At 42.1% G+C, this 72,089-nt stretch overlaps 1 protein-coding gene across 4 annotated transcripts; it reads left to right on the forward strand.

The window, feature by feature from the left end:
* The first annotated feature begins 17,349 nt into the window (after positions 1–17,349).
* On the forward strand, positions 17,350–51,500 carry Cav1 (caveolin 1). Of its 4 annotated transcripts, none has more exons than XM_021644094.2 (3): positions 17,350–17,507; positions 18,956–19,120; positions 49,306–51,500. In XM_021644094.2, exons 1-3 carry the CDS (start codon positions 17,478–17,480, stop codon positions 49,645–49,647), a joined length of 537 nt encoding a protein of 178 aa, XP_021499769.1. In that variant the 5' UTR covers positions 17,350–17,477; the 3' UTR covers positions 49,648–51,500. The 4 variants fall into 4 exon arrangements, with proteins under 4 accessions (XP_021499769.1, XP_060229720.1, XP_060229719.1 ...); XM_060373737.1 differs by lacking the exon at positions 17,350–17,507 and adding an exon at positions 18,080–18,226; XM_060373736.1 differs by lacking the exon at positions 17,350–17,507 and adding an exon at positions 18,382–18,400.
* Positions 51,501–72,089: the final 20,589 nt, after the last annotated feature.

Below are 72,089 nucleotides of genomic sequence, written 5' to 3' on the forward strand. Positions count from 1 at the left end.
AATACACATAAGGACAAAGCATTTTTCTTAAAAAAAAAAAGACTTTTTAACTTCTTGAGTTCTTTTTATATTCTGATATTAGCCCTCTGTCAGGTATAGGGCTAGTGAAGATCCTTTCCCAGTCTGTAGGCTGGCATTTTGTTCTGATGACAGTGTTCTTTGCTGTACAGAAGCTTTTCAGTTTCATGAGGTCCTATTTATTGATTGTTGATCTTAGACCCTGTACTGTAGGTGTTCTGTTCAGGAAATTGTCTCCTGCAACAAATCAAGTAATCCAATTTAAAAATGGGGTACAGAGCTAAACAGAGAATTCTCTGTAGAGGAATATAGAATGGCAGAGAAACACTTAGCGAAATGCTCAGTGTCCTTAGTCAATAGGGAAATGGAAATCAAAACGACCCTGAGATTTCACCTTACACCCACCAAAATAGCTAAGATCAAAAACTCAAGTGAAAACACATGCTGGAGAGGATGTGAAGAAAGGGGAACCCTCCTCCACTGCTGGTGGGAATGTAAACTTGTACAACCACTTTGGAAATCAGCCTGGTACTTTCTCAGTTGGGAATAGTGCTTCCTCAAGATCCAGCTATACCACTCCTAGGCATATACCAAAAGAGGCTCAAGTATACAACAAGGACATTTGCTCAACCATGTTTGTAGCAGCTTTATTTGTAATAGCCAGAAGCTGGAAACAACCCAGATGTTCCTCTACTGAGGAATAGATACAGAAATTGTGGTACATCTACACAATGGAATATTACTCAGGAATAAAAAAAAAAAAAAAAAAAAAAACAAGGAAATCATGAAATTTGCAGGTAAATGGTGGGAACTGGAAACGATCATCCTGAGTGAAGTATCCCAAAAGCAGAAAGACACACAATATATACTCACTTATAAGTGGATATTAGACATATAATATAGGATAAACATACTAAAATCTGTACACTTAAAGAAGCTAAGCAAGAAGGAGGACCCTGGATAAGATGATCCATCCTCACTCTGAAAGGCAGATGGAACAGACATTAGAAGAGGGAGAAAACAGGGTACAGGACAGGAGCCTATCACAGAGGGCCTCTGAAAGACTCTACCCAGCGGTGTATCAAAGCAGATGCTGAGGCTCATAGCCAAACTTTGTGCAGAGTGCAGGGAATCTTATGAAAGAAGGGGCGATAGAAAGACGTGGAGGGGACAGGAGCTCCACAAGGAGAGCAACAGAACAAAAAAATCTGGATGCAGGGGTCTTTTCTGAGACTGATTTTCCAACCAAGGATCATGCATGGAGATAACCTAGAACCCCTGCTCAGATGTAGCCCATGGCAGCTCAGTATCCAAGTGGGTACCCTAGCAAGGGGAACAGGGACTGTCTCTGACATGAACTCAGTGGCTGGCTCTTTGATCACCTCCCCTTGAGGGGGGAACAGCCTTACCAGACCACAGAGGAAGACAATGCAGCCAGCCTTATGAGACCTGATAGGCTAGGATCAGATGGAATGTGATGAGGACCTCTCCTATCAGTGGACTTAAAGTAGGGCATGGGAGTAGATGAGGGAGAGAGGGTAGGATTCAGAGGGATGGAGGGAGGGGCCTACAGCTGGGATACAAAGTGAATAAACTGTAATTAATATAAAAAATTATAAAATTAAAAGAATTATGAGACTGATCTTTTAGGTCTCTGTTTTTCTAACACTTAAAGAGATTCCATGTAAACATTTCTGTCACTTGGTGAGTACTATGCAGTGGCTTGATCACAAACCTACTGCCCCCAATCTTTGTAACATCTCCTTTTGCTAATTCTAAATAAACTCACGTCCCTAGCTCTCAAATACAGAAGCAATAACAATATAAATCACATACTAAAATACCTTGTATCCCAAAGCCAGATTTATCCAAAATTATTTTTGGAAAGTAAGTATGTGAAGACCAACTGCTGATATTGGCACAGACTTTCTTGTGGTCAATTAATCTGATAATAAATCAGACATTTGGCTTTTTAAACCTGTTCTTTATAGATTGAAAGAACTTTAAAAGTCCCTCTTTTTTATTAGTAGTCTAAATCCCATTAACTTATTTCCAAGTCTTTCCTGAGAAGCTGTTGCCTGTAGGAAACAGACCCCTGTCCTGGAAGTCAGCCATCTCCCTCGGCACTGCCAGGACTCCTTTTGTGCACCTCACTCAAAGGGCTCAGCCTCAGATTCTTGGATTTCTTCTCTGTATGGAGAAGAGAGAATCAAATGTTCTACCAGGAGCTCCACATGCCACTGTTTTCTTTTTCTAGTCTTTGCTTGTTTGTTTGTTTTCGAGACAAGGTTTCTCTGCTTTAGCCTTGGCAGGCTTGGGACTCACTCTGCAGACATGGCTGGCCTCAAACTCACAGAGATTTGACTGCCTCTGGCTCCCAAGTGCTGATATTAAAGGTGTGCACAAACACTGCCCAGCTGTCCCTGTCTTCTACACCAGCAAGATTTGGGTATGTCTCCTTTTAAAATCTAGCTATTTAGTCCAAGACTTTTAATAAAATAATTTAAAAAGCAGCATAGTTGCTGTATAATCAGTTGAGAGACTGAATACTCATTCACACATCTACTCTTCACTCTTCCATCGATTATAGGACTTTTTTTTTGTAACTTTGATTCTTTATTTAATAAATTCCTAGATTTTTATGGACTTTAATATTATTATTCTATTCCCTAAAGTAACATGTTATGGTACATTTTCATTTGGATTAAGTTTGAAAATTGACTAACAAAATCAATGCTTTATCAGTGTTATGGTTTGGATTTTAAATGGTCCCCAAAAGGCTCACATTCTAAGGGATTGGTCACCTGTCTGTGGTGACACTGGGAGCTCACAGAACCTTAAGGAGTCAGGATCCAGACGTATCAAACCATGTCTTTAGAGGTGTAGTATGGAAGAAGATAGTGGGATCTCAGCCCCTTCCTGCCTTTCCCCTCTCAGTTCTCGGTTACCATGAAGTAAGCAGTTTACTCTACCACACGTATTTTCCCTCAGTATATACAGCCCAAAGGCAACATGGCCAAGAAATTGAAACATTTAAAAGAAAAGATGAACCCCAAATAACCCTAAGTTCTCTCAGGTGTTTATGCTAGCAATGAGAAGCAGATTGAGAACCATTACTGCCATTGTCTTCCTCACCTTCAGCCTGGTTGTCAGCCAGAGCTTCCCAGCTGCCCTCTTCCTCAGCCTTCACAGTTCTCCAGACTGTCTTTCTCTTTAAAATGTTGCCCTATCAAGGCTACGTCATGTCGTTGATGTAGAGCATTGGCTCTAAGTGATCACTCTTACAATGATCATTCCAAGTCTTGAGCGACTCTCACAAGGCTCATCATGCTGTCACCTTCAAAGAGTCTCTGTGGGCCTCTTGCTAACACTTACAATGTTAACTAACCTCATTATACAGCTGCTTAAGTCTCCGAAACATGACTGGACACTTGGCTCCTAGAATCCTGGAATGGTGGCAGCCAAATGAACTGAGGAAATGTTTTCTGACTGAATAACGACATGAGCAAATAACTAAGGAAAATCTGGGGTAACATTTCACCCTCGTATTTTATTTACAAAGGGAGAGTGAAACAGACTGGTTTTGGTAAAAGTTTCCTGTTTGTGATTTTTCACACTCATAAATCACTAATGGGAAAACTAAACCTTACGTAAGGCATAGGAGGTGCATTCCGTTCTTTGGGGCCATGACAGCTGCACCGGTCACACGCATCATCGTTGTGACAGAAAGAAAAACTAAAAATAAAAAAAAAGCTGACATATGCAACTTCAAACATTTGTTTTGACTTGTGCTTTAGCAAGAGAAATACTTGGTCATGGTGGGAAAGGTGTGGGACAGGAGTGGGAAGTACGTGAACTTACTGCAGCCAGGAAGCAGAGAGCAACCAGAAAGGCTCAGCTAGAACTCTCAGAGCAGCAGCATACACCAGCCAGGCCCCACCCACCTCCTAAAGGACTGTAGCTACTGGCAGCTCCGGCAGCTGAGGACCAAACGCTCAAACACATGGCATTTCTCACTCACGCCAGGCCTGTCTTAGTCTGCATGGCCTTGCTTGAAACCCACCTTCAAATCTTCAAGAGCAGGAATCTCTGCAACTTGGAAACTTGCTTGAGGACGTGCTCACGTGGTTCTCAGGATGGTAGTTTCCTTTGCGAGCCCACTGCCCACTGAAGTAAACTGAAGCGCGGCGTCTGTAGAATTTTGCAAGTAAGGAAACTCACCTTATACATGGTTTCGTTTGAATGGTAAATTAAAAGGCTCCGTTGCTGTGGCTGCAGCTTTATCACTGTGGAGTGTTTGCATGCGATAACAAGAATTTACAGAAGTTTTGTGGGGTTACACGAAACAGCCAAGGGAAGAAGCTAGGTAGAGCATGTACCACAGCCGATGCGGCTCATCACAAGTCAGGACATAGGCTATTTCCTCTGGAAAGCAGGCCGAGGAGGAGGCAAAGGATGTCAGTGGAAGAGATATGCAGGCTACAGGCTCAAGGAATAAGAATAATTTGGGGTCGACTCACTCAGCCTCTTCTCTCTTCACTTCTAAGAAGGAAAATGAGCAAAAGAAGGCTCCCCTCGCCATAGTTTCACATCATTTCCGTACCCTCTAGCCTTTCTCTGGGTAACAACTGCATGTTACCACGGTGATCTTACACCTCTGATGCTTTTCAAGTGGAAAAATAGCCTTGAGTGGGGTCACATTTCAATTGATTAGTTTAAACTTCAGCATGAATGGGTGGTCGAAAGGGGCTACTGAACACTGCAGAAGGCGTCTGCCCAGGAAGAGCCCCGAGGACCATATGGAGCACATACACAGACCAAGAAGAAAGCCAGGTCAGAGACGCAAAGAGAGGCGGATGCAACGGCCCTGACCTTAACCCTTCCCAGCTCTGTTTTGGAGAACTCTGCTTCATATTCCTGAGCAGGGCTCAGTGGAAACTGAATAGGAGTGGAGAGAGCCCAGTCCACAAAAAAGACTCCTTTTTCTCCACAAAGAAGAATTGCTTTTGTCTTATTGAATGAAAAGAGGCCTGGGAGGGAGCCCGGGGGCTCCGCAGGAACCACGTACCCTAAAGACCGTCCAGTGAGCAAAACTGAAGATGAAAATCGAAGTGTAGCTGTGACCACTTGTGTCTCTTTCACCTCGCCCTGCTCCGCTGCTGACCCCAGCGACGGTGTCTGTGACAGAGAAAGGACACCACAGAGCAGTCAGAGAAATCAGAGGACACCACTGCAACAATTACCCCGAAATAGGACAGGGACACCTATCTGCCTGCACTCGCACGCGTTATGTCACTCTGCGTGGCCGCACGGCTGGAGAAGTCATTTTGCCATTATGGGAAAAGGTAGAGGTGGGGAAGGATGAGAGAAAGGAAGAGATAGGAGTCAGTGGGAAACAGCACGTCGCCAAGGGCAAATATTTCCCTCCGATATAAATGGGTCAGGAAGAGATGAGAGCAACAGGTCATCTCTGGAGCATTCTTTTCTTTCCCGCCGCCCCAACCACCTGTCACTGAGCACCACCCAGTCACAAAAGGGAGAGAAGGGCAGTAATCAGGCCCCGCTACAGCTGAATGGTAGATCAGTTCTCGGCAACTGCTGTCTCGGCTAACTGGGGCAGTGAAACAAGGAGGTGTTTGGGAAATTGCAGGGCAGAACCAGGTTATTTTTCAGGGAGGCAAGTGGCAAAGGCTAGCATGCTTATTGTAATCCTTCGCGCTTACATAGCTGAGAGTTGTCCTCCAGGTACAATCAGCGCGTGCACACTGTTTAAGCCCTTAGGAGCTGGGAACTTCATCTGCACCTCAGGACATGGATTCTATTATTCCCGTTTTTTTTAGATGATGAAAATGATGCCCTCAGGTTGAAGAATTTGCTCAAGACCACACGTGAAATTATTACTTGAAGCCCAGAAAACCTGACACCAAAGCTTGTACTTGGTCTCCGAGGAGATGTCTTTCCTTGGGATTGTGTGCGCGACTTCTCCTGCCCTTTCTAGTATCCAGTGGATTCAATCTTCCATAGTCACGTTTTTGTTCTTCCACCCGTGAAGTCGGTCCCATGACTTCAGAGACAGGTACTCTCCTGATTTGAAAACGTTCCCCCAGACCCGTCTCCTTCTAAAACAGTTCAATACCTACTTCTCCGGGCACAGCCTTTCTTTCCTTTTACAATCTAAATTCCAGCTCTTATATTCTGTCTAATGTTAGAAAATTATTTTTCAAGTGCCATTATTCACTGACACAAGTCTATGATGAGCCTCCAGCACAGAGATTTCTCTAAACGCTAGACACATTGACACATATTAACAATGACATCAGTTTCTGTTGAGGCTAAACAGTTCTCTAAGCAGAACATATTTGGTGCCTTTCTTTATTTGTTTAAAAATTCCTTTTCAGTGTGTCCAGACTTTGATTGTCACTGAGTTTTGTTTGTCCTTCTATTTTTGAAATCCCAAGGAAAACCACACTTGTTTGTTTGTTTTCCGGGTCATCGAAGATTTTATAATAATTGTTCAAAAGTGGGACTTCATTGAAGTATATGATTGTATTAACTTTATACTGTATTAGCTTTATATTGTTCTACAGATCTTCAATCAATGTATACAAGGTGTAATTACAAGTCATGTGTTTATTCTTTTTGAGACTGAGTCTGAATATGTAACCCTGGCTGTCCTGGAACTCACTATAGAGGCCAGGATGGCTTTGAACTCACAGACATATGCCTACCTCTCTCTGCATTCCAAGTGCTGGGATTAAAAGTATGCGCCACCCTGCTAGGCTGTGTATTATGATCTTGCTATCAGTACTGGTATTGTGAGAAGTTGTTTTTCTATTAATAGTGGCTAGCCCTTTAAAGATTACTATCCCATAAATCTTGTAACAACTACTCAAAAATCTTAATCTCCCTACCTTATACAATATTTATTTTAAATCATATTTTAATATTTTAATCATATTTTATATTTACTTACTTTTACTTTTATGTGCACGAGTTTTTTGTCTACCTATATGTATGTACACTGCATGCACATGTGGTAAAAAAAAAAAGCGTGCTTCTGGAGTTATGGAGAGCTGTCAGCCGCTGTGTGGGTGCTGGGAACCAAACCCATTAAGCCATCTCCTCCGAGGCCCTGCTGCATTGCAAGAACTTAATGACCCTTAGCACCCGACCCCTTCCTTCTTTCCTTCAGGCCACTTTCCAAATTAGCCAATCAGGAATCAACTGTGAGACTGAACTTCAGCCAACAAGGAGAAACAGCCAAGATCCTCCTGGAATTCAAGATAAAAGACAGAGGCCATCTTGGCCATGAGTGCTGCTTGCTAGCTGGCTTTTGGTTGGGGTGCTTTTTTTTTCTTTTTTTCTTTTTTCTTTTTTTTTTTTTTTTGCCAAAGACATGGTCTTCTCAGACCACATTAGTTGTTTCTTTGTGCAACATTGAGAGAGTTCTTTTGCAATAGTATGTATATATGAAGCTCGGTATGATTTCTAACATTTTCTTTTTATGTGTGTGTGCAATATATATGTATATATATATGTTTGCATATATATATATATATATATATATGTTTGCATGAGTGTGAATGCATGATGTGTGGAGTAGACATGACATGATGAGTACCTATCATGTGTGGTGGCTTAAGGTTGATCTTGGGAATCTTCCTGTGCAAACTTCTACCTTAATCCTTTAAGTATGTCTTTGGAACGTGCCAGAGCCCACCAGCATCTTGCTAAAGAGAGGTCACATCTCTACCTCCTGAAGCTAGCTGGAATTAAGTCTCCACACCCAGCATTTATGTTGGGTCTGGAGATATGGATTCTAGTCCTCTTGCTTGTGTGACCCTATGGAGGACACAGGTTAACTGAAATTAGGACTCCATGACACAGTTTCCATGAGGTCACCATTCATGGTGGAATGATGAGGTAAGGGCCCTCCTGGACCAAAGGGAAACAACATGGTATGCATGACTGCAATACAGAGCACACAATAAGAACATACATTGCCATATGGAGGAGTCAGAGGGACTGAAATGTAAAGGGAACTAGGAGATGGGAAGGCAACATTACAGCTTGGGGCTCAGCCTATAGATCTGAATCCATTTAGCCAGTGGCACCACAAATAAATTTTTCTTCTTCACATAAAGCTTGGAGTCCTGTCACTGTGTTTGTGCACATACCAACGGTGGGACATTGCGGTGATGCAACTGTTTTGGAGTCACCCGTGACCATGAGCATTGTGGCCATGAGCATTGTGATTCCTGCACCCATCTTTTGCCCTAAGTTTTCAACTGGCATAATAAGTCAGTGCAGTGCTTTGCAGTAAAATTACACCATGGGCTGGAAAAGGTCGTTCAGTGGTTAAAAGTCCCCATTGCTCTTACAGAAGACTCTACTGGCAAGACACATGAAAATGCATAATTAAAACTAAGAAATGTGAATATTTTAAGATATATCAGACTCCTGTCTTGAGGCAAGGAGACTATATTTCATAACTGTAATTTTGCTTCTGTTATGAGTCACAATGTGAATATCTGTGTTTCCCAATGGTCGTAGGTAACACCTGAGAAAGGATCCTTTGACCCACAGAGGGGTCGTGACACCTGGGTGGAGAACTACTGGTGTGAGGGATGGTCCAGCAAGATCAGGAAGCAACCAAATGAATGTGTTTAAAATAGCCAGCAGTTCTTACAAAGCCATAGCTGTAGACCCATCAGTGTCAAAGATGGTAGAGACGGTGAACATAGGAAACCTTGATGCTGTGATACATGGAGAGAAGTCTAAAACACAACCACACTGTCTTCTTCAACTCAGATGCAGGTTGGCAGTCACAAAAATAGCACACATTTAGAATTAGATGACAGAAATAAGACGGAGGCTCTCCAGAGATCAAGAGCAAATTTGATCAGTATCAGCTCATCATGCACCAGAACCGGACCATGCAGAGGCGCATAGGACTGAGGAGCTAGGGGCATGGTCAAGGGATTAAAATAATAACAATAATCAGAAAATTATTTGTATCATCTGGAAAATACAAGTGAGGAATCAATTGGATCATCTATGTACATTCCGTTTAGTCGAGGGGAAGATCCTGTGGTGATCAGAAATTTTTAAAATGGGTCCTTTAGAAAGCAGAGCAGTCTTTTTAGTATGATTTGTCCTCGAGGCTACCACAGCATAACAAGTGTTTTAGAAAGTGTGATCCTTATTAAAACTTTTTTTCTGAAAGTCTAACCAAGGTTATCTTTATTAGAAAGGATGTGAAATCCATACATGTACATACTTGCACACATAAACAGCCCAGTACGACAGCCATAGAGATAACCAAATAAGAACAAACATGGAAAGAAGACTATGAAACAATTTGTCTGGAAGAACTTTTGGTAATGATCAAGGCTTCTACCAGGGGCAGGCATGAAGGAGAAAATGATTTCTGCTTCATGGTGAACCAGGGCTTTATTCAAAAACGTGCACAAAGGAACATTCACCATCAGAAAAGAAAGTCCCTCAGCCAAAAGTCTACAAATAAAGTCTGCTAAACAGGTGTCCCCTGGAAAAGTCACAGGCTGGGGTTGGTGCCACGTTCATTGGTATAGATAATAGGTGTACTTAATGCAATTCAGTCCTTTCCTTAAAAAAAAAGTTATGCTGGTCCCTTCATAGTGCATGATTTCTATTTGCACATTCCAAGGAGACTTCAGTTTCTAGAAGAAACTAAATAATAAAAAGAAATAAAATAAAATAAAAATAAGTCACTTCCCTGCAAGCAACTTTGCCAACTTAACCTGTGGGGTTCCCCTTAGACAATGCTTCCTGCCACTTGCTTACAAACATTCCTTTAACAGTGCTTTACTTCCTCTTGTTAAACTGAGATTCCCTCTCAGTCACTCAGCCTGCAGTTCCACAGCTCTTCCTTTATTGTACTGGTTGTATGTGTGTGTGTGTGTGTGTGTGTGTGTGTGTGTGTTTTCCGTTGCTTGTTTGTTTTATCCATCCTTTTTGTACAGGTGAGTAGTATTTACTGGCATGGCTTCTGCTTTTTACAATGTCTCATAATTTAAATTTTTGAGTTTTTCTAAATTGGTACTTCTTAGAGACACTAAGACAATGCCTTGCCTGGGGATTTTGGGAAAATGCAATTCTGATTCAGTGTGTCTTGAGACGGGACCTGAGACTGCATTGCTAGTGCTCACTCACCCAGTGACACTGAATCTCTAGACCACCCTCTAAGGGGCACAGCTCTAAAAACACTTTTAATGAGATGAGGGCCAACAAAAGAGCTGCAGACAGGGCGATAAGAAAGACGTCCATGTGTTTGTCCCTCTGAAAACATACAACATATAATTTAATATCCAAGTGGGTTCCAGAGTAATGGGAACAGGGGCTGTCTCTGACATGAACTCAGTGGCTGGCTCTTTGATCATCTCTCCCTGAAGGGGGAACAGCCTTGCCAGGCCACAGAGGAGGACAATGCAGCCAGTCCTGATGAGACCTGATAGGCTAGGGTCAGAGGGAAAGGAAGGAGGACTTCCCCTATCAGTGGACTTGGGGAGGAGCATGGGATGAGAAGAGGGAGGGAAGGTAGGAATGGGAGCAGAGGAGGGAGGGTGCTATAGCTTAGCTACAAAGTGAATAAATTGTAATTAATAAAAATAAAAATTTTTTAAAAAATGAAAAAAAAAGAAACCTCTCTACCATTGACTTAAAGCCTTGTATCTGTAAACAAAGTGCTTTTGTGAAAGACTCTTCCCACATACTTAAAATTTGCTCAATAAAAATGTAAGTTTCATATCTCCACTTTATAATTTTGTGGCATCAAAACTAAAATTTATTAATCTTTATCATTTCATCATGATCAAAATATATGTTTTGGACTCAATATTATTAAAAATAAAATACAATGCATAGTTTTGCAATATAATACAAAAATTTCTTCTGACATTCTTCAAAACAGTGTACCTTAGTTTTGCTTTATTATATTGAAGTACACTAGGCAATCACATATCACAGGATGATTTGCAGTCAGTTTCAGATAGCATTGATGAGACATTCACATGTCCAAAGAGAAAACATAGTCATTATTGCATTACTCAGAATCTCTCAACTAAATATAATGGAGTAATTTGCTTCAAAACTTAACTTCATATTTTTATATTTTTCTGAAAACTTCTACATCTGAAACTTATAATACTTTCCAAGTATCTATTAAATAGAATTGCCTTTGTATTTTCATTATTAATATGTATCTGCTCAGATGAAAGAATGAAACAAATATTTATTCATTTTCAACTTCATGCCTTCAGAATATACAATCCTTAAATTATGTTAGTGCCGGCTGTAAGTTTGGAGTAAGATTTGTCTTAAAGAATGGAAGGACAGTTATTCTTCTTATTACATGAGCTCCAAGCACATCTCCCTACCCTGGAGTATTATTAACACCTGCTTTATAAAATAAGACAAAGGAGGGCAATAGAATGTATGTCAAAACTTAGATGAAAATTTAGGAAATCAGTAAAAGGCCAAACTCTAACGTTCCACTGGCTTCCCTTTATTCACTTGCATACTATGGCTTTCTCATTGGTGATGGTTAGTTTTTCGTCCCTTGTTCTGAGGTCAAGACAAGTCCCTTTTTTCTTAGCTAAGGAGACAAAGCAAAATCATAATTTGCCATTCCAGTTCTAGGCTTTGGAAGTGCTGAATATTTTTCCTTACTCTTGGACCTCAGCTGCTTCTTGCATCATGAGAGGAACATAACACACGAGGCTAGCTGGTACAAGGAGGATTAGAAACAGAGGTTCTCAGCCTCCCCAGACCAAATCATCCAGGCTGCAGCAAAACTAGCCAGTGGAGAAATGATGGCTGTCCAAAAGCACTGGATTTTACTTACTATTTACATGTATTTATTTACTTTTGGATCACTAAGGCCTTAAATTATTTAATTTTACACTGTCCACTAAAGTCTGAAAGTGTATTATATTGTCTTCAATTTTTTATTTAAATTTATTTGTTTTTAATTTATTCACTTTACAGTCCAATTGTAGCCTCATGCTTCGTCTCCTACCGGCCTATTTATACAAATGTAGTAATAATTGATAGCCACATTCTAGAGTTTAGCTTTTAAATATGTATCAAATGTATGGCAATAAAATCATATTGGTTCCCCTCAACTTTCACTTTCAGTTTGCTATTGTGGTACCATTTAGACAGAGACATAAAGCTACTACTGCCTGCCAATCTAACAATCACAAAATGACCATGATTTCAGCCATTTTTGACAGAACACAAAAATGAATTCAAATTTTGTTTGTTTGGTTGGTTGGTTTGATTTCGTTTCATTTCATTTGGTTTGGTTTGGTTTTAGGTTTTTAAGACAGAGGTTCTCTGTGTAGCCCTGATTGTCTTGAAACTCTCTCTGTAGACCCGGCTGGCCTCAAACACAGAGACCCATCTGCCTCTTCTTCCTGAGTGCTGGGATTAAAGGTGCCCATCATCATGCCTACCTAAAAATAAATTCACTTTCAACACAGCATTTGATGGTCACATGTTTTCTAGAGCTTTCCCTCACAGTAAATAACTGTCAGATTGACTTAGAATTCAGTAGTGAAAGGTTTACAGACGGAAGTGTGAACGGACATAGTGAAAGCTAAATGGAGATCATATTGTCCCACCATAACTATTTTAAGTTAGAGGGACAAAAGCTTCAGTGTGAATCTATCCATGAAATGGAAGTGTTTAAAGAAATTTTAAGACTTTTTTTTTTTTTTTTTTTGCAGTTTGAAAGTGCTGGTTTGTTATAATTCAGACATACTAGATAGAGCTCAGGGATGTTGATGAGAATGATGATGCTTTACAAAGTTTACTGATGCCATTTCCTGTTGCCCCTGGAGCTTACCTCCCCTTCCCAAAGAAAGACTATGATATAAAAAAATAAAATTAAAACACAAAAACAAACAAACAAAAAACAGTAGAAGCCCTTCATCCCCCAAACCTCATTGCTGAGGGATTCAGAGTGTAAACATATTACTGGTGACACAGGGCTAGGCTGCCTGCTAAGGAGAAAGAAGTTAGGGAAAGAAATGTTCATAAGCAGATAATGTAAGAGGTTCAAAGAGCAAAGATACTACTTCTTGTTCCTGGGAAGAACCCGTGCTGATAGCAACATTGGCTGCTTTTCTGAGTCATGGCAAGGCTAGCAAGTGACTTACGTAGCTTGGGATGGATCCTCCTGTATCACACCTGTCCGTCCAGTTCATTTTACTCCCACAGGGCCCTCAGGGCAAGATAGAAATAATTAAAAAGCATTGCTGCTCCTATACTAGCCAGCTTCCCTCCACTGAAACAAATACCGAAACCAGTCAACTTGCAAGAAAGAAAAAATTGTTCTGAGTCACAGTTTGACTGTAATTCGTGGTCAGTTGTTCCTATGGCTTTGGGGTCAGTTGTAATGAAACATATGGTAGGAGCATTGAGCAGAGCAAAACTGTCTGCTTTACAGTAGGGACATATAAGAGAGGAAGAGGAAGGAGCTGGAGCCTGACAGTACTCGCTGTGAGTTTGCCTACAGTGACCTAATGATCTCACCTCATAATGTTGCCACTACCTGTCCATAGCACCGCCCTGGGGACTTTGGTGGACAAGTCATGATGCAAATCATAATATCTCCTAATTGGTGCATGGAAGGAACATGAGGAATGGTGTAATGGCATTCATGTCCTGAGGACAAGACAGGTGATGAACTTTTCCAACAGTCATCAAGCTGCAAAACAAATGAAGAGATTCCTCCATACACATGCCTCGAAATTCCTCAGCAATCCGTGAGCTCACTTTTAGATACACAACTGAGAAAATGGAGGGGAGTGTGAATTGCCCTCAGCAAAGTTTCTGCCACCTAAAGGAACAGGAGTTTGTTAGAGAGAGTAAGCTCAACTAGAGGAAAGGGTTGTTCTGATCCACGAGGGACTTTAACCGCATCTATAATGTTTTCCACTTAAATTCTAAAGCAAATAAGCAAGACAAAATAATTATACCCTCAAGCTTGATGGGGCCTATTCATCTTATTTGCTCATTTTGGACGGTTGGATTATTTTACAGTCAAAATTATTGTATGGTGGAGTACATAAGAATGGTCCCATAGGTTCATAGATTTGAATGCTGGGTCATTAGGGAGTGCCACTACTTGACAGAAATTAGGAGGTGTGGCCTTTTTGGCAGAAGTGTGTCACTGGGGGGTGGACTTTGGGATTTCAAATGCTCCATCCAGGTCCAGTGTCCCTCTCTTCCTGCTGCCTGCAGAGCCAGAGGCAGAACTCTCAGCTACTTCTCCAGCACCACGTCAGCCTACATGCCGCCATGCTTCCCACAATGACTGTGAGTAAGCACCAATTAAGTGTGTTCTTTTAGAAGAGTTTCCCTCCTCACGGTGTCTCATCACAGCAATAGAACACTGACTAAGATACATTGTGAAATAAAACGTGTCTGCTCCATTATTGAATTTGTGGGCTGGACCCCCAAGGGTAAGTAGCCATCCATCATGATTTAGTAGCTACACCAATAACTCGAACTGTGTCACCTTATGGAATGTTCACAGCACTCCTAATGGATAAGCATCAACTTGTTGTCATTTTTTAAAAAATAAGCTAATTAGAAAACAAGATTAGAATAACACTCTACACATCTTGATCAGAAAAGCAGAGAAATGGTTTGCTTGGGTTTTTAAAAATGAAATAAAAAAACCTTTAACATACTGAAAGAAAAACTGGACATGACATGTATATAAGTTTCAGTATTTGATAGATAAAGGCAGGAAGATCAGAAGGTCAAGGCCAGCCTTCTCTAATTTATGAAGTGTTGGACATTGGAGGATGATGATGATGATGATGATGATGATGATGATGATGATGATGATGATTTAATGGTTAAACCAAAGAAAGTCCAGGTAGGTTTCAATTCTGGTTTATTATAGTTCAAGGATACTAGATAAAGATAGGAAAGGAATTAGCAATGTGATATTCATTCAGAATATTACTTTCCTAGTGAAAACCATAAAATACAGGAAGAAGGCCTCCATGGATCTGGTAGATATGGTCAGTAGAAGAAAGTGTATGAGGTGGTAACGATGATAAACTAGTGATTACCCAGGCACACAGAGCAATTGCTAAAATGTTGGCATGTTTATATACCTACATGTATTAGTAAATCCCCTGACATGTACCCTTTTTCCTGAGGGCCACCTGCTAATTGCCAGCACCAGATTTTGCTTCTTAACATACAGATGTTACTGTATATGGTGAAACCTTAGGCTTCTAATCACAGGATAGAAATAAAATAAAACTAGATGAGATGAGGAAAAAGAGTCAGGGTCATGAGAATGGGAAAGGGAAAGCATGGTAGGAAAATGGGACTGAAAGAAGGGAGGAAAGAACACGAAAAGCATCTAATTTATTAGCTGTGATTTAGATCCTGTGCCCTGGAATTTAACAGCTACGGTTATTTGTCAAGTTAGAAATGGTTAATTACCCAACAAAATTTCCTCAGAAGGAGTTTTGCTGTGTGTGAATTTCAGCTTCTGTGTCTCTAAGGTAGTGGGATTAGATTATCAATATCGTGCTTAGTTCAGGATCTCTACAAGCACAATCCTCTAGCTGCCCTTTCATGTTTCATCTGACGCGGAAATGAAGCAAATAAATAAACTGAAGTGATTTAGAGAAAGCTCATTTCCCTCCAAGCCTACAGAAATCTGCGTGACTATCAAAGGAAAGAATGGCTTACATCACCTAAGTGGCAGCTTCCTGCATCTTCTCATGGGCTTGTTCATCTGCACATCAGCTAGAACAACAGCTTAAGAGCTGCTTGTCTGTGGTGCCCGATTCTTGTTGGGGCACGTTACTTAAACAGGTTGCTGTGGGTTTTCCATTCATTAGGAATTCATCTTGGCATTGAGAAGGCTTCGCTGATCATTATGATTCCAAGCGCCACCATTGTTTATTTGACTTGGAAATATGGGATCCCCCACACCAGCACCTCCATCCCCCAGCAGGTGGCTTTCCCCCTGCTGAGGAATGGGTAGGCACTCCTGGAAGGACCTTTCTGGCTCTCCTCCCGGCCTGGAATGCAAGACCAGCTCTCCCCATCCCCGGTGACTTCTTCAGTCAGAATTAGTCATGGCCACCCGAAAAATACGTGACTGTAGGTAAGAAGGAGTTTCTGCATTTCCCCTGGAACTGAAGCCTAATTGCCTTGCAGCACGCGTCTATGAAAGAAAATGTGTACAGAGACAAATGGTACCCTAAGAGATCCTCAGGGGCAGCTGAGGCAGGATGTGTGGAACCGGAAGGCATCCTTTTCTGGCGTTTGTTGGCACGCAAGTTATTTGCCAGTAATGAAACTGTCACTGGTCTCTTCTTGTCTTCTTTCCAGCGAGTTGATCAGTTCTTCCAGTGTTCCACTCTCTATCTTCAGGGAGGATGAGAGTAAATTTCTTAGCTGCTGCCTCTAGTTCACTACTCCATTCTTTAGTAAAAAGCAACTATGGTTAATCTTACTTTTCTTTACAATAAAATAAAAGGAGGTTGGCACTTTGATTTTGAAACTGACATTTTAGTTGTTAACCTAAAAGTCTAACTTAAAAAAAAAAGTCTAAGCCAGCTCATCTTTCTGGCTTTCTTCTAGGGCTGAGGACAATGACATAGTTCAGTGGTAGAGTTGTTTAATATTTTTTTTTTCCTCCAGGTAGAATGCACAAAGCCCTGAGTTTGATCTCAAGCCAGGAAGAAACTCTTCTCTGGTAACAAACTTGCACCTCTAAGTAAAATTTTCTACAGTTGAAAATATGCTTATGGCATAACCTGTTGGTAGGAATTTCGTTTTCTTTTTTGCAGAGGCGCCCACACAGATTCCTTCCTTGTGTTTACATGTAAAGCGCTCCTTCAGGTTCCCAGCCATCTTGCACGTCCCTCTGTGAAACAGGGGGACAGATCAGTCCTTGGAGGTATAATGGAACGTGGGCGAAGCAGGAAGAGGCTTAGGACAGGGCAGAGCTTTACCCACACTGGGCAAGGATACCCCTCTCCCCGCGCTGAGATGATGCACCTGGAAAACAGGCGCTTTCCCCTGGATGCCTCTCTGTTGGTTTATAGCTGGGAAAACGTTGCCCCGAGTCTAAAATATCTGCTCTAACAGCCTAGCTCTGATGAAGGCTTTCTCACGGGCTCTCAGCTCCCCTCGGGCGCTCCCCGCCCTCTGCTGCCAGAACCTTGGGGATGTGCCTAGACCCAGCGCAGAGCACGTCCCAGCCAACTGAGAGCAGAACAAACCACTGGCCGGCCGCCAACAGGCTCCCTCCCAGCCACCGCCCCCCGGCAGCGTCTTTCCCCCCTATACAATACAAGATCTTCCTTCCTCAGTTCTCTTAAATCACAGCCCAGGGAAACCTCCTCAGAGCCGGCAGCCAGCCACGCGCCAGCATGTCTGGGGGCAAATACGTAGACTCCGAGGTAGGCTTGGGTGAGGGCGCGCCTCCGGCTCCAAAGTGCCTGCTTTTGCTATCTCCCACTCCAAATGCTCGGGCTGCTTTCCTAGCCCCAGCCCTCTCTCCACCTTCTCAGCACTCCCCTCGAGCTGGCACCGCTGCGGAAGAATGGGCTGGGTGGGGGAGCCGAAAAGCCAGGAATGTCTTAGTGCTTATTTTCGGAGAGGGGACCAAAGGAGCCCACGGGGGGATGGGGAGGGGGTAGGGAGGACCCCGGTCCTGCGTTGCGAGTCTGCGGGACTTAGAAAAGTTTTCCAGATGGCACTGTTGGCAAGACCCCCCCCCCCGTGCGGTCCAGCCCCTACCTACTGGGAGACTGAGAGCTGGCACGCGTGTGTGTGTGTGTGTGTGTGTGTGTGTGTGTGTGTGTGTGTTTCGGAGAGGGAGAGAGGGTTTTATTTGCTCGCAGTCTTGAGAACAGTCCCCACCAGGAGCCTAAAGTGGCTGGCTTGGGCAGTGGAGCGCGCGTGTGTATTACACTTAGCGAAGTTCTCAAAAACTTCAACAACTCTTGCTGTGCCCTGGACGTCCCCAGAGGAGTTCCGAGGATGGGGAGCCTCCCTCCTCACAGTACCACCGCCATTGTCAGCTACTTCTTGGCACTTAGGTGTCCTAACCTTGGAGACCTTGGCTCCCAAACGTGACTGCATTCAGCCTCAGGCAGACAGCCTGGGCGTGATCTCAGTAAGGGTGGGTTAGGGAGTCCTTCAGATGAGATGTCCTTCTAGGGCATTTTTTTTGGGGGGGGGAGGGAGGGGGGTTCTTGGCACGTGCCTCTGCTCAGAGATGGAAGCGTGTTAGATTGTGACCTACCTAATTCGCGCCCGTGGCCTCAGAAAAACCGTGGAGCAAAGTGGGGTAAAAGAAGGAGAGGGGATGCAGCAGGTGCGAGGGACACACGATGCGACCACTAAGTCTGTCTGCATGGTCCAGCCGGATCTTGCTAGTCATGCTGGAAGGGACCGTGGGGCAGGGTTAACGGGTCGCGGAGGGACAGCGGAGGGAGCAGGTGAGGTTGTGGCGACAGCTCCGGTGGCGTGGAGGAGAGTGGGTGTACAGAGCCGGCAGAAAGCGAGCCCGCGGGCTGGGGAACCGTGGCCGGGAGCGGCGGGGAGCGGGAGGGCGAGCGTGGGGCTTCGCCCTGACCCCTGGCGGCGGGCGCGAGAGGCAGGCGCTCCCAGCCTGGTACCGAGGGGTGTGGTGTCCTCCCCTCCGTCCTCTTAAAAAGCTTGCAGCGCTGGAGTTTTCTGTGCGTAAAGCCTTCCCTTCGAGGTGGAAGCTAGCAAGACTTGGAGCTCCAGGATCTCCCCTCTCCCCCCGGCCAGGCTGACTCCTGACGCTTGTTTTTCTTTCTGAACTTTTCTTCCCATCGCCGTCGCTGCCCTCCCCTGGCTTGGCCGGTTGCCCTCGCAGGGACATCTCTATACGGTTCCCATCCGGGAACAGGGCAACATCTACAAGCCCAACAACAAGGCCATGGCAGACGAGGTAAATGAGAAGCAAGTGTACGACGCGCACACCAAGGAGATTGACCTGGTCAACAGGGACCCCAAGCATCTCAACGACGACGTGGTCAAGGTAAGCGTTGGTGGCTGTCTGGGTACTACAACCCACTCTCCCGAGAAAAAAAAAATTGTGCAGTTTTGAATAGTTTTGACAGACAGGCACTGTTTCCTGGGCTTGGCTGTGAATGAGCTCCTGCTTTTTCAGAAATGTCGCATCTGCCTTCCCCCTCCGGCTGGCTGGTTCAGCAGGAATTGTGGGAGTTCACAGAACCTCAGCCACAGGTGCCCCCTCCCCCTGCCACACACACATACATGGGAAGGAAGATAATTCTGGTCCATTGCCAGGTTAAAAGTCCAGTTGAGGTCCTTTACATGTTGGTAAAATAATTGTGTGAGACTTTGTGCCATTGGTGACAGAATGAGCATATTCCTTCAGCTAAATAATCTACAAATAATTAGCTTAAATATATTAAATTCGAGGAAATGTTTAAGCCCGATAACATATGCAGATATATGTACATATTTTATGTGTATGTTACATATACACGAATAGTGTTTTAACTATAAAAACATAACACGTGTGCGTGCGTAAGCCAATTTACCAAACGGATAATAATTTCCGCCTCCTGACTTCTGGATCGCTCTAATCACATGTGGACAGATGCATCTGTGCTGACAGCCAAGGTCAGCCTGCCCTGGGCTAACAGAACTTTCAGGCTGGGGCTTCATTTTACACCTTCAGGATGTACTTGCTGGGATTTCAAATACATTACTTTCCTGGCTTGTTAGCCAACTGTGGACTTGACACAGTGGTCTGACTTTCATTATCATTTTGTTATTCAACTTTGACCTTTTCAACAATTTTAGCTCAAGGAATTTATTGTCTGAATCCCTGTGGGTTGAGAAATCCTGGACCTGAGCTGTCCTTGGCAGACAGTTTCCTCAGAGTGGCCTTGAGGGCCAAGGAAAATCCTGGCTTCTGGGGTTCCAGTGAGAAGATGCTGGCCTGCCCACTCCATGACGCAGTTTCCGCCCACAGCCTCCTATCTACGGATGGGAGGGACCCAGGGCAGTTTCACCTTTATGAATAATGTATCTCAGAAAGAGAAATGGTTTAATCTACAACCGGAGGAAGGGGGTACCTGTCAAAAGTGACTCTCTTGGTTTGCTGGTAGAGGGAAAAGGAAAATTGGACCATTTTCTCCTGGCCAGATTGTGGAATATTTAAAACCAGCAATGAAGGCACTTCATAAATTGGAAGTTATGATTGCTAAAATCTGTTTATTAGCCACAGTTCCTTAGAGGGGAAAAAGGCATTTTGCTTTTCTCCTTCTTGTGCAGCTACGGTCAAGGATAGAAGCAGATTTCAGGATTTCAGATTGGCTCTTTTCACTGGACCCTCCCAGTTGTTGCAATGTGCTAGGACAGGGATTCCCTGGAGCCAACTAGCCTCCTGGGATGAGTCAGAGAGGCCAGCCGTGTGGATGTGGGTCTAACACACAGCATGACTAAGTGGAGAAAGAAGGCCACACTGGGAAAAGAGACTTCAACACAGATGGAAAAAAGGCATAACAGCCTTGGAGGAAACAGCAGTTTACAAAATACCATTTCAAGAGCGAACGTGGGGATCCCCAAACTGGAGAAATGAAAGAGCTACAGCATTGCCTGCCTACCATTCACTAGGAACAAATCCAGAAAGTCAGGCAGACGAGAAAAACTCACCTTGAGAAAAGAATTAGGCAGGAGTTAGGCAGATGCCCTGCTGAAGAAGATGTCTTCGGAGACACTTGTTCCGCCAAGAGAGACCCAGGCTACCCTTGAACATTTGGCTCCTCCCCTTCCTCACAGTATTAGCTAGAAAAGTCCCATCATCATAAAAATGTCTGCTAGAAACGTCTAGCTAGAGTGTCCCCTGCTCTTAACGAATACCTTCACATCAAGCTGAAAACCACAACTTAACAGACTCTGTATGCTGAGAAGAAATGAGGCCCAAATTTAAAGTATAGAGAACAGCAGAGTTCATTGTTCAAGGCCTTACAGTGCTATATATCAAGTATGGAGGCGTGGGAAGGCTCCAGAGCCTTGTGTGCGCTATATTAGCATTTCAATAACATAGAGCATGATCACCTGCCCCACTGGCAACAAGGGTATAGATTTAAATATAGAACTGATCACCAATGAAATTGTTCCCTTATAGATTTCTGCCATTCCACATAATGATTTATCAGCATATACACATTTACCTAAAATTATTATGATTTGAATGTCTTCTTAAATTTCTTTTTACTGAAGTAATTAAAACTTGGCTCCATCATTCTTCCTCTGACATTTCTACGTTTTCTTATTATGTTCATTCACATACTGATTACATGGGACTAGAACCTGAAAGTAAATGAAATGCTTTAAAATGTATGATTCTTTTACGAGTTACCAATCAACTTATTATATTGTTACAACGTGTTATGCTGGATTCTTGCTATTTAAGTCTTTAAATCCAGCAGATAGAAATATTACTGTTAATGAGACAAGATATACACATATTATTAAAATCTTAATCTTAAACACACACACATCCACCAATGGCTGCTTTAGTTTTGCCTTGACTGCCAGGACACGTGTAGCTAGATTTTTAAATTTTTGTTAGCGCATTTTACTTACTCTCTCCCACATGTGGCTTTGTGCTTTCACTTTATTTTTCACTGGCATGAGGTAATACGAGGTTCCACTGTAAATCCCGTTGTCGTTTTAGAAACAGAATGAATTAATGCTGTAATAAGTCGGCGTAGATGGTGTCACACAATAACAACTGTCCTTGATGTCAACTGTCAGGAAGATGCCGCTCTACTAAGAGAAACAGGGAGAGAAGAATATTCATTAAAAATACTTGAGAGGGTCATGCAGGGCATGTGCTGTCACTTGGGGTGGGGCAGGACAGTCTGCGTGGGGGCACAGGAGGGGGCACAGGAGGGGGCAAGAAAGGAGATAAGACTGTCTCTCTCACACACACCTTTTGAAAAACATTTTTACACAGATAGATTTACGTATTGTGTATTGAGCACACTCTCCTCCGAACCTCCCTACCCTCCATTTTCTCTCCCCTCCCCCCTTCTGTTGGTCTTCTTCGATTCCTTAGACACTTCCACGTTTTTATTTTAATTTTAAGTTTGGTTATAATGTTAGTTTAGGAGATTATAGTTACATGACTCCCACTCCTTCCCTTTCCTCCTTCCAGACCCCTCCCTTGTAACTCCTGGCTCTTTCTCAGATTCATAGCTGCTTTTTCTTTGAATATTGTTATATTGTATATATATATATATATATATATATATATATATATATATACACACACACATACATAATTATCTGAATATATAAACATTGCCTTTTCAGTGTATATAGTGTTACTGGTATGTACATGTTCTCAAGGATGACCGTTTGGTATTGGATGACTAATTGGTATGCTCTTCCCCGAGAAAAACTATTTCTCTCACTCTCAGCATTCCTTAGCTGCCTGTAGTTTTTTTTCTTGGGTTCAGGCCTCAGGAGCTTTCCTGTTCCTTAGTGTTATCTATTGATGTCATCCTTGTTCAGGTCTTATGTAGGCAGCCATGTTGGTGAGGCTTCATGGGTGTTGTGACCCTAACACTTCTATGAGACTCTGCGTTACAGTGTTATAGCAAATTTCCTGTTACTTTCTAAGCCCTCTCCCACAACAACCTCTGAGAATTAGGTGTGGTTGTACCATATAGAGTTTAACATCTCACTTTGATTAGAATCTCTGGATTCCAATCAAAGGACAATAAAAATGAAATAAGACATTATAACCAAACAGCAGCATCCTAAATCTCATGCTCATTTCAAAGTTAAAGTTTCCCAAGCCAGCAGTGGGAAGCTGTGGAAGAATTCAAGTGTGGAATTATTGATATGAGAAAGTAGACTTTTGGGAAAGGCTAAGGTAAAAGTACAGGTGTGGTGTAGCCATGCTGGGCAAGCAGGAGAGGGATGAAATAACAAGTGGCCCAAACTCACAGTGATTTAACCTGATCAGTTTTGCAAAGCTACAAAAACAAAACAAATTGAGGAGAAACTATGCTTCAAGAATTTGAATCTTGACCTTTCCCCAGCCTAGCTATATGTAGTACAATGGTTTCTTGTGATGCTGGGCAGTGGCAGTGAGCCATAGCTCCCAGCTGACCATACAACCACAAGAGAAACAACCACTGATACTACAGTGTGCCGTGTGGCTGAACCCCTGAGTTCGGTAGGTTAGGTCTGTTCAGTGAAATACGTCCAACTTATAACGGATGTAATCAAATGCATTCCCTTAGTGACTTGAGGAGCACCAGCAATTACTCTGTAGTCTAGATGGGAAATGGAAAAAAAAATGGTACATACATCGGGGATAGAATCATCTAAGCACAAAACAACATGATTTGTGGGAGCATAATGGTTACCAGCCTAGCTTCTAGTCCCCACTTTTTGACATTAATAAAAATTAAGCATTAATGAAGTTTAAAATAGTCTCAGAAAAACGTGATTCCATAGTTTCAAGGGTGCTCAAGACAGATGTGAAATGTGCCACTAAGAAAGAATAGACACAATCACTTGATTTGTCATGGATTATCGTCATGGGGAAGAAATGGGTTTAGTGATCCCGAGATTAGCGCTGAGACAAATCAGAACATCTGGGAAGAGGTCTTTGTTCAAAAGTAAAAATTTCTGTTTGTAACATTCCTAAAACAGGAACATAGTGATTCCTAAATACATACAAACACAATCTTCATAAATCATGGAGCAAAGACATGTATGCAATGAGCAGAACAGGATCAGTGGAATTTTCTGACATACCCATGAACCTTTTACATGAGAAAATAGCTTAGAAAAAAGTGATTGATGTCAGATAAGCATCACTTATAAAATTAAGCCATTGTAATATACATATAATCAAAGCACACTTCCAATACCATGGTGGCATCCTCTTCTGTTGGAATTGATAGCAGTTTTACTTGTCTGTTTAATGGGTTTAAGTTGCTTTGTAAGATGGTAATTAATATTTTGCAACATCTAAAATCATATTCAGAGTTCAAGATGTCCAGTTTATAAGACAACATAATAGTCATCTTGATTGCAAGTTTTTACACATTATTACGCGAAGGAAGATACTAAAATGGGGGACATTATTAATTCCTAAGCATATGAAGTGATTTTTAAGTTCAGTCAGTCATTATATGTATACATATATATTAAATACTTTGTAAAAGTATCTCCATCTCTTAACTAAGGTAAAAAACAGTGAGAAATTGTCTAGATGTTGACTTTAACTGAATAAATTTGTATATTTTTATTATGACAAAGTATACTATATATCCTTGAATTATAAAGCGTTCATGTTATGGGATATTTTTCCATTAATGGCAGTGCCGTCTAAACTTTTTAGAGGGTTATGAACAGCTGCAGTAGAGGATAGAATCTAAAAAGTCCAGAAATTTTAAGAGCCATCTGTTGATGCATCCTGTCCACTCACGTGTGCACAGTAGCAGGCACCTTCTAGTTCTTCCTGGTTTGCCCTGCTTTGAAATAGCAGTTCTCTATGATTAAATGCCCAGACAGGTCTGATTGCTAAAGAGAAGGGTCCAGATAAACTGACCTGTGGAGCTCTGGATCCTCCTATGGATCCAGGAAAGGGGGAGGATGAATTCCTATGAAGATGGTTTATGCTAGGATGCATACACCCTTTTTTTCTGCCCTGTAGAACATGTATGGATATGCATATACATATACATATGTATTCTCTGAAATTATTTATTATATGATATACATTGTACATAAGATGCTACATATAAAAATCTTCTATAATGTCATTGAAATATCTTTGCAAAGATTTTTGTCTTTGAAAGATGTATGTGTCTTTGAAAAGAATGTAGTAAATGCCCTTCTCTTACAAAACTTCCTGATATAGAGGAATTCAGAGACATTCTGGTGTAGTAGAATGACTACTGTGCTAAGAAAATACTTTTAATCAAAGTTCTTTCTGAGTTCTGTAATATTATGATTAAATTGCAGGAAATATTGCAGTTAATATTTAATATTCTCTCTGCCCATGTTGGCTTTCAATTTCTCCTATTGGAAATTTGAAATCTGAAGCCTTTAAAAATGCACAGTTTCTTAAAAATCCCAAGAGGTTTCATGAATTTAGCTAAGGCATCAGAGTCACTAGAGGAATTCTTAAAATCCATGTTTCTGCTCCTACCCAGACTTGTTAAATTTGAATATACAGAAGGCACAAGTATCTATATTTTCAGGGCTTCAAATAATGATTATTCAATCTGATTGATTCTAAACCTGAAGGCAGGTTAGAAGCAGCTGTGCCCACGTTGGCTCAATGGTATATCCTCTAATTTCTTCTACCCCAAGAGAACAGATGAGTCACGTGGGAGAGATTTTATATGTTGGTTGGCTGGTTTGGTTTTGATTTTTGAAATTTTCCCTCACAGAACACTATTTGAGGGTCTGGGCATTTTAAACCTTGCCAGAGAATTTTGAAACAACATGGAGTACTCCCAAGCCACCCTTGCTCCATGACTCTCCATCTCTTGGGGCCATTGGAGTTGAGAGCCAACTGGAATCCCAAGCCCTAGCGTAACCTGAATGGGGCAACCTATGTTCCATGTTGCCCCATCCCACACTGATCAGTCTTGAGCAACCAGTTTTTGTTTTTTTTGTAACCTTGGGCAACGATTAATGGTGCTCCCCATTTCAAACCAAAAGTACCTCAATTTGGAAGGAAAAAAAGCATTAAAATTCATTGGCAATTGCCTATCTCTGATTCTTATGCCTGGGGTACACTAGGAATCTCTCACTTGGATAGTAGATGGTTTCACATTCCAAGTATGCTCCCTCCACCCCATTCCCCACTGTCACACCTTCATCACAGCCAGCAAGCTCTCATGTGGGTGAGCACATTCTAAACTCAATCTACCCTGTGCTACACCGCTGGATTCTTTCCATCCATCACAGGGTTAAGAAAACTGACACTTCTCCATCACATATTTTGTCAGTGACTCAATCAAAAGATTATAATGTTTAAAACCACTTAACTATTTTTCAGTTAGTCCAGGAAACATAAAACAGCATGATTTTACATGGACCATTGTTTAGGGAGGGGGAAATGTTTCTGAATATTGTCTTAAAGGAAATCTGTGTGATCCATGGACTGGTTGACTTCCAAGACATTTAGTTGGTAGAACAGCGCTACACCTGCAGAGAATACAGATTTCCCAGCCTCTCACAGAAACTGTGCTGATGGCTCAAATACAAAACACATCTTGCTTTTTTGACATCTTACAAAGATGTCTCTTGTTGGTCATTACTTCATGGAAGGGGAAGTACAAGTTCCCTTAAAAAGATACAAGCGTGTTTCCCCCTCTCCATTGTTGCCTGCTCTGGTAATTAAAAACCAGACATTTTTTTTTAATTTTGAGGAGACTTAAATACATTTCAGTGGGGTATATCTCAAAGTAATTTAAAATTTCAAAGCTGCATTAAGTATTCTAATTTTTCCTGAGCTCATTCACATTACAATGTAGCTAGAACATTGACAGATTCAATGCTAGATATTTGTATCTACAGATTATATGGTGCAGATACCAAACACACAAGTACAAGTTCGCATTTTACAGTGAATAATGAGACCAAATAGTGAAAATCCAGCAGACCAAAAGCAAACAAACAAGATTTTAAAATGTCTTATACAAATGCTTGCCCCTGGCTTGTCACATGCTCCGTGTTAGGCTAGGCTGCACACACCTCAGCTCCAGCTTTCCCCACGTCCACTTCTACTCTCATCCCGCCATATTCAGCCAGGCTCAGGCATTACCTGAGTAGCTGAAGACAGCCCCCATCTCCAAGACCACAGGGCTTAGGGCAGGGATATGCACGCAGATAATTCTGATGAAGATCATAGAACTAAAGGGCAGACAACAATTAGACACAAAGCAGAGAATTCTTGGCAATCTCCGAAGTCAAGTGCATGTTTGCACAGAAAGGTTCCCTCCAAGAGCAGCCAGGGGCGGGGTGTGTGTGTGTGTGCCTGTTATCAGCAGCAGTTCAGTGTAGCCAGAGCCATGTGGAAAACCAGAAGCCAGTTCAGCATGGCCTTCTTCACTCAGTCACACAAAGGGGCTTTGGGGTCACAGAGTCACCTGATGGTTACAAGCACCCTACTGCTAAATGTGTGAGTAGGAGGGAGAGAGGAATGGAGGGTACTCCTTCCAGTATTTCCTACAGCCTGGCTCAATGGCACTCGATTCACCTACTCCTCCGGTGGTCCGGTGAGACGCTCACTGCTGTTATTATTACCTTCATGCTCATTTTACAAAAAGGAAATACAGGTTGTTCAGGATTGCACAAGCAGAAAGTAGGAGAGTCAGTCTTAGAACACAAACAGTAGAACTCAAAAGCCCATACCCATACCCCTCTGTAACAAGCTACACTCCAGGGAAACACTGGCGTTATGAAGGAGCTGAACTGTGTGACGGCAGCCACATACTTTAGCACACAGCAATTGTTGATGGGATCTGTTATGTTGGGAGTAACAGGCGTATCACTGTAGGGCCTGACTCCAGATCCTGGAGAGTTGGTAAGAAAGAAAATGGAGGTACAAACCGATGGAAATTCCCAGACATGCAAGCTCCCAAGGGGCCGAGGGCACTGAGCTGCGAAGAGCAGAGATGAGCACAGACCCTGGAGCATCTCAGTGAGTGGAAGCAGAAGCGAGGGCGTTGACTGAAGAATTGTTCAAGTTCTGGGATCACCCAGGCTGGTGAGAGCTCCTGGGCTGGGGCAACCGTGAGAGAGCAAGGAAGCAGGTTCCAGCAAGTACAGAGCAATTCTCCTGAAGGCTCTCGGTTTCCCTGCTCAGTCTGTGTAGACATACGTGCCAGGGAGCCATACATTGTGGAAACAGGAAGCTATTAGATGCTGGTGGGAGGAAGGTCTATTGAGTTCTTCAGGGAGTTTCTCTGAGATTTCCTCCCTAGGCATTCCATATTTGTTCTCAAAAACAAATGCCAGAAACAAAGACAGACTTAACTAGTACATTTTTACAAGGCAGCATTAATCCCCTAGAACAACTGAAATGTTCCCTCGGCCATGCCTCAGTCTTTGCCCTCCCTAGGTTGTTAGCAGGAGCACATGGCTGGAAGTGAGCACCAGGGAAAGGGAAAGCATCAAGGAAAGGGAGCTGCATTTGTCAGACTCATCACTGATTATTTTTGTTGTTTCAATGGATTCTTCTTGTTTGCGCCTCAAAAAGCCAGGGTGTTTGTTTGTTTGTTTGTTTGTTTTGTACTGTTTAAAGGGAGAAGGCATCACTGAAAAGGATTACAACCAATCCCCCAAATAATGCTTGGATAAACCCCTTCCATTTCTGTAGTGAAACAGATCTGCGAATGAGTTGTTCCCATAAAGCATGCTCAGGCGATGCTTAGGAAGACCAGCTTCCCCACAGGACCCAGAGAACATGGAGTCCCAGGACACGAGGGACCCCTCCCAGAGCTCCAAACATCCTCAGATGCCTGGGCCTCCTAAAGAACCAGCTGCATCTGTTCTTTATTCTTGCACCGATGGGCTCACTGCTGTAGCAAGTTACAGAGTTCTAGCCCCTGTTTTACTGCTCACGAAGAGGAAAATGGTCTTGTCTCCTTCTTTTGCAGAAGACTTTCTCTCCCTTTCTTACCTCATCTCACGCCAGAGTCTGTAGAACAAGGCAATGACCCTTGCTTCTCTAGCTTCCCCAGACCCAGAGCTCAGCACTGAGTCAACCACCAGAAAATAGAGGCTAAATTGAACTGACACTCAACTTCTTTAGCTTATATAGTCTTATTTTTTTTAATGAAAACACAGTTGGGTTATATTATCACCTGACTTTCTTTGTGCCTTTTGTCTACATTGACTACAATTTGAAACCTTGCAAGAAAACAAAAATCTCAAACAGTAATAAAAATGTCCAAAAAATCAGTCTATTAAGAGAAGAATGTATTTTATATGTATGTATGCTTATATACATACATATTTGCAAGTAATTGTAATATTTGTATGTATTTTTAATGTTATTTCCTATTTTTTAAATGCCAGTATGAGATGAACACAAATATAATACATCTTCCTTGGGCCTTCTAGTGTTGACCTCCTGGGGCTCCACAGATCAAGGATAAGCTCCAGCATATCCCAGGCACATTCCCAGGATGCCATTGACTGCTTGTGGCTTAGCCACTTCTTCCTTCGCTTTTGCTTTATCACTGGGAGAGGACAAGCATGCAGAACTTCTTGCTCGGAAGATTGGAACAGCCATCCACGAGGCCAATAGCAGAAAGGGTTCCTTTCACACCAGAGCTAGCCTCTTACAACTCACCGATCTCTTCTCAGAGAAAAGGGGTTTAAAAAATTATAATGGACAGGATGTAGAACTCAGGCGTGACTGCTTCATTACTGTCACAGGCAACAGAAGGTCAGCTTTTATCTCCGATGGTCGACCTGTTCTTGTCTGTAATAGCAGATAGATTACTACAACATGTCTAACAATCATCAGCAACAGGATGAGTGTAAAATATCTGTTGAGTTATGACTCAGTTAAAAATATATAGCAAGAAGAAGTGCCACCGAGGAAGAGTGTTGAAGTGTAAATAGCCAGTTAGAGTGTGACTTGGTATCAAACAGCAAGGCCAGGACCACAGTCTTAGCACATACAATGCTTTGTCAGAGACCGAAGTGGACAAAGTTAAAAGGACTTTCACCTCACAAATGACACCAGTTATGAGGACCTTATTAACATCTGTGATAAAAATAAAATCAAAGTGACTTTGACAAATTACAGATAGCTTATAAAAAGAGCAACCAGTGCAAAACACAAGCCTGTGGTATATATGCAAGATTAGAGTCTCACAACAGTGTGATGCAGCCATGATCATTCAGGCCTTTACAGCCATTGAAGCAGGACATTCTCCCCAAGCATGGTTGGATACCATAAAAAGCTAAAATGATACGCTCAGGATGCGAGGCTAAGCACTGCACTCAGGGTCAGCCGCTTTGGACCCAGAGAAGAGCATGTGTGATTGCATGCGGGTTGATGCCCCAGGTCCCGCCTCTGAGAAAAAGGTATCGGACGGTCTGATGCTCTTTGGGTGGATGACACCTAAATGAACATCGGTACAAAGTCCCAATTTATTTCTAATATCAGAGATCAGACCTCTACTCTTGCCTGATGCGTCTAAAACAAAAAGGGGGAACTGTAGAGAGCTGCAGAATGCTATGCCTTAAAGATGGAGCTGGTTTCCGCCTTCCACCTTCCAGATGATGAGTGCTCTCTGTCACAAACAACTCCACATTTGGCTAAGGCCGAGGATCTGGCTTGCTTCCATGTATGTGGACCTATCTGCATTGCCCCCGTGGCACGCCTAGGTTGGCTACCCAGAGGCTATTTAAGCTGTGGGCTGGCTTTCCCCGGGGTCCGAGGATTGTTCAATGTTCCTGAATAAACTGCATTGAAAAAAAAAAAAAAAAGAACTAGAAGTAAAAATACAAGAGAAGCAGATAATTAGACATAAAAGTAGGTAAATAACAGGGAAAGACTGTCATTTTCGAGGAAACTTGTGATGTGAAAAACCAATAAGCCTGTTGAGCACAGGGGAATAGAACTCTTTGCCATGAGGATTCCCCAGTCCTAGGCACCATGACTTTTTTTTTTTTCTGAGAATCACTAGTGTAAACACACCCTTACTGGGTCAACCCAAAATCCCTTAGGCAATGGGAGATGCAAACTAAGTTTGTCACTTGCTGCGAAGCATTAAACATCTCCACAACCAAATGATATTTTGAAGCAAGCATGATTTTATGCCTCAAAAGGAATGTCACCTCCTAGAGTCTTCAAGTTACTGTGCTATCGATTGCATGGACCTGGGCACCTAGTTTGGCCTTGAAAGGGTGTGGAGGTTCTGGAGAAACTCTAGAGAAGAGCAAAAGGTGGTTAGGAACAAAGAGATATCTCCAAGGCAGAGGGTGCTGCTTGGTCTGAATGATATTTTGGGAAGCACAGCCATCTTTGCTTATTGTCAGTTATTGGCAGATTTACGAGATTTATCCAGCAGAGTCACCACTCAAGAAAAGAGAAGGCTAGCGTGGGTCACTTAAAAAGAAAGCAGAAAATACTTCCAAGTCCTAAGAGTGTTCAGTCTCAGGAATGTGTCACACAAAGTGCCTTCCTTAGCGTTGTGTATGTATTTCATTACTTGTCCTTACAACTTCTTAAATCTTTCTCCCTCCCTCTCTATGACAGCACACACTCACACACAGCCTAACATGGACATGTGTAGACGCCTTTCTCTATTTCAGCAGAATGCCTGGTTTGCTTGGGTGAAGAACTGATGTAGCTTTGCCTTAATCAGTGATGGAGAATGAAAGTGGTAAACACCCAAAAGCAGAACCCCAGAAAATGCACACCCATTACAGCGACTAAAAGGTCAGCGTGAAGCATTATCTGTACGGCAAACCCGCCCTCCACTGCCTCCCACGGAGCACATATTCACAGAGCTTGCTGCTTGTATAAACCCCATTGTGATAGAACCTTGAGATACAAACTCACAAACTCACGGAAGGGTGTAGCTTGAGAGGCTCTTCAACAAGCCCCCAACCATCCGGAGAGTGTTTTAAAACAGTACACATTGAGATGTGGAAAATCTGATGAGATGATTTCATGAAAGGGCCCAGGCTCCATGGAGGCTTCCTTTCCAGCTTCTAGATGCAGCTAATATGCTGCAGGAATTAAGTTCAGGCTGGCTTAGACACTCAGAACTTATTAATAAAAAGCAATGCATCCCAGTAAGATTTTCATAACCTCAAGGGAAGTATTACTTCACTAGCTCCACACTGGTGGAGCACAGGGCGTCTTAGCCATTTTACCGGAATATGGTATTTTCTGCTGCAGCAGCCACATGAGATAAACTTTCCATGCAAAGTGAAGATCACTTCATTAATAAAATCCACCTATGGGCTGCCTTCCCTTCTTTTGTATTATTCTTGTCTATTCTCCCTCAAGAGGACAGCATGTTGTTCACAGCACCAAAATGACACGTCCAGCCCTCTTCCTTGCCTGCACTGGAGCTTACAATGCCCATTGGATTTTCTCCTAAAAGGGCTGTAAAATTCCTTGGGTACCAGGAATCATGGGGAGTTTCAGAGAATCCACAGCAGTTAGGTGCCATGAAGTTCTCCAGTACCTCAGAGGGAAGAAACTTAAGTCACTGACTGACATTTGCTAATGCCATTCATTCCTCAGAGCAAATGGGGAAACTGAGTCCCAGAGTAAATTTTAATTCTAGTCCTTTCTTGGACATGTATCTCCAATGTTGCTTTGGGACTTGGCCAAGTTCTATCTTCTTCCTCTGTCTACAAAAATCAAAATGTAAAACTAGACAATCCCTAACTCACTTTTATTTTTAATGATTTATAGTTCAAGTAGATTAACATTCATACAAAAGTAGAAGCACAGAAATGCACCTGACAAAGCAAGAAAGTTGGAAGTATTCTCATCAATAAGGTGTGTGTGTGTGTGTGTGTATGTGTTGTTTGTTGAGGGTCTTACTAGGTAACTAACTCTGGCTGTCAGGTGACCTTCTGTGTAGAAAAGGCTGGCCTTGAACTTACAGGCATTCACCTGCCTCATCCTCCCAAGTACTATTAAAAGCTTGTGCCACCCTGCCTAGCTAATCACCAACAGTATTTTTTTATATGCATTTAGCATATACATTTCTAAGTTTTTGCAGTTTACACATATGCTCTTTTTTATTTATTTTATTTTTTGCCTCTTTGCTCTTAAGAGTGCAACAGTGGCACTTAATTAAATCATCTTTGAAAGACTGAACTCACAGGTGGCCTGCTGAAGCCGCATGTGTATGGGTCGCAATACACATTTGGTTCTGAAAACAGTTTAGATCTGGAGTTCATTTCATCCTCTGATGGACTCTGTGCTTTGCACTCTTCTCTTTTATTGCACTTGCCTCCAAATTGGCTGCTTGTGTTCCAAGATGAACCAGGACTCAGTTCCAAAGTAGGCAACAAACCTTCAAGTTTTCTTTTTTCGTTTTTGTAGCTATCCAGTTCATCTAAGTTCATAAAGGGCATAATTGCAGCTTCAGTTAGAGCAATGGTCTCATAAAGACCTAGCTGAATAGAAAGTTCCCAGACTGTATGAAGCCAAGTTGTCAAACTCACCTAGTTCGCGTGGCCCATTTTTGGAGTTCTTTTAAGGCCCATCTGTGAGCAATAGGATCGGATGACTAACAGGCAAAGGGAAAGGCAGCCTTACTTTGAGTCACATTTTCCCGTCAGGGAGCTGTAAAGTTTGTTTCTCTCCAACTGACATAAAGTTTAGCATTTAAAGGCCCACATGATTTTAATCCTTTCACTTAGCACCCCAGCTGTGTGACTCCAAAACTAACCATGAAGCTGCTTGAGTTCTGTACCACCTGAGCACTTCTAGGGAACTCACAAGCAAAGCTACACCAAAACCTGTAGGTTTCAATCCAATTCTTCACAATACACAAAACTAAATTGAGCCATCTTCCTTGCCATTACTCAGCCTTTGTGCATGCTTTCACCAAAATTATAGCTGGACTGAAAAAAAAAAAAGGTCTATTACCAGGGAATTCAGTTTCTAATTCTTGAGTGACCTAATAACACACTCAGGACCATTCCTTTTTTTAAAAAAAATTCTTTATTAATTACACTTTATTCATTTGTGTCCCCCCTGTGGTTCCCTCCCTCCTCTCATCCCAATCCCTCCCTTCCTCCAAAGAGCATGTCACCAAGACAGTGATTGCTTTTGTAAGGCGGAGCTTAGACGTACCAGTGCCCTGGGTAGTAGCTTGAATGAGAGTGGTGCCAATAGGCTTATATATTTAAATGATTGTTCCCAAGTCGGGGAACTGTTCAGGAGGAATTAAGCAGTATCTCCTTGTTGAAGGAGGAAGCCACTGAGGGTGGGCTCTGAGGTTTCAAAAGCCTATGCTAGGCCCAGTTCTCTCTCTCTCTCTCTCTCTCTCTGCCTTCTGTTTTTGGGTGTAAGCTCAACTGATGCTCTTGTGCCATGCTCTCCCCATCCCCATGATGGTCACGGACTAATCCCTGAAGCCATAAGCAAGCCCCAATTAAATGCTTTCTTTCATAATCTCCCTTGGTCACGGTGTCTCTTCTCAGCAATAGAAGAATAACTAAGACAGCTGGTTTCACTAATTCATTCATATATTTGACAAATACTGATTTATGATCCACTACATTTCAGAAACTTAGAGTCTGCTAGCAGAAATGGAAACCACACAAACACACACACACACACACACACACGCATACTATTAAGTAAGAGTGATAACCTAGTTGGAAGGAAAGGTTCAAGTGAGAAATGTTCAAGGTCACAAAGAAGTGACCAGGTAGAGAGCAATGGGAGAAATGGGCTGTGCCCATTCCACAGCCAGTGAGAGACTCTGTAGCAGGAACAGACTTGGGCCTAGGAGACATCATCCTTGATTCCTTGACATTCTAGAAGCTACTCATCTGTAATCAGGAGGGGTGATGACTTCCTCTTTTACCGAAAAGTAAATGAGTGCGCCTCAGAAGGATGCCACTCCTCCCTTGCAGTGATTTCTAAATCTGAAAAGCCAAAGTTCCTGTCTATTTTATTTACACTGTCCCCTTTCAGTGACCTAGAGCCAGCCCCGTGACCTTGACCTGGTCCTGTTTCCCCATTTCATTTATTCCATCCTCAAATTGTAAATGCTTCCCAAATGTTAGATGAATAAATATATGGCTCTGTAAGGCCACGGCAGAGCAAAGCAAACATCTCTGCAATAAACAGACAGGCATTCCAGGCTATAGAGACTTCTAACAGCACATTATGGCTTTCTAGGGCAGGACTCTCAACCAGGTGCAATTTTGCCTCCCTGCCAAAAGGACATCTGGCAACATCTAGAGACAGTGTTACTCGTCACAATTTGGAGGATGTTACTGGCATCCAGTGATTAGACTTTAAGGACAGAGATCATCATTCTGCGGTGCACCACCCACTATAAGGGCTCCTCTAGACCCGAATACCAATCTGCCAATCATATGTGCGTTGAAAACCCCATAGTAAAAGTCAGGGGCCCTGTCTTGAGAGTCACTTTACATAAGGTGACAGTTCTGCACAATGGGCTGTGATTCTCCTTGCCAGAACACTAGCGTGTGTCCTTTCCTCTGTTTGCCAAGCAGTGTTCAGGCCTGCACAGATTTATTTCATTCGTTTTCTATTTGTTTAATAAACAGACTAAAAGCACTGGAGGGGAAATATTCCGGCAGTGAGGTAAAATTCGTGCTGTTTGTAATGCTCCTTTGACTGAGCCGCATGGTAGGAAGTAACATCTCCCACCAGGAAGGACCCTGTAGCAGCTGAAAAAGGAGCACCTAACTCCTTAAAAGGCTATAACTCAAGCAAACATGTTTAGGAACTAAGGGGTAGCCTGCCAGTGCCAAAGACATTTCTGCCTGCTATATCTTGAATAAAATATAAAGAGCCCTTTTTCTTAGTATGGTAATCATTCATATCTGTCCCATGACAAGCCCAGAAGCTTAAAGAATAACAAACACCAAAGCATAAACACAGAATTCAGTGAGCAAGCCAGACGCCCGGATGAGCCCTCTGATTGTGTGTTTGGACAAAATAAGATTGCCATGCATTTAATAACTGGGTCTTTTCTACTGGGGACAGCATTTGCCATTCTCTGAATGGCTACAGCCATTTCTTATCTTGCTTGGCAAACATAAGTGTGCCCAAACAACCATTCCTCTCTGCCAAAGTTCACTAACACACAGGCTCCAGCTTCCTATCTCCAGCCCCTTCTTCATCTATTTTTACACCATCGTTTGTTCTCTGTCGCCCATTTGATGACACTCGGCATCAACAAGTGGCACCAAATAGACACCAGAAGTCTGTGGAGAATAAAAAGAACCCCGAGGTGGTGCTCGGCCTGCTTTGCACAGCGGTATCTGCAACTAGACACTTTGTGATAAGGAACGTGTGAAATGTATGGGCCACCTACGGAAACTGGCCAACTGGCTCTAATTACAGTGTGGATTTAGGTTCCTACCGGGGGGTCACCTCAAGAAAGAGTGGACAAGCTCTTCTTCGAAGGGGTGCAGAAGCACTCAGAAATTCCCAAGCCTGACATTGAAAACAGGTTTTGACAGCTTCAAAGGAGAGCTGTCTGCATTTTCTAAGAGTCCCCCACCACAAGCTGGGTGACCTTAAAGTAACAGGTATCCACTGTCTCCTGGGCTGAAGGTGAGGAGTCCAAAATCAAGGTCAGAGCAAAGCCATGCTCTCTGTGAATCCTCTGGTAGATCTTTGTCTTGTTCTTGCTTCCTGTGGTTTGCTGAACATTTTTGTAAGTTTTAGAAGGCAGCTGCCTGACACCATTCCCTTCCTCCATCATCACTTGCTTTCTTCCTGTGTTTACTGGAAATTGGGGTTTTAACTTAGCTTATAGTGACTCAGTTCAATGCACCTGTGTCATCAGACCAGGGATATTTATTCCATAACAGTGAAATGTGATGTGAACCTCAGAACAATCTCACTACTTTCTGAACAAGACTTCTGGACCAGTGCTCCTGCTATGGCCAGCACTGTCCCAAACATTTGCCATAAGTTAACTATTAAATACTTTCACCATCCCTGTGGATCTGACAACATCACACCTCTTTGTTCTAAGTAAGAAACCAAGGCAGGAGCAGATTAGCAGTTTATGTGATGTGATGCTGCCAATAAAGAAAGTAAACCCAGCCCCCATGTTGTTGAGCTAGGCAACGTATTGCATTTCAAAAACAATGCACTCATATGCAACTCTTGCATTCATTCAGAGCTGCATCCTGAGGTTTTGAGATCCTTTCTACCAGCAGCTTTGCTTTTTTCTCCCCTAGAACTCCTGCATCAAATTCAGGAGGGAAAGATGCCTAGATAACCTCCACAGACTACTGATTCTAATTCAAGACCCAGAAATTTGTGTTTCACTAGCATCTCCAGAAAATTTTGAAGTATTTTTGTGTTTGAGAAATTGTCCCTCAGGAATAAGGAAGAAATAAAATGCTATGGAGGGAGGAGAGAGAGGCAGAGACACAGAGACAGAGAGACTGAGAGAGAGACAGACAGACAGAGAGGAATGACAATGACAGAATGACGAAGCAAGCCCCTGGGGACTGGACATGAGGGAGAGAGATGGAAGCCAAGCTAATGTTCAGGATTCTCACTGCAGACCTTTCCCTGCCATGTAACCTACACCCCAGAACTCTTCACTTGCTCACACTCCTCATCTTGCACTGAAGCCCTGGTTATGGATGCACCCTTCTCCTGTGCACCCCAAGAGACTGTGCTGGGAAGCTCTGAAAGATGAAGTTACTTCCCATCTTCCACTGCAAGGCAAGCAGGCCTCCGAGCCAAGGGCCTGCATCAGTGTTCCGACCCAGGGTTTACATTCCTCTGAAGTTACGGGTGGGTCACTGAGGAGTTTGTGATCACGGGCCTTTATAACACACTCCAGACCCTCTGCCGTCAGCCCTGGCTGCAAGAGCACTGCAGCCTCTTTCTTGTCCAGTGGTGCCAGTTTTGCCCAGTAAAATCTGCCTCTGAGAAAACACATGGCAATTAGGGCAAAGCTCCTGTGTTCTGGTAACATTTAATTGTGTTCTTTCTCATCCCCCTCCATACCCACATGCTCATACATAATATTATTCCATTGGCTTCAAAGGCCTCTTAGCATGTTGGAAATTTGTGTGGGAACCAAAGAGGGAGTTGGAAGTTGGAATACATTCTCTCTGGGTAGGACTTGTTTCAGTACACACATTAGAAGTTTTTAAATACGTATGCATTTTTTAAAAGCATACATTTGTTTCTACTGGATATAAAGAGGTGGAGATACACCACGATTTCTACTGAGTGGTTTTTCATAATGACCGCACGCATTTAGTTTCGACTAAACAATCCCTATTGTAGATTGAACTTAGGGAAGACTTTTCTGAGGGTGTGTCCGTTGGTTTATTCGTTAGCATCCAGATATCATCCAGCGTAAAAGAAACTCAGCAAAGGAAGAAGGAAGGGAGCCGGGGACACAGGCCCCAGAGAGTACAACGTAGACACCACAGGGCCGCCATCAGCTTCAAGGAGCCATGGCATGGTCCAGTGCAGTTATCACTGAAGAGAGAAAAGAAGCCTTATGTAAAGTAAAAGCCCTAAGAAACGGAGAAACGGCCCAGTAGTTAAAAGAGGGTAAAGCTCTTCCAAAGGGTACAAATTCAACTCCCAGCATCTTTGTAAGATGGCTCCCAACCACTTGTAACTCTAACTCCAGGGCATACTGCGACTTTTCTAGACTGTGCAAGTACTTGCACTCATATGTATATACTGACACACAAACGCACATATACACACACAATTTTTAGGTAAAAAATAAAATTGAAGGCCCAAACCAGGCTTGTAGTCTTAGCACCCAGAAGGTTGAGGCAGGAGGATTTTCAGGTCTAGACTTGTCTGAGCTACATACATAGATCCTGTGTGAAGAAAAAAAAAATGCAGACCCTGATAAGAGGGCCTGATAAGAGTGATAACTGAGAATATACATTTTAGCACTTTTTTCCTTAGAAGAAGAACCTCTTGCCATGCTGAGAACTTCTGGACATCAAGAAGCATTAAACTAGTGCATTTTGGAGTATTAGATTTTCAAGTCTAGATTTGATTGTCCAGGTATGTTTTCTAGATCAAAGTGGCTCTTAGTCTTTGGAGCATATCTGACATTTAGGCAGGTTCTCAAAATAAATAAATTAATAATAATAATAATAATAATAATAATAATAAAACAAAGCCAGCGGGATATATCTTATAAAAGAAGATTTATTAGACCAGCTTATAGCATGTGCACACTGGAAAGGCTGAGAATCCAGTAACTTCTCAAGCCAGAAAACTGGATGTCTCAGCAGTCCTAAATATGTTCCAGATAGCACCTTGAGTCAGTTAATCCTCTCTGCCCAGAGTGTGAGTTAGATTGTAACTCCTAGATTAATTGTAAATCCCATTAAGGTAACAAATAAAATCATCTATCACATTTGGCTCTAAGTCCAAATTTGTGGCATATGGGTAGACAGTGTTACACAAACACAGTCAATAGTCTGCTTCTTTCTCTAACATTGTGTGGATTATAGAAAGTTTAAGATGTTGTATTTCCCTCTCAGATACTTACAGATTTTAGCCTCAGCACCAAATACTAAGAGATTTCCACAGAAAACAGCCAAATTCTGCAAATGTTTACTTTATATTAATATCAGAATGATAAATTAAGTATGAATGAAACAGCTCAATGTGTTTTTCATCTATAGAAAAGAAATTAAAATATAATAGAATTAGTGTTTTATTGTACTAGACTAGAATAGATTAGAATTGGGTATATATCCACTGTACATGTTTTTATATAGGTATGAAAGTTGAATTGTCTAATATAAAAGATATAAAATAAAAATAACACACAAGAGATTTGTTTTAGAATTGGGTTCATTGCCTACAAGTTCATAGCCAACTATCTTCAAATTTTGTAGCTTAGAGCAGTGAATATCCATCACTTTGTACTTTTTGTTTGACGGGAATCAAAGTGTGACTTAGCTGAGGGGTTGTTCAGGCTCTGTCACAAGGTGCAACCCAGGTGTCACAACTAGATCCTCCCAAAGACAAGGTGGGGGAGATGCCCCGTCTGGTCTCACCCTCATGGTTGGTGACTAATTCTGTCCCCTCGAGCAGTTGGACTGAGGGTTACAGTGTCTCAATGGTTGGTAGGGAGAGGCCACCTTTAGTCCTGCCCACACCATCCTCTTCTAATTTACCCCTATGGTAGCTGACTTCCCACAGAGCAATTCAGAGAACAAGAAAGGCACACAAAGAGAGAGGCAAGGCGTTACAGTGTTGTGTAAACTCTTCAATGACATCCATCACTTTTTTTCAGTGTTTTCTTTATTTTTATTAATTACAATTTATTCACTTTGTATCCCCCTATAGCTGTAGTTTCCTTCCTCCTCCCCTCCCAATCCCACCCTCCTTACCCCTTCTCCACCCATGCCCCTCCCCTAGTCCACTGATAGGGGAGGTCTTTCTCTCCTTCTTTCTGATCCTAGTTATCAGGTCTCATCAGGACTGGCTGAATTGTCTTCCTCTATGGCCTGGTGAGGCTGCTCCCCGCCTCAGGGGGAGGTGATCAAAAAGCAGGCCAATCAGTTCATGTCAGAGACAGTCCCTCTTCCCATTACTATGGAACACTAAACTGGACACTAAACTGCCATGGACTACATTTATGCAGGGGTTCTAGATTATCTCCATGCATGATCCTTGGTTGGAGTATCAGTCTCAGAAAAGACCCTTATGCTCAGAATTTTTGGATCTGTTGCTCTCCTTGTGGAGCTCCTGTCCTCTCCAGGTCTTACTATTCCCACCTCTTTCATAAGATTCCCTGCACTCTGCCCAAAGGTTGGCCATAAGTCTCAGCATCTGCTATGATAGTCTGCAAGGCAGAGCCTTTCAGAGGCCCTCTGTGGCAGGCTCTTGTCCTGTTCCCTGTTTTCTCCTTCTTCTAATGTCCGTGTTCTTTGCCTTTCTGAATGGGGATTGACATCCATCACTTTTAAAAGACAATCACTAGTTCTGGCCACCAACTAGGGTAGACGGCATTGCAAGAACAAAGATATCTGGAACAGGATCCTTAAGACCCACGTTAGATGCTATTTATATTTTAATTCACTTCTATAGATGAAGAACACTTTGAGCTGTTTCATTCATACTTAATTTATCATTCTGATATTAAAGTAAAGTAAACATTTCCTGAATTGTTTGGCTGTATTGTGTGGAAATTTCTAGCAGTGTGGGAAGGAAACGTAGAGGCCAGACATGGAACATGTTTCTAAATGTGCACGCACTATGCCTCCTAACAGAGAAGCCTGTCCTGGGAATGAAACCCAGAGCTGTGGTTTAAAATAGCAGAATAGGAAAAGCTGAGTAGTCAATATTTCTGCCATTGTTTCCATAGTTGGTCAATGGCAAAAGGACCATTTTTCTCCCAACCCCTTGTTCTTTTATTCATTCATGTCACGTTATGGTCATGAGATGACATTATTTCATGTAATCAGCACATACGAGTCTAAGCAGGATGAAAGGGGCCTTCCCATAAGCCTCTGTCTCTTTTCTTAAGGAATATAAAGCTTCCCTGGTGGTTGGAATGCTGGCTCAGAAGTTAAGAGTGGTTAATGCTCTCACAGAGTTAGACTCCTGACGTCCACGTTTGGTGGCTTGAAACTGCCTGTAACTCCAGCTCCAGGGAATCTGATATCTAATCCTGGATTCTGCCAGCATCTGTACACATACTAACATGGGTACACACAGATAGATAGATAGACAGACAGACAGATAGATGATAGATAGATAGATAGATAGATAGATAGATAGATAGATAGATAGAGATATAGATAGATAAGTAGAGAGAGAGAGAGAGAGAGAGAGAATGAGAGAGATAGAGAGATAATCTTTAAAAGAAAGCTTTCTTGAAATGTCTGCCCAGACTTGGAAAGGGGCAGGGAGGAGATGAGGGAGGGAGCAAAAGTTTGGGTGGGAATAAGGGATTGGGATACAGAGTTAATAAAATGTAACTAATAATAAAAAAATTAAATTAAATTAAATTAAAAAACACACCTACAATTTAAAAAATGTATAAGAACATGAAAAGAAAGAAAGAAAGAAAGAAAGAAAGAAAGAAAGAAAGAAAGAAAGAAAGAAAGAAGTAATGAAAGAAATGTTTGCCCAGCAGACTACCTTAACTCTTAAATCTCATTGGTCAGAACTGAGCCACATAAATATTCTCAACAAACAACTTGCCAATAAGGCTAACATGATAATACCAGCTATAAACGAACCGTGAGATAACTCTGATCAGGAGACAGTTCCAAATACCTACATGGGTACAATTCTGTTAGGAAAGCAGTGTGACTGTGCTGGACAGACAACAGACGGCTCTTCAGTAAACATGTTGGCAGCTGCTTTGTGTTATGTTCTACATATACATTTGATTATGTTAATTATGTTCTGATGGTTATTTCATATGCTCTAATACAAAAATAATCAGTTTTCACTAAGAGTATAAGAATACGTTTTCTACTGAAACCAAGTGTGAAGACATTGTTAGGAATGAAACCACAAAGGTACTAAATTTTTCTTCACTGTCTTTTATTCAGAAAAAAAAAATGGCACACATTTGGAGAAAAAAAAATGTGTTTCTTTTATTCCTGTGTACATGAAAACTGCCTTTAAAATATTACCTTAAGGTACATTTAGCAGGATGGGATCTTCTGAGATTTATTGCATTAACCAAGCATTATCAAAACATAACAGGACTGCTTTTCCTGACATCTGTTGCTAGAATTTGTTATGCTTCAGAAACAGCCAATGCTGTGCAAAGGTGTTCTAGCATCATTTATAAAGATCTAGCAATATAAACTGCTGACTCCTAAGAAAGCATCTCCTGAGACACAGAAATATTACTGAAGTACATCCGTGCCTTTGATCTGCAGGTCTGCAGAGCGATCATTAGCAAAATGGCAACATGTTCCTTCCATTACAAAACAGAGAAGCAGTTCTTTGGTGGAATAGCTAAGCTTCATTTGAGACAACTCATTCTAAACACCACAGGGTGCCTACTCTACTTGTGTTTGTGTCTCATCTTTTAAGAAAAGCAGATTTCTAACTCCTATGCCATTCTAAATCCGAGTAAGCAGATAAAGCATTGCTCTAACAACACTGGACTGAACGTAGTTCTGCTGCTTGAACAGTCACCTGGTTAATGGCAGGGCAACATTGCACATCCACCAAGGTACAGTCACAATAAAAAGAGGCAAGTGGGATAAGCCCCCTGGAAAATGGGACTTAAGTGTGGCTGTTTGGACGGACGGAAGGCTTATCAGTCTGATGCTATATGTAAACAGCAAGCACCCAGGAGACTCGCAGAAAAAGATACTTGTCTAAGAAACGGACCTGCAGGACCTCTGGAGAGCAAGAAGTCATTTAAAGTCAAGTAAAAAACCAGAAGTCTTTTTGGTTGGTCACACAGCTGCCACACTGATGGGGAATGTCTGGTGAGGGCAGGCAGTGGTAGCCAAGGCCACCACTGAGTTCCTAAGCCTGAGTTCTAATCCTGCATCTATCATTTGATAAGATAGACTTCGTCTAGCCATGACAACAGTGTCGTTGATTTCTGCACTTTAAACTAAACTTCAGCTCTTTGAGGATCCTTTGCTTTATATTCCTATGAATCTACTAAATAACTCTCCCTTGGTGGAGGTAGAATTTTGCCCTGTTTGACTGTTCACTTAGCAGAACAATGTTCAGTTCAGCGCATTTTGAATGCAAGTCAAAATATACGCTAAAGATACTTTTTGAAGTATTCCTCAGGGTTGGAGAGATAACTTAGTGGTTATGAGTGTCTGTGTGCCATCATGAGCATCAGAGTTTAGACCCCAGCATGCCCCACACAGGCATGCACACCCAGAGCTGAGCACACACACACATCCACACATACATGCACACATACACACATCACCATTTAAAGTATCTGTTCCAGTTTTCTTCACCCGAACAATGTCATGACCGCAGTATGAAAAGGACGTCTCTCCAAGACACATGCAGACATACTGTCAAGCCAAAGTCTTAGAAGGGAGGGAGATTTGTGGGTACCGAGAGATAGAACATGTATGCAAAACAAAAAACGAAAAAACAGACACAGTGTGGGACCTTGGGCTCTGAGTACTTGGGAACGGTGAACTCAGAATTCTAATTTCAGCCTCTCTGCTGATTCATTTGGGACCATGAAGATTGTCTGCTCATTTGAATCATTCAGTGCCTCAGTTTCTGTGTCTACCATTTAGCTTGCCATTCCCTGGCTGAATTCCCAGGATTGTGCAAACATACTGTTCAGAGAAGTATAAATATAATCAGTACACAAAACTCAAAATATCCTCGTTACCAGATGTCCCGACTTAAAGTGATAATAATAACAAGAGCCGTTCCTTTTTTAATTTTTTTTATAAATTACAGTTTATTCACTTTGTATCCCAGCTGTAGCCCCCTCCCTTAGACCCTTACAATCCCACCCTCCCTTTCTCTTCTCCTCCCATGCCCCTTCCTCAGTCCACTGATAAATAAGGACCTCCTCCCCTTCCATCTGACCCTGGCCTATCAGGTCTCATCAGGACTAGCTGCATTGTCTTCCTCAGTGGCCTGGTAGGGCTGCTTCCCCCTCAGGGGGAGGTGATGAAAGAGCCAGCCACTGAGTTCATGTCAGAAACAGTCCCTGTTCCCCTTACTAGGGTGCCCACTTGGACACTAAACAGCCATGGGCTACATCTGTGCAGAGGTTCTAGGTTATCTCCATGCGTGGTCCTTGGTTAGAGTACCAGTCTCCAAAAAGACCCCTGGACCTAGATTGTTTGGTTCTGTTGCTCTCCTTGTGGAGCTCCAGTCCCTTCCAGGTCTTTCTATCTCCCCATTCTTTCATAAGATTCCCTGCACTCTGCACAAAGTTTGGCTATGAGTCTCAGCATCTGCTTTGATACCCTCCTGGGTAGAGTCTTTCAGAGGCCCTCTGTGGTAGGCTCCTGTCCTGTACCCTGTTTTCTCCCTCTTCTGATGGCTATCCTATTTGCCTTTCTGGATGAGGATTGATCATCTTACCTAAGGGTCCTCCTTCTTGCTTAGCTTCTTTAGTTGTACAGATTTTAGTATGATTATTCTATATTATATGTCTAATGTCCACGTATAAGTGAGTATGTATCATGTGTGTCTTTCTGCTTCTGGGATACCTCACTCAGGATGATCCTTTCTAGTTTCCACCATTTGCCTGCAAATTTCATGATTTCTTTGTTTTTAATTGCTGAGTAGTATTCCATTGTGCAAATGTACCACAATTTCTGTATCCATTCCTCAGTTGAGGACATCTGGGTTGTTTCCAGCTTCTGGCTATTACAAATAAAACTGCTATGAACATGGTTGAGCAAATGTCCTTGTTGTATACTTGAGCATGTTTTGGATATATGCCTAGGAATGGTATAGCATCTTGAGGTAGCACTATTCCTAATTGTCTGAGAAAGTGCCAGATTGATTTCCAAAGTGGTTGTACAAGTTTACATTCTCACCAGCAGGAGAAAGGAGGAGAGTTCCCCTTTCTCCACATCCTCTCCAGCATGTGTTGTCACTTGAGTTTTTGATCTTTTCCATTCTGATGGGTGTAAGGTGAAATCTCAGGGTCGTTTTGATTTGCATTTCCCTAACTACTAAGGATGTTGAGCATTTCTTTATGTGTTTCTCTGCCATTTGATATTCCTCTTTTGAGAATTCTCTTAGCTCTGTTCCCCATTTTTAAATTGGATTACTTGAGCGCTTCTGGACACCCTTCTACCTCAGGAAAGATTAAGCACCAAGACTATTGTTAGAGTTTGGGTTCCCAGCAGTGCAGAAGCAAAAGGAGTGTGGAAGTGAAAGATGGCACAGTCAGGCTTTGCTCTCTCCAGGCTTTGACCTGGAGCAATTTATTAACTTCCCTCAATACCCTCATCTGCAAAAAGGAGTAAGAATGGACATCACAGAGGCTTATGAGAAAAGTGATCCCAGACACGGGTTAGCCCTCTTGAGCTAGGGGTAGGCACTGAATTCACAGTCTTTATGGGCTGTGTCAATCATACTTGCTAATCTATTGAAAACCCAAGTCAGCTGGTGAAGGAGTTTGTCAGTGCTGTTGTTTATTGAGCACTTGCTACATGTCAGGGCTTTGCATTCAAAGTAAGCATCTTCGCAGTGATGGATATTGGCTCTAATGCTTCATCAGCCTGCCTTGCTTTTGTCCTCAGGTGCAGCCAATTTGCCTGTTCCATTTCAGTCTTTTAAGCTGCCGTACCTTCTTAAGACTAAATTAGCAATGAATTGACTATAGTTAATATTTTTTTTTCATCATTTGTCCCAGAAAAAACCTGCACAAAATTCACTGTGGTGTTTGCATGTTGTGCTCACTTCCTGGTTTCCGTTTGTTTGTGTTGGTTTTTGTTTTTGTTTTATTTTGAAGGCACCGAAAATGCAGCTACCTAGAAACTTTCAAAAGTACCTAAAAAGAGAAAAAGTTTCCAATATGTTTACTAGGAAAGTACTTAGATGTAGCAGTTAAAGAAATTGTTATCAAGAAATTTTACATACAAGCATATGTTCCTAGGTAACTTCCCTGACAATATACTTTGTTAATATGACATATATTATAGATGACGTTTTATATATGCTACATATAAAACATATATATGTGTACATATGTACGAATATACTCCCCCCCCGTACTCATGTTATACCATGGCCTCTGAGGTCAGTCGAGGAAATTATTAGTTAGCAGAAGGATTAAGGGCAGCAAGCTTTTAAATCTGTCAGCATGCCTTTTAATTATTGTGACTACTCTGTTCATTTTCAAAAATACTTTTTCATAAAGTCGTTCAATATTAAATAAAGCAGATTTGAGCCTCAAACCAACCTCTTGTTTACCTGAACAATCCATTGTCATGTCCGGGATAATAGGGAATAGACCTTCCATTTAATAAAGGCCATGGACCTTTGCCCTTTGAATTCCCATGATGTTTGTGAACCATCATCTATTGATTATCCTTTGATTCTAGATTTAAATTTTACTGATAATTTTGCAATTTTGACTTCTTCAGTTTCACAGATAAAATAATAAAATTTTTAGAAGTAAAAAAAGAATATATCTTAGTTGAATTGAAGGGAAAAATCATAATTTCTCATTTTTCCATTGCTTTGGAAAGAATAACATCCTTGCAAATAGACAATTCTAAATAAGCTGGACAGAAACATCATCCAAATATTGGCCTGATTTGCCTGTATTCCCCCACCCCTGGCATGTGTGCACGTATGTGTGCGTGAGTGTGGGCGTGCGCACATTTACACACAGGTATAGATGTTAGGAGACATGTCAGTGGTCGTTTCTCCAAAGTCATCCAACTTTTATTATTAAGGACAAAGTCCCTCACTGGTCTGGAGCTTCCCAACTAGACTAGGCTGGCTGGCCTGAGAGGTCCTATATCTGTTTTGTTTGTTTGCTTGCTTGCTCTTTAAAGTATCTTCTGAAGACCAAACTCATGCTCTTATGCTGGCAACTGAGCTATCTTTCTGGCTTCTATAAGCTGTTAAGAAAACACAAGTGGATGTTTACCTCAATCTAGTTCTAAATGTGCTGAGGAATAAGTCTTTTTTACCTTCATTTACAAAATTATAACCAAACTATTTTGCATATTATACGATTAGGACTTTGGGCAATAGAACAAGAAACAGGATGTTCTAGAGAATAAACTTCAAAAAACTGGTGTCATGTACTTTTTCCAAAAGACATTTTGGTGTGCTAAATCAAAGGTGGCTCCTTGGCATGGAGCAGCAGCCTGAAACGAGTTCTAGCCTTGAGTCTGAGCTCTGCTGCGTTGCAGCTGTCTGCCATCAGTTGCTGTGGCTCTCCAGCTATGTGAGAGCCCCTCAAAGGGCAGCCACCAGGAGGCAGCTGCCCTGTACCCATCCTGCCTTCCTGGTGATAACTATTCTTAACCTTGTGCTTCATTTAGTTTAAATAAAGCCTAAGAATTAACTATGTAGGTGACCAAGTGTCTAGAAATGAATGCTATTACAAAAGGGCTGAGTTTGCACTAGGATTCCCCTACTGCTGTGTGTCTGTCTTTAGAAAGTCACCGTATGTCTCATCTTTTGTAAAGAGGCAGGAACCTACCGTTCCAAATAGGTCTGAAATGCCAACTCAGCAACGCATAGAGATATTTGCCGAGTGGTCAGTGCTTTGTGACTGCAAACTTAGTTGGTTGCTGCCCAGTGGCTTCCCAAGAGGGATTTCTGAAATATTTATGATTCTGGGAAGATCCGCATTTGTCTTGATCATTACCAAAAACTATGTTCTCAATTTGCCTGCTTCTAAAATGAGGCTCTCTCCTGCTAACAATTTTTTTCATTCCAATTTTCTTCCTGCTCTTCACCGGTGTTCTACCCAGTGGTCAGATTAGGAGTTCAAAGGTTATCTTTTGCTCCTTTCTTTGAAATAATCAAGTCCTACGAATGTCCAGGAATTATTTTCTCTTTTGCTCAATTGTTTCTTTTCCTTCCACCATTCTTTCTTCTTTCTTGCTTCCGCACTTTTTCTTCCTTCCTTTTTTTTTTTAAATGACCATTTTCTCATCTTGATTTAAGCTATGCCACAGTTTCCCTGCTGGTCTCTCTTAGCTTTTGTCAAGCACACACTCACACACACACACACACCCTCACAGTCACATGCGTGCACAAACACACACACCTCAAATATGCACTTATATACTCACACACGTTGTCAAATTCATCTCAAGAAATTCTGTGTAGTTGTGGCTGCCCTTCCCTGCTCTATCATCTATGTAGACCGTCACTGTATGGAAAATAATATCCATTTTGGCCTCATCCTAACTTTCTGAGGTGGTCAGTCTGGTTTCCTTTGCCTGATCCTCATTTTTGCTTGCTCCTGAGGCTTACCTCCCAGCATTCCCATGCTCCTTCTTTCAGTTCCCCATCCCACACATTTCCAAAGCTCTGCTCTAGTCTTACTGCCCCACAGTCATGTCAATGCCTCACAGCTCATTGCAACCTACTTCCTGAAAGGATTTTGCTAATATTATTTGCAAAGTTATAATAGATTTTAAGCTAACTAGTTTTTAATACTGTATGTACGATTGTCTATGAAGGAAGTAAAAATTATGTCACAGTCTTTGCATTTTACTGAATATTCTCTGTCCTTTCTCGTGTTTCTGAGTTTTACTTTAAAGCAAAAAGTTTAAATGTATCCATTTGCCCTAAAACCAGTAGTGCTCAGCCTTTGACAGAGTCAAGAGAGACCCTGGAATAGTCAGATCTGAGAAGAACCCATACATTCATGTTCCCAGTGAGTTCCAAGGAGCCAGATGCTGCCACCGACTGCAAATTGTCTTGCACAGGGCTGACACACAAATCTTCGACGTTTGCATGCATCTCAAGCGGTGTCTCCCCAGCCTGTTTTCCTCTGCTCACACTCACGTTCTGCCTCTGCTCCCTTTCAGATCGATTTTGAAGATGTGATTGCAGAGCCAGAAGGGACGCACAGTTTTGACGGCATCTGGAAGGCCAGCTTCACCACCTTCACTGTGACAAAGTATTGGTTTTACCGCTTGCTGTCCACCATCTTCGGCATCCCGATGGCGCTCATCTGGGGCATCTACTTTGCCATCCTCTCCTTCCTGCACATCTGGGCCGTTGTACCGTGCATCAAGAGCTTCCTGATTGAGATCCAGTGCATCAGCCGTGTCTACTCCATCTATGTCCACACTTTCTGCGACCCACTCTTTGAAGCTATCGGCAAGATATTCAGCAATATCCGTATCAACATGCAGAAAGAAATATGAGTGACATTTCAAGGATGGAAGGGTTTTTTCCCCCTTATTATTTCCTTGGTGCCAAATTGCAAGTTCCAAATTGCTATCACAGCAGCAATTTATGAATGGTTTGTGTCGGTCCAGAACAAAGAAGTCATTCCCTTCATCTTCTCATGTACTACTTCTCTCTTCTGAGCTTCTGCTCCTACTTTTGACAGTCTGGGATATTTTAACCCATTCCTTCCCTTTCTTTTTTGTATGTGGATCATTGTTTCATTGGCTAAAATATAAACCTATTGTTGAAAGATATTTTGAAAAAAATAGGAAGAATTTGGAGACAGGGAAAAAGAACCAACAACCTCAACTGCCTACTCTAAAGCCATAGAGGCCATAGAAAAGGAAGAATTCTGGGATAGATATGGTCACGTGTTTAGGAACATGTAGGCAGATTTTAAATTTCCCAGCTATCTGAGGAGGCAATTGTCTTTCAACACTCTTAACAATCTAGTGGAATCTCGTGACCACCATCAAGTTGGAGACCATAATCTTTAAGTTCATGATAACAAGAATGTCTTACTCATTAACCTGTTGTTTTACGTGCCTGAGTATTTGTTATACCGAGAAGACCTAGGTGCCTTTTAATTTTTCATCTTTTCTTTTCAAATAGGGTCTAATTCACCCACTTTCATTATGCCAGCAGCTTTCCTAAAAACAAAACCTAGAAAAAATCTACTTGCTAGTTTTCTGTACTTGTTTCTGACTCTGAGATACAGAACTTGTTGAATTTGATATCTGTGCTTGGTCATGTAGCATCTTTCTCTATGTTGAGCCTGGTCAACATTAACCCAGTGAGATAAGCTGAAGCAGACAGGTGAGGCGGAGTCCTCTCTGGGCTGGCAGGAGTAGAAGCCAGCTTCCCCTGCCTCTCAACATCTGAATGAAGGCATCATGTCTGTTCATCTTCACTTATTTTCAAGAATAATCACCCGATCCTGAATCTAAGCCTTCTCTCACTGGGATGGCTTAGTGGCTCACTCAACACTGTGCTCCCATTTCAGCTGATCAGTGGGCCTTTAGGAAGGGCTGTCGGAAAGGAGGCCACCAAAACAGGACTGCCAAAGCTGTGGCAAGCAGGACCCCTTCTATGCATAGCACTTGCAATAGTTTGGAATGCTGTGACAGTTGGCCCCTCCCCCTGCTGGGAGACTTTGGCCTAATCCAAGCACCTTTTTGTTCAGAGGAAAGATGGGGGAGGGGTGGTGGCAAAAGCTTGAGGTAATGTTCTTGCTGGAATAAGTTCAAGTTCTTCCGAACCCAAACTGAGGAATTTCACCTGTGTATCTGAGTCCTCCAGAAAGCTGCCTGTATGGGACACTCAAAGCTTTTTACTCCCCACTCACATTACAGCTCTGCCCTTGGAGGTAATTTTAAAATTCCAGATAAGCTTTTCTTTTCATTTTCATACATTGATTGGAATTCTGCTTGACTTTTGTTCTCTCCCTCAGTTTTGCTGACACTTTACCAACCTGCTACCTACTTTGATTGTTTGCATTAAAACAGACACTGGCATGGACACAGTTTGACTTTTAAACTGTGTACATAACTGAAAATGTACTATAGTACATACTTTTTTAAAATGTAAAGATATTCTTTATCTTTATATAAGGAGAATCACTTGGGAAATTGTTCTGTGATTCAGTCTGTAAACTGTGTGTCCCAAGACATGTCTGTTCTTCCTAGATGCTCAGTCTCATGCAAGTCAAGTGCTGATCCAAAAGGTTACTGAAATTTTATATGCTTACTGATATATGTTACACTTTTTTATGCTGCATGTCCTATAAAGATTTCAAATCTGCACAATAAAAAGATGCTTAACAGTTAAACAGGCATCTGTGTGTGTGTATGTGCGTGCGTCTATTTGCAGTCAACATGCATATAATGTATATTAATATGTTTGTTGTATGTTTAGAGGATAGTAAACATCTCATATGTTAAAAAGTCATCTAAATGAGATATTTCTGCTAAAAGTCATTGCTATTTATGGATTACTTCAGATAATTTAGTTACAATTCCTATCTAAAAATAAAGCTATTTTTAGCAATGTATTTAATAGTGATTTATTACCCATTACCCTCATTCCCAATAACCTTATGTAGTGGATATTAGTACTGTCATCAGGTTCCACCTAAATTTACATTTGGATTTCTGGTTTGAGGTTTTCCAAGGACAGGAATCCACAAGACAGAGACAGAATCTTTTCATCTATTTAAAAACAACAACAAAAACTTTATCAGGCGAGCAGAGTTCAAGTAAGTAGTAGTAACAGGCTTGAGTAGTTAAAATTGTGATAATAAGTCTATGCACCTCACCTGTATTCACTGGCACATTTCTATCAGTCCTCAGCAGTGTGTTTTAGTATATCATTCCAATAATAGAGATTAGGAAATCGTGGACCCAAAGAGTCAAACAGTCCACTCAGATCCACACAGCTAGTAAGGTACAAAGTCCAGATTATGAAGACACGGCTCTCCTCACTGAACAATGGCATGAATTCATTCAGTTAGCAACTGATAATGATGAAAAATAGGGAACAAGGTGAGTCTATGCCAAGAACGGGCGTGATCAACATTACAGACTGCAATTAGAATGCAAATTAAAACACTTGGCATTTAAATATAAAAGTAAAACTACTCTCATACATTTACCAAAATCATTTTTAAGGGCTTAAAAATAAGGATGCTTGGGGCTAAAGACATGGCTTAAGGGTTAAGTGTGCTTCTTGCTCTTCAAGAGGACCTGAGTTCAATTCCCAGCACCCATGTCAAGTGGCTCACAACTGTATCCAAGGTATCTGATGACCTTTTCTGGGCACAAGTATGTATATAAATACACACGGGGGTGGGTGGGTGGGGGAACATACACACAGAAACACACAAAACTAAAAAAAAAAAAAAAAAAAAAGAGCCTGCCACTGAGTTCATGTCACAGACAGCCTCTGTTCCCCTTACTAGGAACCCATTTGGACACTGAGCTGCCATGGAGGAGCAGCCTTACCAGGCCACAGAGGAAGACAATGCAGCCAGTCCTAATGAGACCTGATAGGCTAGGGTCAGATGGAAGGGGAGGAGGACCTCCCCTATCTGTGGACTATGGGAGGGGGGGATGGGAGGTGAAGAAGGAGGAAGGGTGGGATTGGGAGAAAATGAGGGAGGGGGCTACATCTGGGATACAAAATGAATAAATTGTAATTAATAAAAGAATTAATTAATTTAAAAAATAAGGAGGCTCAGTAGGTAGAGTCTGGTAGAGTCTAAGTTTCATTATAAGGACTTAAAAATAAATAAGCTTTTACCAGTTACCTTGTGCATTTGTTTGTTTCATTTTTTTTTTCCAGAGCTGAGGACTGAACCCAGGGCCTTGCACTTGCTAGGCAAGTGTTCTTCCACTGAGCTAAATCAAACCTTTACCCCCAGCAACTGGAAGACACCGGCAGTTGGACCTCTGAAAGTGTTCTTCCACTGAGCTAAATCAAACCTTTACTCCCAGCAACTGGGAGACACCGGCAGTTGGACCTCTGAGTTCAAGGCCAGCCTGGTCTACCAAACAAGTTCCAAGACAGCCAAGACTATGCAGAAAAACTTGTTTCAAAAACAAAAAAATTACAACATACAAAGAGTTCATGATGCTATCTACCTACTCTGCCATACAATTTAGTTCAGAGTCTCAAGAGCCTTGTTCCTTATCTATATCTTTTAATTTCACTTTATTCTTTCTAGGCTATTTTCATTATATAGTCTCCTCACTTCAAAACCTCCCTTGAGGGCAAAGCTTCCTCTAACCAACTGGTTCTCAACCTGTGGGTTGCGACCCCTTTGGCAAACTTTTATCTCCAAACTTAAAAATATTTGCAATACGATTTATAACAGTAGCAAAATTACAGTTATGAAGTAACAATGAAAATAATTTTATGGTTGGGGGTCACCACACGTGAGGAATGTATTAAAAGGTCACAGCATTAGGAAGGTTGAAAACCACTGCAGCCATTAACTATTTTATCTCTTTTCTTTTACAGTTAAATTTCTCAAAGAAATATCTTTGGGCATTATCCAAACACCTTAAATTACCTCCAGTAACAGTGTGTATTTAAGCTGACTAAGCTTTCCAAGTTCTTTTTGACTTCGGGTGTCATTATCATCAGTGTAGGATTGCCTTTCGCTCGACATTTCTTATTTTGCTGCTTAGTTATCCTCCACCTACGAAACCATCACCAAATCAAAGTCTAGAACCGTGACTATGTTGTTTGTGTGTTTCATGTAGACTATTAAACAGTGAACATGTTCTATTCAGAACATACTTATTTAGATGTACCGTAGTTTGTTCTGCATAGGTTGCACAGGCCCTAGCAATCAGGAGGGCGCAACAAGACGATCTAGAACGCAGGACCAGCCTGAGGTGTGCAGAGAGACTCTGTCTCAAGCAACTGAGGTGTGGGGTTTGCAAGTGCCAGGGATGGCACACGTGAGACCGTGGATTCCATCCTTTGCACCACATCTATTGTTTCTTTATTTCTTTTGTGATTATAAATTATATCTTCCTCTTCACTTTCCTCTCTCCAAACCCTCCCATAAGCAACCCCTTCTTTCTGTCTCTCAAAATGATGGTCTTTTTTGTCATTCATTGTTATTCATATCCATACATATGCATTTAAAATATATGTTCATATATATTTATTGTGAATTATATATAGGGATTATATATATATATGTATATATATATATATATATATTTCTAAATGTAGGCTGCTCCTTTTTTAAAATGTTACTCGTATATCTTCTTTTCAGGGCTGACCATTTGGTATTGGTTAACTTACTGATGTGCTTTCTTCTCTAGGAAATGCTGTTTCTCCAGTACACACTACTCCTTAGCTGCCGGTAGTTCTTTCTATAGGGTTGAGCTCTGTAGTTCTTTGTATAAGGCTCTGGAAAAAAATTAAGCAAACAAATCATTCAATATAGAAAGACTCACTACACAACTATAGAAGATTCTATAGATAAATTATAGATTAGAAGATAGATAGATGGATAGATAGATAGATAGATAGATAGATAGATAGATAGAGGGAGATTTAATTTGGTGGTTTATCTGTGTGTGTTAAAGTTTATTTTGTTAAATATTTATATGCTTTTCCCATTATTGCCTGATGTATTCATTTCCAATCTTTCCCTCCTGGGCTGCTGTGCATGGCCATATTCATAGCACGGTATATACAGTGCTACTCTATATGCTCTGGAGTGTCCGTCGGAGAGACCGCCAAATGGATAGCACCTTCTGGGTTGTATGTAGGGAAGATTTCCATGATCTCATGCATTATGTCTTTTAAAAACAGTGGAGTTACAACTGGCAGTCTGCTGCTTGACTAGCAATTACACACACACACACACTACACAGCTTATGCCTCTCCTATGGTTTCTCATTACATTCCATATAAAATTGAATCACTTTACCTAAACCTGCATAGTCTTATATGGTCCAGGCCCTTCCCATTCCTCTGGCCTCATTTTGTACCACATCCTCACTGCCTGTGCTCCAGACCCGTCTATGTCCCTTCCACTCCAAGAGTAGGCTATGTATGTCCTGTCTGATCACAAGACTCTGAGCAGTTGCTTTCTCTTTCTCCATTACCCCTTCCCGTCCTTCAAGCCTCAAGGTCACCAGAGAGGTCATCCATGTTTTCCTTAACTGAGTCCTTTCTTCTTAATTTCTGCCTTGATTTCTTCCCTTCTCTTTCACAGCATATTTCAATTATTTTATCTGACTCTTCAGAAGACAAGTATTTTACCGTATTGGATATGTTTTTTCTCAAACTGTCCAGAGGCCTTTGAAGGCATGACCTGTCGAGTTGACTCCCTCGTCACTATTAAGACCACGAAGTCTCCTAACCAAGTCTAAAAAGAAGTGTAGCGTTTTCTACAACATCTTTGTTGTTTGTTTTCTTCTATGTCATTCATTTCTCCGTGATGCTGTTCTCCATCAGAACTCTGTCTAGAGTCCTCATTTAAACATTCTGTGTTGAAACATTAATTTCAAGGCTAGAAAGACAGCTCTGCGGTTTAGAGCACTCTCTGCCCTTCCAGAAGACCCAAGCTTTATTAGCGGCATAAGCACGGTGACTCATACACATCTGTAACTCAGTTCCAGGATATTCAACATCCTTTGCTAGCCTCGGTGGTCACCAGCCATGCAAACGGTGCACAGACATACATGTAGGCAAACAACCGTCCACATAAAAATTCAAATTAAAACTGAAGTGATTTGGGAAGCATGAATTTTTCTGGTGAAAATTTTAGCAAAGCCTGGCATGGATGTTTGTTTGATGTCTCTCTTTTTCATACTAGACTAATAGCAAACACATGTTGATAGGGCTATTAAGGAGAAATATTTTCCAGCAGCTGTTGACTTCATCAATTCCACTATGCAGTGAGTCATTCTAACTTCCAAAGCTACACAGTTACAAGTAAGGAAGTGTGGCTTTTTTTTAAAATCATGATGAGAAGAGTGGGAAGAGTTAGACATGGGGAAAATGAAAAATAGTATCAAGCTGAAGGAGGGATTGAATGCTATAGAAGCCGAGTGATCTACGTGTTTAAAAAAAGGGGCATTGCACCTACCGAGCGCTTTGATGAAAAAAAAAAAAAAAAAAAAAAAAAAAAAAAAAAAAAAAAAAAAAAACAGGGCACAGGCTAGAAACAACAGAAAGGGTAGGGTTTTTTGCATCAGAAAAAAAAATTTTTTTCTTCAAAGAATGGCAGCAGTTGCCAGCCTGAGCCATTCTATGAACGTTCCAATAAAGAAACCTATTCCTTGCCTTTGGCTGTATTCATTATGCCAACTATTAATGAGTTAATAGCAAGCCCAGACATTAGTCAACACTCTTTTCAGGGATATATTTCTTAAATCCCATATCATATTGCCCAGCGTCTTGGAACGGGTGACACTCCATTACCTGCCAACTCTAAGTCAGGAAGCTGGCCTGACTGTGTATTAACCATTCTGCGATATGCACAGCTATAGACATTGTCGGATGCCATTTTCAGCTTGACAGACACCCTTTCCTTTGCTCTGTGGCCTTTTATATTGCTCTCAGTAACAGTTTCTATTTATTGAGCACATGTTAGACACTAGGTAAAATCCTAAACATTTTATAAATATCACGGCTGGAGAGTGGTGGCACACACCTTTAATCCCAGCACTTGGGAGGCAGAGGCAGGCTAATCTCTGAGTTCAAGGCCAGCTTGGTTTACAGATTGTGATCCAGGACAGATAGGGTACATACAGAGAAATCCTGTCTCAAAACATAATAATAATAATAATAATAATAAAATTTAAAAATAACCAATAGCCCTATATTTTGTATTATTTAGGTCAAATGAATACCATTGATCTGTTTTACATGTTAGGAAATCAAAGCTCAGAGAAGGTCAACAACTTAATCTGGGTCAGCTAATAAATTTAAGACCCATGACTGTCAGCATTAAAGGGTTTCTTTATTGAAACATTCATATTGTGCTTGGGAGAGTATGCGTGGGAGAGTTCCATTTCAAAGCCCTCCAACAGGGTTTTATGTGTCATCAGCCAGAAGAATAAAACAGTAGTAAATGGTGGAAAGCCATGGAAACAATTTATGATTGAGTACATGATTCTGTTAACAAAGCTGTTGATTTTATTCTCTTAACAGGTGTTAGTGCAACAACGATTTAGCATCATGTGGGAGAGGCAGGTAAATAAACAAAGGTCTTTGTCAAGCTTGTGGTGGCGAGATGATAAGGATTCCCAGCTTTATATCTTTTGCTGAAAAGATACCTTTTTGTATAACAAAAGTTGTTTATAATAAATTTCGTAGCTTAATACAATGACCTCAAGAGTATGTTCTGTAGGATCCCTGAGAAACAGGGCTGGGGTTGGCATGCTAGAACTGTGTCTGACATTTCTCACCAACAAGTTCTGGTTGACTTTCTTATTGAATTGATTTTCAGCCTTACATTTTCTTTGACTAGATCACTTCATCATGGAGAAAGCCTTAAAGCTACTGCATGGGTTGCATATTTTATACTGCTTAGATCTTAAGGGAAAGTTTGCTTTTGTAACTACCGCTCAAATACCTGGGCGGTAATATTTTAAATTTTCTTTTCTTTTAATTGTGCAGTTGTGTGTGTATGTTTGAGTGCAGACACCCATGGAACACAGCAAAAGATTTTAGATCTCTTGGTGTAGGAGTCACCAGCAGTTTTGAGGTGTCTGATGTGGGTTCTGAGACACAAACTGGACCGTCTCCAGGGGCATTACAAGCCCTTTGCTGCTGAGCCATTACTGCTAATGGATTGCAACTCCATCCATGAGCTGTGATAATCTTAAAAAGCAATCTTAACAGGGTAGATGACCCAACACAGGCAACATATATTGAAGCCATGAATAAATACCAATTATAATATATAATGGCCCTGTAAACCCTCACACCCTTATCCTAACAGAAGTGGGGAATGACTGAAGTGAGACAAATGGGGATAATGTGGTAGTGTCTTTCATATTCCTGGGGAGGAAATAAACTTAATTGTGAGGCTATCGACATTCAGACAAATGTCTGAGCTGCTGTAAAATGTTGCCGAGCAAAGTACAAATAGGCCATTATCCTTCCTCTGGTTTGCATGCTGGACTAGAGCAATTTCTTTAGATCTTATTTGAATTTCAGCTCTAGCCTTGAACAGTAATGAGTGGAAACAAGCCGCTGGTGTAGCAGGAAAAGCTTTGAAATTGGAGGCAGAAACCTACTATCAAATCCTCAACTAATTTCAGAACCAAGTATGACTCTGGATGAGTCCTGCAGTAGGATAACTCCTCTCCTTTAGAAGCTACACTACCTCATTAGATTATGATCTATATAAAAAGCTAAAGATTCCTAAAACAGACTCAGGCCTCCTGGGAATAAGAAAGGTGCAGGCAGCCCCCCCACTCCTCGAATCTAACTTAACTCTGTCTAGAATCCCAGAGTCACTTACCTGACTTTGTTAAGATAGCAAAGCCTTTCTCTGGCCTTTCTCTACAGACTACATCAATGTGTCTGTTCTTCAATATGCTCCAAGTCAACAATCCCCCAAATATACCTGTCTCTTTCATCTTAAGGTCTCATGAGTTTGGCTACTATTTCTGTTCCTGCATTCAGAGTATGACAATTTATCAATCAAGCTAGATTATAGGGTCAACACACCTTAGATTTGTTATTCATCCTGGCTCCAGCCAGTTATGGAAGCACAGTCATCAGGTTTTAGACAATAAGGCAGCTAATTAAAAATTGTTATGTTATAGGAAAATTGGCAGGCACCTTTCTTCCCAGGCTATATATCTATAAAACACCAATCTTCCAAACTTTCCCCCATATGCATCCTCATTTTCCCAGGAGATGGGAAGGAAAGCTTACAACCTCATTTTACAGAGAAGAAAACAAACTATCAAGATGAAAGGACCTTCCTAGGAGCACTTTTTCAGTTAAAGTAATGCCAAAAAAAAATAATAATAATAAGTTAAGAGCTTTGCTGCTGTTTTCTCCTTATAATTAATGCTGCAAAATTTCAAACTATATGCAAGTACAGTGACGTAGTATTTATACCAACAGCAGAACAGAAGCAGTTTCAGGTCCACAGTGAAGAAAGACTCATGAAAGCTCACTAAAGTGAAAAAGCATCTTAGAGTAGGCGTGCATCTCGATAGTCATGTTTTCACTTCTGAAGGGTTTCCTCCCTGCCAATGACATCATCGATCTAAGCTGGAAATGAACCCAAGTGTTAAATCTTTGGCCAGGCCCAAGCGGCTGTGGAGATCTCCCCTTACCCTCACAACTCAGGAGTAAGTTGATTTCTTTTTTGTACACGTCTCAAAAACGCAGTCCCCGTAAGCCATGGCCCACAAATTAAGTGAGTTATCTCACTGTAGAAGACACAACTGTCTCACTTTCTCTGCAGTTAAAACAAAAATACTAGGGGAGAAGAGAGCCAACAGAAGTTTTGATAAAAGGTCACGGCTCAGCAGCCTTAGAACTGTGGGACCATTAGGAAGTTTAAATGTCCCCTCTAACCTCTGATGAGGGTGGCAGGGCGAAGGAAGAGTCTTTCAGCTTTACTCTGCAGAGCACAGTGAGAGACATCCTTGGCATGGGTCTGATTGCCCGCCCTATGATTAATGTTGCTAAGCAGATTTGTGGGTCACAGTTCCCACCCTGTGGCCCACGCTCATTTAGAAAATGGAGCGAAGAGAGCCCAATGTTTTGAGAATGTCAATGCAAAATTATAATAATTGCTCATTACATAATTCAGTTATTAAAGTATTACTTGTTAGTCAAGAAACAGGCATACACATTGATTGAGAAGACCAAAGAAACTGACATAATTATGTTTTTCTCTGATAACTTTCCCAGGCCAAGACAAGGACCATGGGACAATTATTCTTATCTCTATTAACTGTAGACTACTTGGGAAGGTGGGGTAGTCCAGTTCAATTATTAGGTCCCTTTGTACCTACAGAACTTAAAATGATGACTAGCACACCAAATACCTGCCAAGATAATGACTTAAACCCATCAGTTTAAGGTCTGTGCCCTGTTAAAGAATACACAGCACGGAACGTACTTTGCAGCATGACTTCGCTGCGGGTGTGCCACAATTACAAGTCTTTCCAAGCGGGGCTGCACCTAGTCTCTTTATAGCTTTGTGACTCTGAAGCCCTGTTGTCTGGCAGCATCTTAGATGGTGGAAATGGTCTGCATTCCCTGTGTTTTAGAATGCAGGCTTCTGAAGTTTCTTCCTACGAGTCACAAGTCACTCTGGTTATCACACTTGAAATACAACTAGTGTAAGAAAAAAAAAATCAGCTTCATTTACCATCATTAATTCATACTTGTTTTAACCATTGTGGCTTATGGTTATCATTCTAGAAGAAATAGATTATAGTGTGACGACTGGCACATGGTAGTTACTATTTGAATACTCTTGAATAAGTGAACGAATGAAGATGAGTGAATGCACACTAATCCCTCTGTAAACCTGCACCCTGTACACAGCTCGCAGCTCCAGAGCTAAAAGCATTCTCTCTCTGCCCTGATAATCCTGGGTTGTGACAACACAAGTTGACTATATTGTAGGGATGATATCTGGAGTTAGTGTAGACTTTCTTTTTTCCAGCCACTCTTTCAGCAGGAGTGTTTGTAAGGGAGGGATCTTAGGACAGTGGAAATCGTGGATCATTTGCAACATAGAAGGAATGGCAAAGCAAAACAAAAGAGCAATGTTGGGAGAGCCTCACAAGGCTGAGAAGACAGCAAGGGTGTGTGGGCACCACTGCTCCCTTGTAGCACCCCACGATGTGATATGACCCTAATGGGGAACAACCAGCTGGAGCTCCTAAGGAGCCTTTCCAGAGTGCTGTGGGAGAGCAGCCCAGCCCACATCCTTAGGGCAGACACAGCTGTGTAGACCAAGCGTGTCCACTCTAATTGTGGGGAGGCGGAGAGGACCTTCACATGGCACACCGGAGGACCCTGTCATGATCAAGTTTGACCTTCCCACCAGATGAGCGGAATAATGGCTTGGACTGTGTTCAGTTTATGCAGAGAAAGGAAAGGGACGTAACATTACTCACATCCTGTGTTTTAAAATGAAAGCATACTGCTAACCACTTTATGACTGTGTTTCAAAGCAGGGCTGCCTTCCACTGCACACTTATAGAGAGACCGTGGGGAGGTGGATTTCTAACTCATCCTTTGTCACACACCACACCCATTCCTCCACAGGAGCTGGGGACAAGGTTAAGTCCAATTACATCCACCCCCCCCAAGACTGGGCTCACTGCTGCTTCCTTTGACCCATGAATAGTTTCTTAGGTCAAGCAAGTATAATTGGGGAACAGATGTAAGGAAATTTAGTCGTTCATGAATTCCATGTTCCTCTGGTAAGCACTGATCAAAACTGTCACATGTTTAAAGGCTAAACATGGGCTTTGAAACAATAATGTCTCTTGGTACATAAATGCAATGATGTGCCAGGCTAGACACCACATGAAAGTCTCAGTGTACCAATACCCCAGTGAAAAGCTCCACTAAGCTGGTAGGTCATGGGCTCTCTGGTGTATGTGGACTTAGGTGAAGCCATCATTAAAGAACAGAACGGTGCTGAGAGGGAGGCAGTCAGTGGTGCTTTTTCCAGATTGCTCCTTCCTTCCTGTTATTCTTACAAGGGCAGAAGTGCTTTCACAGTATTTCCTGCTATTGCCCATATCTTGATCACTACTCATTCCATGGCTTGATGTTCATTTCTAGTATTCCTTATGTCACTTAGCAAACTTTCCTGTGCTCATTGGATATAATATATTGTGATAGGACAGCTGGGTAAGGTCTTTCCAACGCTGGCCGAAATCCTGAATCATCAATTTCTTGTATCACAGTTATGAATGTTAACTGTCCACCACTAGACCTATTACACGCTCACACACATACCACACAACTCTGTTAGCACAATAGAACTATAACCTCATTAACAGAGAGTACAATGATCTGCTTTCCCACAAGAAGAGCTCTCCCTCTGGCCAGCTGAGCAGTTTAAGCTCTTCCTACCAGGCAGCATTTCTCCCTCTAGAACTGTAAGTGAAAACAAACCCTTTCTTCAACAGTTGTTTTCACTCGTGGAATTTTCTCACAGCAACAGAAAAGTAACTACTAATACAGCTTCCATGAGATCAAGCCTGATCAAGCCCAAAGTCCCCATCTCCTAATACCATTGCCTTGAGAGTCAAAATTTTGACATATAGGTTTGGAATGGACACCACACTTGGACCAAAGCACCCAGTACAAAACTATAGAGCTGGCTCATCTGCCAATTATTTTTATTTATTAACCAAGAAAAGGGAAGTGGGGAAGGTGAAGGGAGAAAGAATAGGTGATGAAGTTAAGAGAAACTAAGAAAGAATGGGAAAAGGAGAGGAGGAAAGGAGAGAAGAGAAGAGAAGAGAAGAGAAGAGAAGAGAAGAGAAGAGGAGGGGAGGGGAGGGGAGGGGAGGGGAGGGGAGGGGAGGGGAGGGGAGGGGAGGGGAGGGGAGGGGAGGGGAGGGGAGGGGAGGGGAGGGGAGGGGAGGGGAGGGGAGGGGAGGGGAGGGGAGGGGAGGGGAGGGGAGGGGAGGGAAACAAGTCAGCTATGAATAACAAGAATAATATGATGACCTTAATAAGACATGTTTCACTTTTATAAGTGTATTATGAATTACAATAAAAAGATTTTGTACTAAAAATAAAACACAAACAAAACTAAACTATTGTGATAATTCATTTGGAGTCAGTTTTTCTTGTCCAAACAAAGCAAAAGACAATTATAATATGAAATAACATATGTCAAGATTAGTTAGAAAGTAAGGTTGAGGGTATATTTTATCACGATCTCAAAATGGCTACACAGGGAAACCCTTTATTGTTATTATTTTTAAGTATCAGAATGACCTCCACATGCAGTCCAGTCCAGATTCTGGATAAATGGAGTTCTTGCCTGCATGCTGCATGAGGCCCACTCTGGGATAAAAATTCATAGTCAAATAGATCTACTGAGAATAAAACATCAGTTGGGAAGTAGAGAAGTAATGGAATGAGGGAGGCTGCTACAGGGTAGCTATTGAATAGTTACCACAGTCAGCTCCGTGCATGCAGAAACCCAGGGCAGCAGCACATGCTCTAACAGACAAGAGAACATGCATGTTAAGCTCTCAAGGTGGATGAATGATGCCAATGGGGACAAAAGTAGGAAGATGGTAGGTATCAAGAATCTGCCACTTTTGACCTGCCTGCTCTTAGGCAGAGTAAAGCAAAGAACATTTCACAGCTGTGAGAAAAAAAAAACTGCCCTCCAGCCTTGAGCTATAGATATCAGAAGGTCCGAACAGCTGCTTAAGTGGCTAGATCCTATAAGGCAAGGCTGACTCTTGATCCATATCTATGCAAGCTCACCTTGGAGTTGATGTCCCTCCCCCACCCCTGGAACTAGGTAAAAACAAGAGCGAAAACAGCTTGCATAGTATTAAGAATGTTTGGTTGCTAAAGGGTATAGCGAATGAAGAGTGTGTGAAACATTGCTGTTTGTCTTATCCTAAATTTTCTAGCACTTTGTGATAAGAAATATTGGCTTAGACCCACAAGGGGAATCAAGTTTGAGCCTCTGTTAAGTGGCTCATGCTAGTTTTCCTGCCTCTGAATGATCAGCCACATAGTCCATCTTTGATCCTGTGCCTCCTGCCTAAGTCATCAGCCTGAAACTCTGAGCTATGAACTAATTCCATAATAATGGCAAAGCTAATTTCACTGCTTTGGAATAAGCCCAGTGGTGTAGCCTCAGCTTCAAAGGAAGGGTCAGCTGACTACAGTTCCCTTGGCTTCGCCTGTCCCCCTCACCCCCACCCGCACATACATGCACATACTTTTAGCCACAGTGAGAGGGAGGAGATTTTGCTAAGGCTCATGTTCATTTCCATTCCATGAACTGACATGACCAAACCAAGCGCATGACTACATTCTCAGCTAGAAAATGCCCCACTTCTGGGATGTATTGGAAGGGTCAGGTGATTCTAGAGGGGTGCCAAAGGGTACTGCTGGTTTTATACTTTCTTATCATCCACACAAGAGCAGATTCACTGGGAGTCATGGCTCACTGGTCACCAGGCTTCCCAATGAAAAATAAAGTGGGCTGGGCCCTCCAAGACACGTCTGTGCCTTCTGGGTTGCATGAAGGAGGAAAGTGTGTATGTAATGACATACTTCTTGATTTTGGTCACTTGAAGGGGCTGGAGACTCATAGCTTGCTCAGCTCCTTGGCCAACTCGATGGACTTTGGTAGAGTATAACAGCCCATTGCTATCAGGTGATACAGCATAACATTTGTACTTTACACATCATGTCCAAAGCATCTTTCCCAGTTCCTGCATTCTGGCCTAGAACCCAGCCTACAGCTCCTTCCAAATGGTTGGATTAGCCAAGGAATAAACCCTTATCTGACCTTCCACTACAATGCTCCTGAGACCATCATGGCTTTCTCTGTTTAGACCTACACAGGTCATTTGGCTCTGACCTTCCTACTTTGCATCACTGTCTGGTTCTCCCAAGTTATTTCCAGACTTCAGGAGTCCCCACTGCTCAAGAACCAGCACCTATGATGGGCTTACTATTAACACCTGCCAATTTGGGGAATAGACTTTGGCTACTATACCGGAAACTGACTAATTAGTTCCTGTATAAGGATCTTCTGCTTCCCTTTTGGGCATGCACTAGCCTCCCTCTGCCAGCATTTCTTCTGTTGGCCACGTACCTCAGGTCGGGAACTAGAACTTAAACAGAAACCATGAGTTCTCTTTCTAGACTTGGACCTTAGCACCTTCATCTATGACACACTGCTTGTCCTCTGCCAATTGACTGTAGATCTCAATCAGGAGAATCCATGACCCTACGGTGCTGAAATGGCAGAGCTTGTCTTAGAGCAGGCCCTCGAAAGACTGTAGCAGTCTGTGCCTGCCTATCTATCTCCACCCAGCATGAATGCCTCCTGTAGGGGTAAGAGTTCCCACTGACCTGGTCCACCATGATTTCTGGGTTTATCTGCTATAGCAGCTGGCCTTACATCACTGAACAGTCACCCATGACAAAGGCAATGCTGGCAATGGCCAAGTGGATTACCCCAGCTGTTTGTAGCTTGCCTCTCGCCTACGCAGTCATAGATGTGCCTGCATTCTTTCCGTCCTGCCGAGTCAGTTCTGGACATATAGGGTGAGCAAATGGGTGGGAAGCACCATGAGAACGCACTTCTCCAGGGAAAACATCTAACTTTTCCATGCTTTATAACTAGAATTTTCCATGGCCACACAATGAGTCACTGCTAAGCCAGCACTTTTCCCCTCTGTCGGGGCATGTGTCCTCCTGCAGGGTGGGATCTGTGTCCACTACTCAAGTTAGAGTGGAAAGATGAGTAATGGCCATGGTCCTGAGCTCAGGATCCTACTCTCTGATGGAGACCATCGGGAAAGCAAATCATACCAGCTTCATGCAAGGGAGGAAACCTAAAAGCAGCTGGACAGTTTCCTTTTGGTTTAAATAGAGTATTGTTTCCATCCACTGTCCAAATGACTTTATGCCATCATCTTTTTCATGTCATTGAAAATGCACATTGCTATGATTTAGTCTCAAAGCCACATTGCCCACACCCTAGGTCTACATAGAATTAAACTGAAACGTCCTTTCCTATAGAATAAGCACTTAGCCATTCAGCTGCTGCCACCCAGATCCATAGCAAATTAGTTTAGGACTTGGGAAAGAGAAGACACTCTAGCAAGGTGTCTTAAGGGCCCCTGGTTTTCTCCAGAAAAAGAATTTAGTTTGCCTCGCTTACCCTAGGAGAGTTCAGGAATGCTTCATCAGCCCTACCCAGAGGAGAAGGATTCCTCAGAACAGCGCAAAGGGCACAGGGCAAAGAGAGAGGAGGCGGCTCATGAGGCATAAAAAGCCTCTCTACAAGAAATGCGTGAGCCTGAAGAAAGTGCACCACTGGGCCTGCAGTCAGTATAGTACGGGCAGTACCAACTCTGCCCCTTGGCACAGTTACTAGCCTTGCCAAAGCCCTGTGAGGCCAAACGTTTTTCTCATTGTAGCAGAGCTCTGACTCACTAGCTTAAAAAAAAAAAAAAAAAAACCTACATGGGAACAATAAGACTCAAGGGGATAGCAGAGTTCCCAAAAAAAATACTAAAAGAAAGAGGTGGGGGTGGGGCAGCGAGCATTCCTGCAGGCTGAGTAAAGAGCTCCTGGAAAAGTTTCCTAGGAGGCCTCCAGCAAGCCCTCTTTTCCCGGTGCACAAGTCCAAATGGCAACCCATCCTACTCCATAATCTCCGTTGAGTTAAAAAAGAAAAAAAAAAAAATCATGAGTTTGGTTTTTGTTTGTTTGCTTGCTTGCTTTTCTTTTGGTTTGTTTTTAATGAGTGGTTGGAGAAATGAGAAACCTTTTAGTGCTGATCGTGTCCAGCTTAGTATGTCTTTAGCAATAGTTTTTTGTTGTTGTTGTTTGTTTGTTTTACAGAATTGGTCTGAAATTGCAATATACCCCATGCAAGTTGAGTGGCAGCCAGTTTGACTTCAGTCTTCATGCCACAAAGACGTTAAAAAGATACTGAATAATTTTCAGCCAATTCTCTCCAACTCTATAAATACCTTTCAATGGGTTTAGGAAAGTTTCTGAGTGAGATAGTCTTTGAGAGTTATACTGGGCAGACAGCCTTTGGTCACAGTTTCTGAATCTTGTTGTTTCAGCCCTGAAGTAGCCAGAGCCAACAGGTGAATAAATGGAAATAGCTGTGTATCAGTAAAATGTTTTCACAGGGATTTTTTTTAAAAAGTAGGTGGTAGTCAACATGGCCTGTGCTCATGACTTGCTGATCCTTGACTTTGGGATGAGAGGGAAGAAGCACCAAAGAGGTGAGGCCTCACCAGACCTATGGCTACACCTACTTCACATACACAGTGCTCAAATAATCCCTCTCCCAGCCAGCAAAGCAAGTAAGAGAAGATCATCCATTTCCTTATGTCTTTCAGCAGCAGGAAACTCCCGCCTCAGGTTCTAACTTCATAGCAAACAGTTACCTATGAAAATGGTAAACTCTTCCCAGTTGAGTACAAAGTGGGAGTGAAGCGCCTGCATTTGTAGGATATGGAGTCCTAGTCAAATTATCTAAAGTTAGGCTTCCTTCTTATAGGTTGGATGGGTTTCAGGAGCATTAGAGAAGACTTGTGTCCCTAGGAGCACCGAAACCCAGAGCTCTGAGGGAATTGTCCATGAAAGCCTGTTTGTTCTCCCCCAGCAACTCTTCCCTAAACTGGATCACTGAGTGACCCATGCAAGGTGGCCATCTTACATTCATGGTGTATGGTTGATGCTGTTTGAGAAAAGAACAAAAGGAACATCCCTACCTATCAAAGGAATACAGGCTTACAAATAGCTCACCTAGACACACATACGATACTATTTCCCCAAGGAGATGGTACACCATCTAAACATCAAGATCATCACTCTGGCGTTTTTTTCAACAAGCAAAAAAAAAAAAAAAAAACAAAAAAAAAAAAACAAAAAAACAATGGAGTTAGATGAGAAAGAAAAAGAAATTTTTCTGTTTTGTTTTGTTATGGATGCTTTTCTTTGTTCTGCTCTTATCTGTTCTGTTCTGAGACAAAATGACTTTTATAAGACAGGAGTTCTGAAAATGATCTAGCCCAGTTGCAAAGGACTAGTAAAGAGGCAGGCACACCAAGCCTCACGTGCATCGGGTAAGGTTTGCCATCTGGGGAAGATGTCAAAAGCAATGGAGAGAGCAATGACCAGGTCCCGGCCGTCTTTGCCTGCACCTGTCCTATTCACTGATGGAGAGTAGTTGGTAGAAAGCAATGAGCATCTGAGAAGCTGTTCTCATGGTTTCCGTCCTTGCTTTGAGGTCCTAGCATCCATCTCTCTACCTGTCTTCACCTCCACAGAAGAGAGAATCAGGTATCAGAAGCCTCATCTTTAGTGTGGTGGTCCTAAATCCTGGGTTAAGCCCCGGTAAGAGTCAAAATATGAGTAGCAAGAAAAGAGACTGGGATGGCAAGTCAGGACCCCAGTCTCAGAGGCATCCCATCAGCGTCTTTTAAGGGACACAGGACCCAACATACATACCTTACATTTGCCCCCTCCCTTAACAAAGTGGGGGCAGAAGGTGGCAGTGCTGTGAATTCAAGACCCAAGTAGCACTGGTAGTATGACTACAACTAAACCTTCCCCTCAGATCTAAGCAAAACTGAGCTGCAGGTGCCTCTCTCATACCCAGCACAATCAGCTCGCTATTTCCCCCTTCCGTTTAAAATCTTTCTAACTGGGGTAAAATACACATGAGATAACTTTATCTTCTAAGTCATTTTATGTACAGTCAGTAGTGGTAAGGATAGCCCTTGAGTGTGGTGGCAAATAAGTTCGCACGGTTTAATAACCAATCTTCAGAATCTTCCTGCCTTGCAAAACTGGATCTCTGTCTTCATTTAACAGCTCTACATTGCTCCCCAACCCAGCCCTGATCAGGCACCATTCTGCTTTCTGTTTCTGTAGGGTTGTCTACTTTAGTACTTCCTGGAAGTGGAATCATATTGCATTTATTCTTCTGAGTCTGGCTTATTCACTAAGCCCTTTGTCTTTGAGGTTAGCCATGTTATAATGCCAGAATGCCTTCTTTAGGCTGAACATTCCTTCATACGAACATGTTTATTATTGATCCTTTTACCTACCTACCTATCTGTCCATCCATCCATCCATCCATCCATCCATCCATCCATCCATCCATCCTCTCATCCATTTATCTACCAAGGCACATTTGTGCCACTTTTAGCTATTGTCAATAATACTGCTATGATGCACACAAGATCTGCACAGGTTCAACCTAGACAGGGTCCCAGCACTAAGAGACAGAAGTGGACTATGTGTCCCACCCCCGACCAACAAGCTGTCTGCAATTGATTCCCCTTTGGCAAAGGTTAAATCAATTTTCCTCAATGGAGTCTCACTGTGTAAATGAACCACACTTCAGGAAAGGTCCTATTCCTATGTCCAGGTATGTTTGTGGACCTGTTTTTCCTATTACTATGTTTTGGCACTTTCTGTCTCATTGGTTTTTTTCTTGCTCATTTTGGTCGTCATTTTGTGGGTTTTTTTTGGGGGGGGTGTTTTTTGGGGGGAATTTCAGGTTTTGTTTGTTTGTTTCTTTTTTTTTTTACTTGTTTTTGAAAGATAAAAAGAATGTAAACTTGGGTGGGTAGAAAATATGAGAAATTCTGGGAGGGATTGGAAAAGGGAAAAACAAGACCAAAATATATTTCTGAAATGTTTTTCAATAAAAAACAATGCTTCTATGAACATGAAAATGCAAGTATGCTGATACCAGTTATTTGGAGCACACACCAAGTCCATTGTACCAATTTCCTCCTGACCTTGCGGCTTCTTGTAAGTGCCCTTGCCTCTAAGGCATTTTTCAGGATGGTGAGTGCTTACTGACCTTCCCATTGGAAAGATATTTTCCCTCTATTATCTCTATCACTGCATATGCCATCTCCTTTGTTCTGACAAATTCTTAAGCTTGAAAAATTTTTTGGCATTATCAGGTACTCATTTATCTATTAAAGAAATATTTATTATGAACGTGAGACCTAAAGACTGAAAAGAGAAGGATCTTGTGACAAGTGGAATGGCAAAGAGAATTCAGAGCAGAGTAGCAACATGTGTGAAGAAATTTTTAATAATCTCTTCTCACTTCCTCTGTTTTTTGTTGTTGTTGTTTTGTTTTGTGGTTTTGAGTCTATTATTATTATTATTATTATTATTATTATTATTATTATGGTTTTTAGACACAAGGTTTCTCAGTGTAGTCCTGCCTGTCCTGGAACTCTTTCTGTAGACCAGGCTAGCCTCAAACTCAAACTCAGAGATCCACCTGCCTTTGCTTCCTGAGTGCTGGCATTAAAGGCATGCACCACCACTTCTTGGCCTATTATAGGTTTTTCTACCTCAAGGCACATGCTTCAGCAGTCAGAGATGTTGTCTGTCACCTCCTTAGGCCTTCGTCAAGAAAAGGTTCTTCTTTTATACATCCATATTAAATCTTTGAGAAATACGAGCACTACTGTGAAGGTGAAAACCTTTGAGCCTCCTCTTCCTTAGGATAAATGTTCAATTCTTTCTGTCTTTGTCTCTCTCCAGTCTCTTTTTCTGTGTGTCTCTCTCTGAATCTGCAGGTCTGTGGGTCTGTGGCTCTGTGGCTCTGTGGCTCTCTCTCTCTCACTCTCTCTTTCTCTATCTATCTATCTATCTATCTATCTATTTATCTATCTATCTATCTCTACCTCTATCTCTTTCCCTTCCTCCATCCCTCTGTCTTTCCCTCCCTCCCTCCTACTCCCTCTTTCCCTTTCCCAAATGTTTCACTTGACAGATCATTCTGGATGCCTTTTTAAAAGCCACCTCTTATTGTTTCATAATAATAACTTTTTGGCTCACAGTTTCAGAGACTTCAGTCCATGGCCAGAACGACCCCTTGCTTTTGGCTAGCAACAGCAGGCTGTGACTGAAACACAAGGTACTGCAGCAAAACCACTCACACACCAGCCATAATGACAGTGAAGAAGAAGCTAAGACCCCACAGTCCCCTTCGAAGGCTTTCTGGGTGATCCGGAAGTGTGCTGCCACCCTCTCCCTCCCTGCCAACAATGCCAAGCTGGAGACCACGTCTGAACCTTGGGCCTCCGGTGACATACTTCTATCTGCCCTAACGTTGTGCTTTCAACGTAGAAGAAAACCTTCCAGGAGAGCAAAGCACCACCTAACATGTCCCAGCCACATTTAAAAGGCAGTGTCTTGGCTGCCAGCCGCAGCTTCCAGTTTGCTGGCCCCTCACAAATCAAGAAAACGTATACGAAAAAAGAAAAAGTTGTTTGCTGATGTTATTATTCTAGTATCTGAGGGCATTTGAAGTGAAGTATTTCGTTTGTTTTATTGTGTTAAAATCCTTTTTTCAAAAACAATGACACAGAAGAATAAGGGTGTGTGTGGGCTATGTTTCCTTGACTTAAAAAAAAAATTATTCATTTTACATCCTGATCGTAGGCCCCTCCCCTCTCTCCTCCCTGTCCCTCCCTTTTCCCTCCATCCCTGTCCCCTAGTCCCCTAGTCCTTAGAAAGGGGGAGTCCTCCTACCTTACCAACTGACCCCGTAATATCAAGTCTCTTCAGGACTGCCTGCATCCTCCTCCTCTGTGGCCTGGCAAGGCTGCCTCACTCGGGGGAAGTGATTAAAAAGCAGGTGACAGAATTCATGTCAGAGACAGTCCCTAGTCTCTTTATTAGATGACCCACATGGAAACTAAGCTGCCTATCGGCTATATCTGAGCAAGGGGTCCTCTCCATGCATGGTCCTTGGTTGGTGCATCAGTCTCCGCAGGCTCCCCTAGGCCCCAGATTATGATTAAGGCTGAAATCATAGTGAAATCAGAATACTGCTGAAATCATGCAGTGAAAACAAGTGCATAGACTGCCATCTACTGGCCAAGCAGAAAACTAACTGCTGAACTGCCCTAGGATTTTGAACAGTTCTTCCACAAAGAGGAAGCACACTGCAAGTGTCCCTACATATTCATGTATTACATATAATTAATGGATTAATTATATATAATTAGTATAATACATATACATAATTATCTCGTTTACCACCAGACCTCAGTTTCCCCTCCCTCCACTCCTTCCAGCTCCTCTTCCCTACCTTCCTCTTCCCCAGTTCGACTCCTCCAGGTCCCTTCAGAAAAGAGCAGCCTCCCAGGAATCTCAACCAAATATGGCATAA

The sequence above is a fragment of the Meriones unguiculatus genome, chromosome 21, assembly GCF_030254825.1.
Source record: "Meriones unguiculatus strain TT.TT164.6M chromosome 21, Bangor_MerUng_6.1, whole genome shotgun sequence".
In the NCBI taxonomy this organism is placed as follows: domain Eukaryota; kingdom Metazoa; phylum Chordata; class Mammalia; order Rodentia; family Muridae; genus Meriones; species Meriones unguiculatus.

Bases quoted from the DNA above. Each gene is read 5' to 3' on its own strand.
- Cav1 (XM_021644094.2), top strand. From the start codon at position 17,478: ATGTCTGGGGGCAAATACGTAGACTCCGAG. The intron at 17,508-18,955 runs GTAGGCTTGGGT...TTGCCCTCGCAG, and splicing joins GCAAATACGTAGACTCCGAG to GGACATCTCTATACGGTTCC. The intron at 19,121-49,305 runs GTAAGCGTTGGT...GCTCCCTTTCAG, and splicing joins TCAACGACGACGTGGTCAAG to ATCGATTTTGAAGATGTGAT.